Source organism: Nesoenas mayeri (assembly GCF_963082525.1).
Source record: "Nesoenas mayeri genome assembly, chromosome: 1".
In the NCBI taxonomy this organism is placed as follows: domain Eukaryota; kingdom Metazoa; phylum Chordata; class Aves; order Columbiformes; family Columbidae; genus Nesoenas; species Nesoenas mayeri.
The window spans coordinates 167,914,863-167,986,951 of record NC_137541.1 but is presented as its reverse complement, the minus strand read 5'-3'; the positions used below and the strand labels follow the sequence as shown (position 1 = coordinate 167,986,951).

Below are 72,089 nucleotides of genomic sequence, written 5' to 3'. Positions count from 1 at the left end.
GGGGGGGCGAGTAGATAAGCTGGAACACAGGGCTTCCATCCAGAGAGATCTAGATAGGATGGAAAAAAAACCATAGACTGGCAGGAACTTTCTTAAACTCAACAGGAACAAATGCAAAATCCTACCTCTGTAAAGTAAGACCCTCTGTCGGTGAGATAGATTGGGGACCTTCCAGCCTGAATTATCCTGTGCACCTTGGGCTTCCTTCATGATTAACAACATTTCTAGGAAGTGATTAATTTGACCTATTTATTATGAGTATTTACCTTAACTCAGAGGAATGGTGCCATACAACTGCATGCTTCTTCACTATGAAGACAGTCCAGACACCTAACTCAGATCTAATTATCAACATGTTAAGTGTCCAAAATTAGGTCAGGTGGATCCTACTTTGGGTGTTTGTGCTCCCTGAAAGGCCCAGTTGGATACCAGGGAGAGAAAGGAAGAAGATATTTCTGTACAGCGTCATAGACATGGATCTGTTGGAGAGGGGCCAGAGAAGGCCACAAAAATGATGAGAGGGCAGGAATACCTCTCCTGTAAGGACAGGCTGAGAGAGTCGGTGTTGTTCAGCCTGGAGAAGAGAAGGCTCTGGAGAGACCTTATTGCAGCCTTTCACTACTTAAAAGGGGCCTATGAGAAAGATGGGGACAGAATTTTTATCAGGGCCTGTTGCAATAGGACAAAGGGTGATGGTTTTAAAACTAAAAGAGGGGAAATTCAAGGTGGACATGAGGAAGGTTTTTTTTTACAATGCAGGCAGTAAAACACTGTCCCAGGTTGCCCAGAGAGGTGGTAGATGCCCAATCCCTGGAGATATTCCAGGCCAGGCTGGACGGGACTCTGAACAACTTGATCTGGTTGAAGATGTCCCTGCTTATTGCAGGGGGTTTGACTAGATGACCTTTGAAGGTCACTTTCAACCCAAACTGTTCTATGATTCTATAGCTGTTGTAAAACTTGCCTCAAAAGAAAGATATCTGAAATCTGGACTCAAGTCCCTATTTTTTTTTTTTTTTTTTTAATACAAAACCTCATTAATACCAAACTAATAAATGTGTATAATATGGATTTTTCCCTCTCTCTGTTCATTATGACTGTTTTTCTGCTTGATTCTCTTCTCTGGCTCCTTATGCCTTGCACAGGGCTGTGCCCTTTGCCCTGTGCTGTCTCTACCATGAACCAGTAGCTTCTTCCTGAAGAAACCACAGGGCCAGCTCTTCCTGTTCCTCAGGAAATGGTCCAGCTGCTATTAAGCCTATTACTAGCTTGTCTTGACACTGGCAAATTATAAATAGCTCATTTAGGTGCTTCTGCTGGGACTTTGATTTGTGGCAAAGGAACACATTCTGATTTTTAGACTGAATTGTTCAAAAACACTTTTCATTGTGTAATTTGTAAATAGGCTACAGAAATAATATTCATGCTACCACAGCATCTTGCCCCTTTTACCAGTGTAACAGTAACCCTGACATGATCTGTTTCTACATACATTTTGTAGCTGTATATATTAACATAAAAACCACTGCCATGCTTATTTATGTTACTAATAATGTGTTGGCAACAAACAATGCAATTAAATACATCAGTATATTATCATAGGGATAATACTGTTGATTTTTCCCTTGAATACTCTGCTCAGGTTATATGTGTAAAAAGTTCAGTAGTTTTCAATTCATTTCAATGTGTGGATCTCCTATACAGGAGGAAAATACCTCCAAGTTAAGCTTGCTAGAAGCATCCTTGCTGTTCTTGGCTATTTTTATACAAATCCCATGGTGTATCAATATCAGTCCGATTTCTAGACTTTTCAAAACTATGTCTTTAGCTTAATTATAAACATGTAGCATGAAGGGTGTTAGTCTACTCTCTCAAAAGATAGGACAAGAGGAAATGGCCTCAAGTTATGCCAGGGGACGTTGAGATTGGGTATTAGGAAAAAATTATTCACAGAAAGGGTTGTCAGGCATTGGAACAGGCTGCCCAGGAAACTGGTGGAGTCACCATCCCTGGAGGTGTTTAAAATACACGTAGATGAGGTTCTGATGGACATGTTTTAGTGCCAGTGTTAGGTTAATGGATGGACTTGATCTTGAGGGTCTCTTCCAACCACAATGATTCTATGGTTTTTCATGCCTTTTTAGTGTTCTGTGCTTTATGACCTTTGGCTTGTTTGTGATGTATATTCATTATACCAAGACACTTTATGCTGTTTTTCTTCTGTCACTTGACATGTTAGTTGCTTTTTTCTTTGTGATTCAAGCAACATCTTTGCCCATACTAATTCAAAGCAAGAACGTGATACTGCATTTGAAAGAGTAGGTGTTCCTGACACAATTCTTGCTTCTACATGGTGTATTTTGTCTTCAAACATTAGCACCTCAAGGCATATGTGTGATTGAGCCTTGGGAATGTGTGTTTCCTTTTGAAGTTTGTTTGCATTGCTAATTCACAACAGGGTGCAAAGCTAAGATTTCTGAGGACAGAAATAAGGACTGATTACCATTCTTTTATTTTTGGCATCTCACCTGTAGACATGTACATTTTGTTTCCATAATTACTGCAAACTGTAGACTTTGTACATATTGACAGATTAATTTTGTACTAGACTATTACAGAAAACTCTAACGTAGAGACTGATTTGCATCTATTTTGCTAAGGAAGATACCTCCTAAATAACAAAACCTGTAAAAAATCATATCCACTGAAATAACTTCTGTTGGTGTATAAAATATGGATTAAATGAAAAATATTGGATGAAAAGATGTGACCTCTGTGACTTTATAGAAATTAAATGAGTGCTTAACTTCCAGAATACAAGTAGTCCTACTACGTGTCTCAGATTTAGCTAGTTTGAGTACTCATGTTGCTTCAAACACTAGTTACACATGCAGTCCTACTGCCAATGGAAACTGAGAACCCTCAGCACCTTTCAAGACACATGCACCTCTCCTTAGGGTTGGGATGCTACTTGACTTACGTGTGTACCTCTAGAATGAGAGTGTATTTTACCCTGGATTAGGTTGCAAGGAATAGGAGTTGTTTGCTAGGACCCATTCTTTTTATAATTAAGAAAAGGACGCAAATATAAAGCTAGGAAATAACTGTTTTAAAACACAGGCCCAAGTCTGACAACTGAGCAGATCAAATTATGCCTCAGATACCCATCTAAATAATGTTCTTTTCCTTTTTCACTTTGTGAAAATGTTCTCCTTCAAGAGTCGAGTTGTCCAATTTTTTGGTCTTCAGTCTTGAAAACACTTACATGTGTTCTAACATTGGCATAAAAATGGCATAAATGGCATAAAAAGTACTGTTCCCATGTAAATTTTACACATGTGAAAACATAAGCAGTATAAGTCTTGATGCAGAATTACCTGAAAGAACATTTGAGCTGTATTTTACCAACTTCCCTCTTACCTGCTTCACTCTCTGCCCATGCTTTATCATATGTCAGAAGGTCTTCTGTATTATGTCATAGATCTGACATAGAAAGCAAACACTGTTTGAAATTTTCTTTTTTATTATTGTTACTTGGTGAGATTAATGTTACCACTGTTGCAAAGTCTTCATTGGGACATCTGCTGTACACAGGAGACTTCCTGTACTAACATGCTTCAGTTATTTGCCTGAAGACCACTGCAGAAGAGGTTCTTTGTAGGAACCATATTTATCACTCAGCAAAATTAATTAACATTATGTCTCCAGAATTTTTCTGTCAAATATTGGCTCTTGACCATGAGTGGCCTAGAACAGATCTCACTAGCCTATGTTTACTTTTTTTCATGCTGCTACTGTTATAATTATCCATTTAGGATTAAAAGACTTCTCTTCCACCTTTACATTTTTCTTACAACTGTAGTCAGTTAAATAAATGAATGTATTTCCAGTAAACATTCACAGAAAAAAGTCCTGTCAGAAACTACAGCCAATACTATATGCTCAGTCTTCTGTTATCTTTATTCATGTCCGAATAACACATTCCATTTTGGAATTAAGAAAATTGATATTGTGGGTAACGAGAACATGCAACCATTTTATGCACCGATTTGTAATGCCTCTACTTTGCCAGGTGTTACTCCTTTTGTAATTATGATACTGATGTCACACACACATTTTGAATATTACAGAGTCTTAAATGGAGTTTGGAGTCTCAAAATCAATGTGCAGCCCTTTGCACAGCCTGAACATGAAGACTTCTTGGTGAAAAAAAAAAAAGAATCAAGATTTCAGTAGTTACTATATACATGAAATATCCTCATTAGTCTGACTGACCATGGTACAGTCTATAAGGAAGTTTTCAGTGTAAACATTAAACATTTATATGCTGTGGGAAAAATAATCTCTGGTTCAGTTCTGCTTACTTCACTGGCATAATAAAAGTATGAATTTTACCATGTCACCTCAGGGAGAAAAAAAAAAAGAAAAAAAAAGACTAAAAGCCTCTCTGAAGAACAGAGAAATATATACTAAATATTTTCCAGTTCTTTTTTCTACCTGTGTTTGCACAGCTGGAGTATTGAGGTAGCTCAACTGGAGATGAAAGCACAATAGGCAGCCACTCTAGTAATTGTACCAGGTGCTTAAAAGCTTCTCCTCGAAGTTCTGTTACGATATTTTTCCTTTGTCTGAGGGATCCTAAGGCTTGTTCTCCTCTCAATAGCTAGCAGTGTATTTCTACTTAGAGAGGAAACTGATGCCTTAATCTTAGCTTTTTTTTTCCATTTGGCTTCTCTCTTTTACAGTATTTTAGAACTGAAAAACAGTTTCAAGACCTCATGTGTAGATAATTCCCTGCTTAAACTGATACCAGAAGAAGTAGATAGCTCTGGCAAAATATACTTCTTTTTTTTTTAATAGCAAATCAGGAGGAATAACGGCTCTTTTTATGATTTTTTGTAGGCTTCATCCAAATGGATAAGAAAACTTTTAAATTAAATTTCACATTAAAATTATCAAACTCCATTCAAGTCAACTTTCAGATTATAATTGTCAATTACGGGAGAATTAGACATGTCATGATTACCACTTTCTATAACATACTGTAGCACGGTAGACTTAAGTATAGGTAGGCCACTGTTCTCTTACTCAGACTTTCTAAACACCAAAAAGAAGCAATCTCAGAACAATCACCTGAGGTCTGCAAGAGTACTGTTTTCTTAAAACATGTGGTTGGACTCTGACCCAACTCCTTAATGCCAATTAAAACTACAGATCTTTCTGTCCCTAAGTTTCCTTTCATATAATCCTGTTGGCAGCTCTCTTCTGACTAGTCCTTCTGTCCTCACCTGACACAGCCCCCATCAGCACATCTCATGCTACCCACTCGTGCTGGTCATTGTCTTAAGATAATTGATGAACTAAGGATACACTTTTGCTTACCAGCAAAATGGAGCAGTTCACAAAGGTAACTTTATAAGAGTTGTCTTTCAAAAGTTCACAACATTTTGTCTTTTGAACCAAGTAACTATATGTTTATCTTTGCCAGAAAGCTTAAATAGGCATGAAGAGATGAAAGTACTTGGCTGACCTTTCTTCTTTTTTATATAGCTTTAGTCTTACCATGGACATCTTTAATTTTTAACTTCTAAACCAGCACTGTGACCTATTTTTCTTTTCATCTATTAATTTACTATGTTGTGAAAGGCTCCATGTATAAATTGCTGTGTGACAGAGACCAGAAAAAGTCATAAACCCATGGAAAATACAGAGGGGAGTGACTCCTAAGAACTATGTATACTAGTGTTTTTCACCATTGTTATTTACTTCCACCAGAAGTAATCCCACTGATGCCAATGGACTACTCAGAGTAAAATATTGCTTAATACAAGCAAGAGGATCACAGTCCGGGTGCCTAAAAAATACAGTACAAGGAACAGGACTGAATCTCCAGAATACTAACTTTCACATGAGTAATCCCACATTTAAGAAAGTCAGATGGTGAAAAGCTGGAAAGAACATCCTAGTCTAGTGGGAAAGATGTAATGGAAGATCCTTTCTCACTGATAATAGTAAACAAGTGGCTTTAGGCTAATCTTTTTCCAAATGGGAGCAGTAAAAACAGTAAAATAAAATAAAATAAAATTTGAAAAATCATTTAAAAAATTAAAAGGAGGCCTTGTCTTTAGAAATCCTGATGACCTAGGACTGCTTACTAGCCATATCTGTGCTAGCAATTTAAAAAGGCTGGGGAGAATCCTCAGGCACTGTAATTTAATGTCTTCTATCATTAAACTGCAAGTATGATCCCTTGGCGAAGTCTGGGCTTTGCTCAGCTTTCTAACATTTCCCAGGCATGGTTTGGGTAATAGCATCAGTAAGAGACCATTCCCAACAGGCAGTTTAGGCCAGGCCACCCTGTTATGGAGAGTCTAGTTGCATGGGTATGGGGGTGGTGGCTGCTCTGTGCCAATTGCCTTTAATGCCAGAGAACAGTCCTTGGTACATTTGATTTCTTAATATAGACCAGCCAGATGATGTGGAAATTTCCAGATGCCTGACAATTCAGAAAATCCAATTGCTTAAGTTGAATGTATGGCTTGAGGACCTAATTATAGACTTATTTTTGAAAATATGTTGGCCTGAATAACTGAACAAGTACAGCGCAAAGTGTTCTTCCTTAATGCAGGAGGAAACTTGATGGCCAGGAGATGTGCCAGCTGTATCCTTCCCTCTGAGCGCTTTATTGGCTTTCCCCTCCTCTGGCTGCTCAGTAAATGCCCAAAAATGTTCCTTCCATTGCCCATTTGTACATAATTTATGCACTCAGAAAGACTTAGGTTATCATCAGCAAGCAGCTGCGACAAAAATAGCAACACGAATTACTTGACTTGGTTTGCTTATACTCCTTTACTCCCTGTTTTACAGCACTGCATTTTCAAGCAGGTTGTGCCTAAAAACTAGTTGATGAACTAACAACTTTCAGGCTGCAAATATGTAAATAAATCATTATGTTAGATGCTCAAAGAGGGGAAAAAACCATTGCCCAGATTTCACTCCTTGAAGTAAGTACACAGCTTCTTTTGGCTTTAATGAACCATGAAAATATCAAAGGGATAACTTGTGCTTAAGTATTCTGATGTTCATTAATCCTCGGATTGCTTTAGTAAGAAAAAGTTGTATTAGTATTGTACAGCATTGCATCACACACTTCTATTTGTTTTTTGTTTGGTACGACTGTCTCAAATTTTCAGTTCTGTTAAAGAACAGAGATTCTCCAGCAGTCATTGCAGGATGATGATCATTTAAACATACATAGTGGAAAAGTGTGTAGGGAATGTGAAAGAATCAGCCTGTTTCCTATAAAAACTACACTTGAATGCATCCCTCCCTTTCAACCTATTTACTATTTCAAGGTATTCTGAAAGAAGGGATGGAAAATTCAAATGACAATTATGTTCCTGTAATGAAAAAGAAATATTCACTAACCCAAACATAAATTGGCACTTTATTTTATAATATATTGAATTGTCCTTCATATTCAAATGTTTCACCCATGGAAAACAAAACTTATAAGAATCTTTTATATAAGAGACAGTCTTTCACAATTAATTTTTGGAGATAAAATTACCTGAAGAGTAATTAAAACCATTCTGTCTGTGCACCCAGGCCTTAATTTACCCTATCCCCAAATAATTCTCAGTTAACGCTTGTGAGTATTTAAATTGTTTTACCTTACTGGTATTTATGTCCACGGGCTGGTGGCTAATATAATTTGTTTGTTGATCTTACATTCCTCTTTCCTAATCCAATAATTCTTTTTTCTACATATTATGTATCTCTTATCATAACCAAATTATTAGCATATCTAAAAAGATGGCAGAACTCTTCATAGTTATGATATTCTGAAAAATTTATCTTCTATTAAACCACTTTTTCAGTTGTCCCTTTAAAGAAGATGGAGTATATCCCAGAGTACTCATAAGCTAATACAACACTGAAGAGAGATTTCCTTCTCTATCTATGTAGTACATTTTTAAGTGCCAAGCTGAAAACCTTCAAATATTCTGAAATGCCAAATTTTTCATCAAAACCCAAAGCTATTTTACAGAATGTCATGATGTGCTCTTTTTCACATTCAATAAAATCAATATATTTAATAGTATTTTCCATGTTTTTCTTGAGTCTGTGACAAACGTAAAATATTTGATCCACCAGGGTACTTTTACTCTAAATCCCATGTTGTTCTGTTCTCATTTCCTTTGATTTTGGGATAATGTAATGAAGATGGCATTAATGGTAGAGAAGCCATGACAATCTCTCGATTTGCACACCGTAGCAAAGGTCTGCACAAGACTACTTGCACACACAACTGGTCTGTGTTCACTGTGCTGTTCTGCTTCCTCATGGGTTTCCTAAAGAGTTCTTGATCTGGCTACAGCTCAGGCCTTTACCTCCTTTGGAGCCCATACCATACAACTGCTGATTTGGTTAAGGGGGAGTTGAGTTCCTTCATCACAGACCCTGAGGAAGTGGGACATTTTGTATGACCTAGAGGCCCAGGCTGTCCCTGGCCTCTCTTCTGCCTTATCATATTTTTTAGAGATTCTGGTTCCAAAGACATAGGATCTTTGAGGCACATCAGTTCTCAGTTTCATTTTCCATCTTTCTCAAAACCCTGTTCATATCATTCTTGTTGCAATACTGATGGCCTTCTTGTTTGCATCAAGATCAGTCATAATGTTCAGAGTTTTAAAATCCAGAAGCCTGTTTTATTAATAATATCTGATATCCTATCTTTATTTGAATTCCTCCAAAACTCTGTATTTTATAAGCAACTCAGATATTTTTGTCCATTCTTCATTGTTCCAAGGTTTGGTTTTTTTTGACTGCCTTTCAGTACTTTGTAGCTTCACAGTTCATAGAGTCATAGAATAGTTTGGGATGAAAGGGACCTTTAAAAGTCATCTCATCCAACCCCCCTGCAATGAGCAGGAACATCTTCAACTAGATCAGGTTGCTCAGAGCTCCATCCAGCCTGGCCTGGAATGTCTCCAGGGATGGGGCATCTACCACCTCTCTGGGCAACCTGGGCCAGTGTTTCATCACCCTCACTGTAAAAAATTTCTTCCATGTGCCTAGCCTGAATCTTCCCTCCTTTTGTTTGAAACCATCACTCCCTGTTCTATTGCAACAGGCCCTGCTAAAAAGTCTGTCCCCGTCTTTCTTATAGGCTCCTTCTAAGTAGTGAAAGGCCGCAATAAGGTCTCCCTGGAGCCTTCTCCAGGCTGAACAGCCCCAACTCTCTCGGCTTGTCCCCACAGTAGAGCTGTTCCATTCCTCCTCCTCTGGCCCCTCTGCAACAGGTCCATGTCTTTCCTGTACTGAGGGCTCCAGAGCTGGACACAGGACTCCAGGTGGGGTCTCACCAGAGCAGAGGGGCAGAATCACCTCCCTTGACCTGCTGGCCATGCTCCTTTTGATGCAGCCCAGGATATGATTGGCCTTCTGGGCTGCAAGTGCACATTGCTGGCTCATGTTCAAAACTCCCCTTATTAGTATTCTGACAGACAAAAGCTAAGTGGCCTGGCATCACAATTTTTCAGAGTATGTTCTGAACCTACCATTTTGCATATGTAAAGCATATCTATAAATTCTCCATGTCCAATATAGAAAGAGGTCAATAAGAGTAATGCAAGCTAAAAATATTCTTTAAATATGAAATGGTTGAGAGGTACAGGCTATTAGACTAGTGTAATTACTGCCCATAGTTTTTACTTTTCATCAATACTTGATTGGAAACCAGTCAGATTCCAGGAAGGAATATTATAGGAGCAAATATATAGGAGTAAAGGAATATTATAGGAAAATTATAGGAGCAAATACAGGAAAGTGAATCTGACAGCTCAAGTTCTGGCTGTTCTTGGTATTCTTGATCTCTTGCTCTAGCTCTTCTAAGGTTTACCATTTATTTTATTTCTAAAATATGTGTGGAAGTAGTTCCGTGATTTTAATGGTAGTTCAAGAATAAAAACAAGGCAAGACTTGTGGGAGATTTTAATTTACTAGATAACTGCTAGAACTGGGAAAAAGGCAAGCACAAAAATCTCTTTTCAGGGTATTATCTCTCCCTACACACATTTCCTCCTTTATGTAACAGCTGTATAATTTAAAATGACCCATCATTTGTCTGGGCACCTTTTGTAATAGCAGATTGTTAATGGAAAAAGTTATGGATCGATGCGGTATTTTACTCATCTGCTGGGCCTTTGTTGTCAGCCTGTTGTTGTTTCATTTTGCTAATCATCTGTTTCTGTGACAATTTAAGTCAGTCTGTCCATTTTTAGTAGTAGACAACTTTAACAAAAAAGGCATCCCAGAAAGATAATTTTATTGATTAAAAAAATGAATTGCTACTGTGATGTCCTTTTCCATTTCATAAGAGGCTGCCATGTGGGCTTCCTGAACTGGGTAGGGAGAAGAAAGAGACTTAGACAGAAAAGAGGCAAAAGGTTGGTTCAGTTGCCTCAATTTTCAGTTGCCATTTCAAAGGCCATCGGGTTTCCCAGATGCCATCTGACACCTCAAAAAGCTGAGCCATCCCACCCCTAGGTTCTGCCAGCCCTATTAGGTTGCCTGGAGTATCCTAGAGCGTTTGAGAGAAAAAGCATGGTGGTTTTGTTGTTGTTTTTTCGGTTGGTTGGTTGGTTTTTTGTGTGTTTTTTTTATTTGCTTGTTTGCTTTTTTGTTCATTTGTTTAATCTAGCATTTCCAATTGATTTGGTAAGCTGTGTAGGACAACTATAATTTGAAAGGAAATAACAAAAGGAAGTAATTGTAGTAATCCAGCCTTACTTTCCCATGAACTGGGGCAAGTCTAATAACTGTCATAAATCAACAGTGTCTTATGGCTATATATTTTTTTTTTAATTCCAGTGGTCTGTGTTCTAATCTATGGGACATTTACTCTATTCCAGAAAATAATTACTTTTTTAAAAAGTTTTGGAGCAATACAGCAGCTTGATGACACCTGAGAATTCATTTCAGAGAGATTTACAAATCCTGTTTTTATAGCTGCTTCATGCCTTTGGGTATATCAAAACAGTTAGGGACATTCAAAGTATCTGGCCCTTATAGTTCAAAGCTGTTTACTTTAACCTTAGGAAATCCTACTACTGAAGTACTAACTGTTGTTGCAAAAGGCACTATTATCTTATTCTAGGCTTGTTTAAAAAGAAACGGTAGTGATTCACTGAATGAATTATTCATACTTGGCTGAATTAACATGTTATTGTACCAAGATATAGGAAAACATGAAATTGTGTTTGTTCTTTAGCTTTAGACATAGTGGTATTTTAAAAAATATCAAATACTAATGTGTACTTTGGTACACCTTTAGCATTCGTGCCACCCTCTAATAAAAGGTGACGCAAGAGGTTTAATCCAGACTCTGTGCAGACAAGAGTTCTGTTTCTGGGGAATGCCAGACAATGTAGTAGCTCTTCTGCAGTAGCCAGGGAAAACATATTTCCCCTTACAGTTAGCTGCTAAGTAACCTTGTTTTTATCCATTTTCCTTTTCACGTACCAAATTCTGCTCTTGTTGAGGTGAATGAGAGCTTTTGCAGGAAATCTGCTTTTGTTCCATAGAAATTTACAGGAAGGAAATGGTCCTTTGGGAAGAGTTCATTCCTGTGCCTTCATGAATTTTCTATAGCAAAGATTACAGCAACCGCAATTCCACTACATGTACCTGCAATTCAGAACTACCCTTAAACTCTCATTGCTGCTGATTATGTGTGTGTTTAGCTGTCTTAAACTCAAGACAGGCATTTAATATCCTCCTATGGCCTTAGAAAACTAACTTTATACACTTTCATAAAACACCAAAAACCTTCTATTTATGCCTTTTGCATCCATTCCAACTCTATTTATGAGATACCTGGTGCTGCGGTGTTGCACATCAGATGCCTCTTGTGTTTTGCTTTCACAAAGGGAAACTGGACTGTATCACTGTCTATCTGCCTGAGAGAAAATTAGATTACACCTTGCATTTTGAAGCAAAAAGAGAAAGTCATGTCAAGATTTTGCAGTCTACAGGAGATACTGAGTCATGGAGGGATTATTCAAAAATCACAAGCAATTGTAACATTCACTTTTGCTTGTTCATTTTGTGAGAACACCAGAGAGCAGCTGGGGTTCTGCGTCTTTTCTTGGTTACTGTGGGTAGAAATCAATCACACATTTGGAGGCAGGTATTTAGAATCATGAAATCTGCATGAAATTCAATACGAAGTCAACATGCAGTAGTTTATTTTTCCGAAGAACCAAGTTTGAGCACTTGCCTATGAATATTTCAGCTGTGGTGTACATAGTGCACATACTTAAGACACGTTCTAGTTAGCAAAGTCTGTTGGGATTGTGCTTGTGTCCTGAATATTGCCAGACTTCTGTACTGAAAATGCAAGGAATGAAAGAAGCCTAGTCACCACTTAGTGGGTTTACTTTTCCTATTCATGCTGTTGAGAAGTAAGACAGTCACTCAGTATTTGAGCCATCAACACACTGACTCATTTATATTTATGCCCTAATCATTTGGTTTTGCATAGACACTATTTTCTTTTTCTGGTGTAGGTATTTAATCTCAGGTTTTCAGATTTAAGAGCTTTTATAGCATGATGGTGATGTGATGATCACAGAAACCGATTTTAAGAGAGTTTACAAACACAGGTACAGTGGCAGCAGTACTAACAGTGCAATGAATTAGCAACTTGATCTATTAGATATATTAATTTGCCAGCTAGATTTGGACAAAAGTTGTATAAGACAGTGTGGTATCAGCCTCTTTATCCTAAAAGAAGATACCAACACGGATTTCCTGAATACTGACTGATTCACTGTAACTCTCTTGACATATGAATCATTACATTTTTCAGTAATAAATGTCAGGTATAATGTTTAGAAACAGCAGAGCAACAAGTTACAGCAAAGATCCATACTGCTTTTTCCTTTGCTAAATCTGAACTTTGTATCAGTTATCTCTACCCTGGTCATAAGTAACATTCTCAGAATTAGTAGAGGCTAATTCCATGACAAATCCCAAGACTCCCATTACAAAAAAATATATCTCTCCTACTTCAATGGTACTTTTGTTTCTCTGATTCAGAAAAAAAGCTTGAAAAGCTGTCTTTTTCCCTCTCTTAGCTCTGGCATCTGGTTCAGATCGAGTTAAGGCTCTTCTAGTTCATTCAAACATCTGGTGCTATAAATATTCATGCCTTGGTAGGATTCCAAATTTTTTGTGTCCATTGGCTTCTTTTTCTAAAAAACACATTAGGGGTTTATGTGAGGGAAGCTTTCCTCTTTCTGAGTGCTTGCTCAGAGTTATGACTGTGTCTTCAAAAACTGGTGAAGAAGGAAGAAAATTGAGGTTGTATTAAAGCAGTATAGCTATACTGAGTTAGACAAACAAACAAATAAAACCCCACAAACATTTAGAGCAGCATCCTCTCCCTGACACCAATCAACAATACATGACACATTTGACAGTGCTAGCATGATTATACATCAATTTCCTCAATACTTCATTAAGCCTTGTCCAAAGTTAGCAGAAAAGCCCTTCTCACAACCAACTGAGAAAATGGCGTGAATGTGGACTCCAGTTGGAACAGATTCTCCATCCTTGGAGATATTCAAAATTTAACTGGGCAAGGCCTGAGAAACCTGATCTAACTGGGCCTGCTCTGAGCAGAGAGCTGGACTAACTGACCTTTGCATCTCCCTTCCAACCTACCTGGTTCTATGACTCTGTCCTTTCTATTCACCATCCATACATCCATTGCTAGTCCCTTGGTAGCAGGAAAACAAATCCTTCTTGCACTTATCTGGGATCTTTTCAGTTATGTGATGAGAATGTCAAAACACATACTCTGTAGCTTTTGGAAGGCACGCAGGGTATAGCTAGATGCCCAAGCTCCCATTACAGTTAGTGGAAATAAAATTAATACAGTAAATAGTTGCACTAGATTTTATGAGTCTAGGCTGCCCACATTCTCTACAAATGTGTTACTAATTTGCCGCATTTAAATTACAGCTTAGGTTGTCCCTGCCAATATGGTGCACTACAACTTGTGCTGTTTATGTAGGTCACACGTTTTGTGCAAAACTGGGAATTTACTGCTAGTCTAATTAAAGTCTTGACAGTCTAATCAAAGAATTATTATTAATCTGAGTACAAGGATACTAAAAATTATAGTTCAAATTATCCAGACATTATGGCTCATGCCAATAATGACACAGTGAAAACCAAAATACCTAAACTTCATAGTAATTGTCCCTTTTTCTAGTATTATGCTCACCCTCCCACTGTCATTCTGGTGACAAAGAGATCACATCATAAGACTGATGTCTTTTGTCTTGAGAGGAGCGTGTCATGGTGAGTCATCCATGGAAGAGGTATAATGTTGGTGGGCTCTTCCTCCTCTTTTCTGGAAATACAATGTTAGTGTTCCTGATTTCTTACTCCTTACTCCTGGCTCCGCTTAGTGTCATTACGTACTTGCTAACACAGTCCACTTGCTCCTTATTCTTTGGTTCACAATTCCGTATTACACGCAAATCTACTATGTATGATATGTTTTATATATATCAGATGCCTGTTCTTTGCTCTTTTTGTTACTCCTAAATTGTTTTACCCAGTTCCCAAGGTTGCATTCCTTGGATGACCAGTAACTGACTACTGCTGAGTTGTTTATGACCCAGGGGCCTCTGTTATCATCCTGTGTCTGCACTTTCAAGGCTTCAGTTATCATCCTATGCCTCTACTTCTCTACACTGCATTTTATTCTGGCATCATAAGTAGATCACTATAGAAAGAAAAATTACATGTTGTATGTACTTCCTATAAAAATGTATATTGCAATAAGCCTTACAGCATTCAACTGTACAAAGCCAACCAAAGGCTGAAACAAATCAGGTGACAGTCACCTGGTTATCAGACAACTGCTGTTACAGCGAAACAAACTAAACTCAACCTCCAGATAGGTCAAGACAAGTCCAGGTGAATCCTGACATGTCCTATTTTGTCAGCTTAACTCAGAGCCTGAAGCCTGCTACTTGTAATGGCAGCACTGTATGTGCTGGGCTGTAAGGCTGAAGAGTCCAGAGAACCATGCAGCTCATCCTGTAACAGATATTGCCATCTGAAGAGCCCAGTCCTGCCTGTATGTTCTGAATGTGTTTTGAATCCTGGCAATGCATTCTTTGATCTTCAAGCAGAGTGAATTATTAACATTTTCTTTACCTAGCTCTGATAGTGCTAAGATCAAATAACGTTTCTAAAAGACATTCTGAAAAGCATATGCTTGGTAAGACTGTTTTGAAATGCAAATACCACAGTCTTATCTACATATACTTTACCTCTGTGGAAGCTCATACGTCAGAACAACTGGTACATTACACATTTGGAACCAGCTTTTCTATCACCACTCATAACCCTGATGCTGTCTGAAGGAGCCCAATAAATACAATGCTTCCTTCATGACTGGGACATTTGCCTCAGAATAAAAATAGTCAAGACCAGCATGTCCTTCCAATTAGACATTTGTGTGCTGAGTTAAGCAACATTCTGTGTTGCCTGTTGACACCTGAGTTTCAGTCATATTCCTGTAGTACTTGCTTACTTGTCACTATACCTGCCACAAGTAGATTCACTTTTGCTGGTATTCCTGCGCAAGACCCGGATCTTTATCTCCAGTTGTGAATATCAGAAAAAAATGCCGGAAAATACTCTGAGTCCCATTCAGCTTCAATTCTGGCCTTCATTTTTGTTGAAACTTGGAATGGTATGTATCAAAGGCTAGGAAATTTGGTAAGATGCACACCTGAGTCTGTCCTTCAGATGGAGCTGGGATACAGTCAATGGCAACAGGATCTAGGAAAGCAATCTTAGATCCTTAAGTACAGGGAGCAAAGAACTATTCCTTAGTTCCAATCAAATTCTCTCCAAGTATCAGCCAGCAATATGGTTTCTCACACCTGTTGGTTTCTAAGGTTCCGAAGGTTCTTGCAAACAATTTTTCAGCTGTTCCTCTTCCTGTCTTGTGCCTTCTCTTCTTTCTGAGACTTAATATTGCTTGCAGATTTTACAGAGGCTCCCATTTTCAAATCCCACTACCTTGCCTATTATTGTAAGTGCAAACAGCTTTATAGCAGTATTTTTCAGCATGTGACTGGGCACTTCTGGAAGCTGTCACAGTAGTGTATTCCAAATGACAAGGAAATAAGCTTACTTAATTCTTACTGAATGTACTTACAAAGTTATAGGCTCATGGCTGGAACATGCTGTGGTCCTGATTCTCATTCTTCTTTCTTCAGATGGGCAAAGAGTTGTGTTTTGTTTTGTTTTGGTTTTTTCTGTTATGGCCACATTGCAGAACTAGCATAGTGGTTGATGCCCACAAGCTTTTCACCTGTCTAGCATGTGAGCACTGTTTCAGAAGTACAGGAGACCAGTCTGCTATGCCTAAAATTAACTATCAAATATCTTTTCCCTCTTTCGTCTTATCCCCCTTGTTAAGTTAGCCCTTAAGTGGCCTCTTCCTGAACTTTCCAGCCAGAAAGGGTTAATCAACTAATCAGCACCTCCCTTATGAGGAAAGGCTGAGGGAGCTGGGTCTCTTTAGTTTGGAGAAGAGGAGACTGAGGGGTGACCTTATTAATGTTTATAAATATATAAAGGGTGAGTGCCATTAGGATGGAGCCAGGCTCTTCTTGTTGGCAAACAATGATAGGACAAGCGGTAATGGGATCAAGCTGGAACACAAGAGGTTCCACTTAAAATTGAGAAAAAACTTCTTCTCAGTAAGGGTGACAGAGCACTGGAACAGGCTGCCCAGGGGGGTTGTGGAGTCTCCTTCTCTGGAGACATTCAAGACCCACCTGGACATGTTCCTGTGCGACCTCACCTAGGCGTTCCTGCTCCAGCAGGGAGATTGGACTAGATGATCTTTTGAGGTCCCTTCCAATCCCAAACATACTGTGATACTGTGATACTGTAACTGAGATATCCTATTGTTAAAAAAAAAGCTACAACACTAAGATGAAGTACCTTCTGCTATTTTTCTGAAAAACATACCTTTATCAAAGATTCACTCTGTGCACCCCATGGATCACTTGTCCCTGCTTCCACATCTTGTCCACTTCCCTTTTATGTCTCAATTAATTTAGGAGCTCCTTGCTCAGCCATGCAGGCCTCTCACTTTCTTTGATATCCTACTTGTCAAGACAGACCTTTCTTGAGCTTAGAGGAGGTGCACTTAGAATATCAACCAGTTCTCCTGGACCCCTCTTCTTTCCAAGGTAATAACCCATGGGATTCTGCCAAGCAGATCTCCAAAGAGGTTGAAGTCTGCTCTCTTGATAAGCAGGGTTGTGGTCCTGCTTTTTGCTGTGCTTCCTCTTCCTGGGATATTCCTCCGGGATCCTCTGGATCCTACTGGACCATGTGACTTCAGCGGTCACACAGTCACTGCAGCCAAGGCTGCCTCCAGCTTTCACACCCCTGACCAGTTCTTCCTTGCTTTTTAAGTATCAGGTCCAGCAGAGTACCTTTCCTTCGTGGTTTCACCAGGCTGAGAGAGCTGGGATTGTTCAACATGGAGAAGAGAAGGCTCAGGGGGTTCCCACCCATGTATATAAATACCTGAAAGGAGAGAATAAAGAAAAGGCTGCCACATGCTTTTCAGTGGTGCCCAGTGACAGGCACAGGGACATTTATCTTAGAATTAGATGAACTGTGCAATGAAAATGCCTGTTGTTCTTCACTCACTAAAAAGAAAAAAAAAATCCAGCTATCTAGATGTGATGCAGACATCTGTAAAAGAAACATCAACATTTAGGTGAGCTAACTGCTCTGTAGTGGAATAAGTCTGGACAACACAGCTGACAAATATTTCAAGGTAAGCGTTCCTCCTTTCGTTTAGCTACACTGACATAACCATGTGCAGGATTAAACCCTTACTGAACTGCTGAGTTTAGAGCACTTCTGTACATTCCCAGCGGCATTTAAGACACTCAAGCACAGCACTGTCTTTTTTTTTGCCTCAAAAATTATATAAATGCTGAAATATCATGCCTGAAGCTATATACATGCACCACAACTGAACAAAAGCTGCCTTCAGTGGAAATTGTCACAGAAGATTATTTCTCAAAATTAATTTTTACTTTCTGCCACTGCAGCCCTAGGTCAGCTCAGATGTTGATGTATACTTCTACTTAGATTCAGCAAACTAGGCATTTTTTCCAGAAAGCTATATGCTTTTGAAAACAAGAGGATGGAAAAGACTTGAACAATTTCAACTACACTTGTGACTACATGTTTGTGTAGTTCCTGAGGTGTGTCTGGATAAAATTTGGGTGACTGTTTCTATTTAGCTAAAATGAGTACAGTGTATCTTGACAGTGAGATACATGTTGTTTGACTGTTAACACACTAGTCCCAGTGAAAAATAACATTTTTCTCCATGTTTAACAAGTTACCTGTTGAGGTAAGGGGTCACATTCAGACAGTTTTAACTGCCATCTAAACTCATGTGTCTAGCTAACAGGTGAAAAACTAGGCACATCGGAAATCCTCTAAAAGTCCTCTGAAGGGTTTTGCAAGATGTGTAACGCTTACTCAACAGGAAACGTGAGGCACAGGGCCTTAGAAAGAATTTAGGCTGAGTTAGCATTGCAGCTGGCTAGGTTTGGTTGATGATATGGTGGTTAATGGCATGGTAACATTACATTTTTGTTTATATTCTGACTTCTGTTCAAAGCAGACTAAGCCAGCATTACAGGGAGCTGCTGTAATAGTGCAGCACTGTGTGGTTTTTAATGCAGTTGTATTACAAATACAGAATAAAAGGGTGATTCCTAATCCAAGAAGTTTATCATTTCTGCAGAGCTTGATTTTATACTGACAAAAATCGAACTGGGCATAAAGCCTGCTCAAGAGCTATATATGGGAAACATACATAATGATGAACAGACTGAAAGTTATTTAGAACAAAACCATTATCGGTACTGTGCAGAAGAGTGAGTCACAGGACATCTAATTTGAATGATCAGCATCATCTTGATACTGAAAGATCATTTTCTCTTTATAGCTTTTCAAACAGATTTTTATATTGTGTTATAAGTGTTAGGAGAAATGCCAATACACTAGATTTACTGACCTAGCAGTAACTTACCATGAATATGTACTCAGCTTCTCTTTGTTCCTGTAGAACAGAAATGCATTGCAGTTAATATTTCAAAGCAATATTGGCACTACAAGAGCATGGAGTTACTTGTGTATCTATTACTTGGCCTTTCCTCTTCTAGCTGTTTTAACAAAACTATTTTCAGATAACATCCAGGCCTCTACTGTTTAGATTTTTGGCATACTTATTGTCACATAATTTCACTCAGAAGTGTTTAAAATTATATACAATGTTCACATAATTTACAGAAGACTGAGAACTATTTTTTTAAGACTAGCTTTCAGAGTAATGGCTGAACAAATATTTGAATAAACTACTTCCTAAATACACACTTCGAGTATTGTCTACTTAATCATCTCTTACTGATAATACAAAAAATACAAGTATTGCCAAGATTAGAGTGGAAATGTCTTGTCCAAATAGAACTTAATACAAATGGATTTTTTCTTGCAGAATCTGTATGTATTGACTTTCACTGCACAAAGCATATTGCCATCTGTATTTTCTTCCATTTCCTCCATTTTTCTCAACAGATATCAAGGGTTTGGGTTTGTTTTTTTCATTCTTTGTTTTCTAACTGGAGGTATTTTCTCACATATTTCCCATATTCCTTCATAATTTGGCATAAATTTACATTCTTTTATTCTGTATTTCTACTTCACTGTCATCAGTTTTATCGACTGTGCGTGACTTCTGCACGTTCCATACAACCCTGTTTGTCAAATGGAAACTTCAAAGCCATATGGGGATTTTTTTTAAACATTGTTTATTTCCATAACAGCACAATGAGTTCTGTCCAGACTAGGTTTTTAACATCAGATCTGGATCTGAAAAAAACACTGAAAAATTATACCATATGCATTTTTTAAGAATTGTAATTAATCCAGTATTTCCAGCCACCCTCCCACCCCCCAGTAGCATTCACCACTGGTGTTTGTTACACACAAATAATTACATTACTATATTTTATTCCAAGGCATTCTCCAAAAAGCAGTGATAAACTCACAAAGAGAGAAAACAGCTCTAAAGAGAACAATTTCAAACTGACACGTATTTACTCCTCTGATTCTTCAACTGACTTCTCTCAAAGTACACGCATCTCTACTAAGAGGTGGGACTTGGCAGACCCATCTCACTCCCTGTTAGAACCTCCTCTGTCAACTGCAAGAAATACTGCCAGCCTTTGCATTCATTCTTCATTTTTTTGATAGAAATGTACAGTTATTATTCTAAATTTGTTATATTGGACAGCAATCACAATAGGACAGTAGCATAATACATATTAAAACAGTATGAAATTGTAGTATAAATCTGCAGTATTGTTTTACGCATGTTTATGAAGATAAAATTAATCTAGTTCTGAAATCTACCTATTATGTAAGTTCCATCAGAAACCTTAAAAATTCGAATAGGCTTATACAGGTGAAGAAGTGTAAAGTTAAATAGAGTGCTTTCTTATTTGCTGGCCATTGATTGAATAACGAATGAAAAACAAGTTTAAAATTGCTAACAAACTTGTACAGCTTGCCTTTGTGCGATTACATTCAGATTTGTCTGTATTTAGATCACATCCTTCAAGTTAACTTTTCTGAGAACTGAGCTTGCAACAGCTATTCACTACCAAGAAGATTCTTTCCTTGGCTTGTTTTCATGGTGAAGCAAAGCTTAAACTGTTGTAAATTTGCTGACTAACAGCAATTAATTTTCTTCTTTCCTATAATGAATCTGAAGCAATACTTTCTTTTAAATGCCATTTTGATGCTATTTTGTTTACATGCTATTTAAAACACTCTTTATGTTTCCTTAAATACAGATCTTTTACGACAATTTACTATAGGATCCAGAAAACTGCTATTACTGTCACTGTAGGCCCTTAAGGTTTAAGATGGTCAAACTTAAAAGGTAAATATTAAAACTGGTATTAAAGTGTTTCGGTCAACATGACCCGCTCATCTAAGTAATAAAGTTCTAATAGTTCTGAAATACACATTTCTCACATTCAATATATATTCTTAACAGGAGAGACATGGACATACTGGAGAGAATCAACAGGTCACCAAGATGATGAAGGGACTGGAGCATCTGTGAGGAAAGTCTCTGAGACCTGGGACTGTTCAGCCTGGAGCAATGAAGGCTTGGGAAGGGATTTCATCGATGTATACAAATATATGCAGGGAGGGTGCAAAGAGGATGGAGCCAGGCTCTTCTCAGTGGTGCCCAGTGACAAGACCAGAGGCAATGGGCACAAAATGAAACACATAGGAGGTCCCCTCTAAATATCAGGAAACACTTTTTTTTTTTACCTCTTCCTGGGCTGAGATGTTACATGCAACACTTCAGAAACAGTTTACTTTGGGGGAACTTGTTTCTTACAATATAGAAGACACTAGAAGTTAAACGTATTACATGAATCATCCAAGTTCCATTTCCCATTAAATATGGTAATATAATTAATAGATTTTCCTTCTATTTGGTAACTGAAGCACAGTGCAGTACTCTGTGCAAACTATTCTTAAACTCAATATGACCTTTACTAATAAACTGTTCCTTTCAAGACAGCATAATTCAACATAGAAACTTTCATTATATATAGAGGCAAAGGGGAAAAAGGAGGAAATCCTGTTAGGAAAATACTAACATTAATCCATTTCTAGCCTATATTTCTCTGCCAACTTTGTTTCCTAACTGCTTGAGTTTCTGATACGCAACAGAGTTCTTGTATGAGGGACCTAACAAAGGCAACAAACAATAGAGTAGGCCCAAACTTCTGTTTGGGTAGTTCTACTAAGTGCTGCATTAGGCTGATATGGTCTGCAAGCAAATCCCAGGCACAAACAAAAAACCTCATGCTTCCACCTCCTCCTTCTTCATAATCCCATATATCTTCACTTCCACCCCCAAGTAGAAACAAAACCCCAAGCTCACTCTCTGCTTCTCTGCCCTCCTACACACACATACTAGGACCTAACTGTGCTCTCTCAAGTCCCCACCCCGCTTATCAGTACTGACTGCCTGCACGAAAACACTGACCCTGCTGCCCAGGTCAGCCTCTGTACCGGCAAACAGTCTGGATAAAGGCTGCAGGATAAAGTTCTGCGTGCAAGCCATTGGCGATAGCAAGAAGCTGCTTCTGTGAGAGCGTTTACCTTGCAGATCAGCTATACTCTGGTACACAAATGCTCCTCTGCACCGCAGTTAAGAGCTGCATCTGCAGCTATTTTGAAATGGTTTCATACCACAGCTACATCTCTGTCAGTTTGGGAACCTGCAAATGAGTCATCCTCATCTGATGTGCCACTGTGGGTGAAGGTGTTTTTTATCGTTTTTACCCTGAAAGGTCATATAAGCACTGTTTTAGGAGGAAAAGGAAACTCATTTTTTCTTGTCAGAGGAAGGTACTTGGCCTTCAAAGGGACAGAGGGCAAATGGGCTCATGACTTATAGGTAGATGCATATTTGAAATAATTCACCAGGACCCAAAGATGTCTTCTGTGCCATATCCTACTTTTCCCCACTCTGTGGAGACAGGTATCTAAGTAAGGGATGGGTTTGGTAGCTAACAGCTTCACAAAATAGAACTGCAAAGAGCAGGGCAAGAGCTGAGGTGCAGATGCCCTGTTGTCAGCTGGGTACCACGTACACCCCCCGCGAAGTGGCTGAGGTCGGCTGCCAGCATGGCCAGCTGGCTCAGCGCAGCACAATGCACAGGCCTCCAGCAGGGCCAGGGCCTGTAACAGCCCTCGGCATTGTGGGCTGTCACAAACCAGCAGCCCGCAGCGCCTCCAGCAGCGGCAGAGTTGGCGACGCCCTCAGGCGAGTAGAGTAGACCGCCGAGTAGACTATGGGTGCAGCGGCCCCGACGGAAACACGGGGAGAGGAGCAATGCAGGCGAGAGAGGACGGCGCCTGGCACCTGCAGCCGACGACACCGCAAGCCCACTGGCTGCGAACGAACATGGCGCCCGCCGCCTCACCCGCTCCCAACGGCCGCGGCGGGACGGGCAGCAGCTGCGCGCATGCGCACCCGGCGGTGCCGGGGTGTGCGGCGGCGGGGGCACGCGCGGCACAGCACGCGCACGGCGGTGCGTCACTGGGAGGGGGCGGTGACTCCCCCACGCCCCGCCCCACCGGCGCCGCGCGCGCGGCGTGGCCATGCCGGCCCCACCCCCTCGGGGGGCGGGGCGCGGAGGGGGTGGGGCCTGCGCCGGCTCCGCCGCTACGGTGGGCGGGGGGCGGTGGCAGCGGCGGCGGGGCCGGGGCGGCGGCTCCGGTCGGGGGTAGGGCCGAGCGACGCGGGGCTGGTCACAGGAGTTGCGGGCCGCGGCACTGCGAGTCCGCGGGCGGCCAGGATGGATCACCACCAGCCCGCCAACCGCTACCGAGTGGTGAGTGCAGCATCCCCGGCGAGGCCCCGCTCTCCTCCTCCCCGCTCCTCAGGTCGGGGCGATGGGGCGGGGGAGGGGGCGACCGGGGCGTCCTTCCCCCACACGCTTCGGGTCTCGGCTCGGTCTGGCAGGGACCCCCTGGTGTTTCCCCAGTGTCGGTGCGGGACCCAGCGGGGCCCCGTCCCCTCCCCTGGCCCGGCGGCGGCGGAGCTCTGACAGCCGGGCCTTGCCCGGGCGGAGCGGCCCCGCCAGCAGCTGCCCCCCCACCCCGCCCGTAGCCCTGGAGGGGGTGGCTGGCCGGCCTGCACGGGAAATCGCTTTTGCCCGCCCCCCGTCCCCTCCCTCCGCCTCCCTCTCGGCGCTTGGTCGCGGTCTGGGGGCGGTGGCGCCCGGCGGGTTTTCCCGAGCGCGTTCCCCGGCGGTGAGGGGGTGGCGGCCTCTCCCGGGAGCGCAGGCGAAGCGGGAGGGCGGTTCAGTCCCGCCTCGCTGCAGAGCTGGGGAAGGGGCACGGTTAGTTACCTCTGGGTAGTACGTGCCTGCTAGTGAAGCGGCGTTTCTGCTCCAAACCGTGTTACTTTTACTGGCCGATACCTGTCTAGCACAGGAATGAAGTGTAATGTGTGTGCGTATTGTCACCTTTGAGCCGGTGTGTGTATACACACGCACACGTGTATGCTGGCTTACTGAAGATTAGATGTAGGGGACTGTAAAGTGCAGAAGACCGACCTTCAATAAGGCCTCTGTGTGTTGATACACACGCACCAGCACATTTGGTAACAAACAGTCTTCAACACTTTGCAGTTCATTGAGTACGATTTAAAGGTCCTTTCTTTCCTTCCTGAACTTCATTACAAGAAATAATTATTCGGGATGCAAAGATTTTCTTCCTGCCCAAATGGATTGTACTTCTTGTTTCTCACAGTCATTAGTTTCACATCACTTACATTAATCTTGCAATCATGAGCTTCATGTCGATTATACTCACAATATATAAGCTTTTCTAAATATTGGTCGCAAAAATGACTTGGGTGCAGTCAACCTCTTAAAAAGTTTCAGTGTCATCCTTTAGTTCCGTAGTATTTCATGGCTTGGCTGAGTATGTAAGGTTATACTATAAAATTCTGAAGTCTTTGCTACTCTCTGTAATTCAAATTTCTACTACAATCTTTTGGTTAAATCCTGAATTAGTTATCTTAATGTTCATGTTTTACAGCTTGGGCAGTGAAAAAAAACTAGTCCACAGAAGTAACCATATTTACTTCTGTGCGTATGTAAATGCTGATACTTACATTCAGGTTGTTCCTAGGTTACAATCTAAAAAAAGGTAAAAGCAAACCCCTTGTAATAGGTTTGGAATATTTATTTTGATAGTTTTACAGTGTGCAAAGCTTCTTTGTGCTCTTGCGCGACGATATAGTGGGATTGTTATATAGCTGATGCATGCACCTAGAACCCTGTGACTTGTCAAGAGTGACGTATACCTTTATGATGCTAGTGGGTCGCCAAGTGCATTATGGGTCAGGGCTTTATAGCCCCCTTCTCTTCCTGCACCACACCACCATAACTTAGAATCAGCAGAGGGTCCTGAAGTCACTCTTCCTTCATAGCAACGGAGAACTAAAATGCTGGCAAGGCCTGAAGTAACCCGGGTATGTTTTAAAAGGCCATAAAAGTATCTGCTATTAAACTTCAGACAAATCAAAGAGAATTTTTAATTCCATTATTCAAAGGAGTTGAAAAAGCGTGGTAAGATGGAATGAAGAAGTAATTTTCCTCAGTAATGTTTTTATGTTACAATTGCTTATGAGCTTTTAACAATGGTGCTGGTCCCCAACTTTTGGTAAATGCTCTTTCGTGGGGCCTTCCAAAAGGGCTAATCTTAATATCCTACAGCAGTACTTGGCCTAGACAGTTAGTCATGTATATTAAATTTTGTGGTCAATTTGTGTCATTGAATTTTGCTATGGAAGTGTTCTCTGAACATATCACGGCTACAGCACATTAAGTTCCACTGAATTTGTTGTAAGTCACAATGAAAGGGCTATCTTAATCACTGATGTGTTCCAGAGTTTAAAATATGACCTTACTGATTGTTTTTCCATAGGAGAGAATGTGTTGTTTTATCTTTTCTATGTTATATCAGACTGCTAGACATTGAGATTTCTGTAATGTTATTTACTTACTGTGTTGGGTCAGAGAATGGAAGGAGCAAGGCAATTGCAGATATACTTAATTAGCACCTGATTATTCAGGCATGTGATCTTGAGTGTTATGATGTATTTGCTTACATAATGGCTGTGAAAGGTACTAAGCAATAGATTATGGCAGATTTTATGGTTGTGTCCTAATTTTTAAGGACAAAATACAGAAGAAAAATACTACTTAAAGTGATTTATATCGCATTAGTTTTGTGAACATCCCAATCCCTAGTGCTAAGCTTATGAAATTTGACCAGTTCTGTTATGCTTATGGTATGTTGGTTTTTTTTTTTTTTTCAGGAATAATAACAAACAGTTTTTTGGTTTTGTTTTTTCCCCAGTTGTACTGATTCTGCCTTTACTTCTAACTGATCTGTTTTGCTCTATTCGGGGCAAGTTTTCATTGAAATAGAAACAATTATAAGCACATGTACAGAAAGAATTACTGACTTGCATATCTGTGCCTGGCAGTGACAGTAGCACTTCAGTGAATTTGAAGGAGCTGTCTCTCTGCTGCCTCTTTTTATTTGTGGTTTCTTCAAGTAAGTTAAACTAAAAGACTTTAAGAATGGCAGACAATTTAGTTTTGAGCTTTAGCACAACAAGCCAATTTTGTGACTTATTATGAAACAGAAATGCCTGATGATGAAGCTAACCCTCGGCTTCCCTTGTTTTTAATCTCTGTTGGAAATAGCACTGAAGCTTCATTCCGCAGCTTATTCTCCCTTGTGCCTGTGCGTTCTAATTAAAAAGCAGTTTAAAAATGTTCAAACCAGGCAACTGTTAAAAAGCTGGTACTTGGAAATGCAGCAAAGTGAGTGTTGTAAGCAAAGAGCGGGCGGTATATCAGCATTACGTAACTGTCTGCCGCGGGCGTGCGTGGCTTGTGTTGCTTTCTGCTCCTCCTGTTTTATCCTGTCCTCATAGGGCAAAAAGACAGCTAATTGATGGATAGGAATCTGTCATGCTTCCCTGCAGAAATATGACATCTGAAGTAAATTAGCCAACCTTGTTGTCTTGTTTTACTTCCTTTTTTTTTTTTTTCCTGAGTCACTTGCGTGCTGCAATCCTCTTGGTAAACATGTCTTAAATTATCCATTCATTACAGGTATAGTCAGTTCAGCTGTGTTGTTCTATTATTGTTGTATTTTTATCTTTTTCTTCCCCTATTCTGCTTATTGTTGGATAAGGGGACTGCGGTGTCAGGTTTGGGAAAATTAGAATAAAAATTCTTTAGTGATCATTCCTCGTATTCTTCTAACCTTCTAGTTCTTTGTCATATCACCTCAATTTTTGCATTACTACATTGTCTGAAATATCTGCTCCTAGTTCACCTTGTTTGCAGAAAAAGTGATTTGAATGACGATTTGTGGATCTGTGCTGAAACAAAGCAGAAGAAATACCGTGGCATAAAACTGAGTCAGCAACTAAGTATTAAAGCTTGCGATAGCCTTTTTTTTTTTTTTTCCTGTGAAATGCAATTTTCCAGATAATTGCGTCATGAGGGAAAGCTTCATAGAAACGCTGAATGGAAGAGACCCACAAGGATCATCGAGTCCAACTCCTGTCCCCGCATGTGACAACCCCACAGTTCACACCCTGTGTCTGTGGGCTTGTCCAGTCTCTTCTTGAACGCTGTCAGGCTTGGGGTGTGACACCTCCCTGGGGAGCCTGTTCCAGTGCTCCACCACCCTCTGGGGGAAGAACCTTTTCCTAATGTCCAACCTAAACCTTCCCTGGTACATCTTCCTGACATTCCCTCAGGTTCTGTCATTGGTCACTAAAGAGAAGAGTTTGGCACTTGCCCCTCCTTCTCCCCTTGTGAGGAAGCTGTAGCCACTATGTGGTCTCCTCTTAGTCTCCTCTTCTCCAGGCTGAACAAACAAAGTGACTTCAGCCGCTTGTCATATGGCTTCCTCTCCAAATGCTTCACCAATGTCATGGCCCTCTTCTGGACACTCCTCGGTAGCTTGGTATCTTTTTTTATCCTGTGGCACCCAGAGCTGCACCCAGTGCTCCAGGTGAGGCCGCACCAATGTAGAGCAGAGCGGGACAGTCATCTCCCTCGCCCGGCTGGCAGTGCTGTGCTGGATGCACCCAGGACATGGTTGGCCCTCTTGGCTGCCAGGGCACACTGTTGGCTCATGTTCAACTTGCTGTTGACCAGAACCCCCAGATCCCTCTCTGCAGAGCTGCTCTGCAGCATCTCGTCCCTCAGTCTATATGTACAGCCAGGGTTGCCGTGTCCCAGATGCAAAATCAGGCACTTGCCCTTGTTGAACTTCATGCGATTGGTGACTAACCAGTTCTCCAATTTGTCTAGATTCCCCTGCAGGGCCTCTCTGCCTTTGAGAGTGTCAGCAGCTCCTCCAAATTTAGTGTCATCAGTGCTGTTTCTAGATTATTTATAAAGACATTGAAGAGTGCTGTCCCTAAGATGGATCCTTGCGGAAGCCTACTAAGGACTGGTCTACAGCCAGACATAACCCCATTTACTAGAACCCTTTGGGCCTGACCTGTCAGCCAATTGCTCACCCACTGCATTGTGTGTTTATCCAGGTGAATGCTGGACATCTTGTCCAGAAGGATACCATGAGAGACTGTATTGAAGGCTTTATTGAAATCCAAAAAGATGACCCCTGCAAAAAGACTTCATGTGCATGAGAGTGATTTAGGCACACAAATTCCATTGAAAGCTGCAGGACTTAAATGCTGAACTGCTTAAGAATTATAATCTCACCGCTTCCCTTAGTCTTTCTTCATTAAAGCTTTGGGTTATCAGTCTGGGGTCAAGTAGTCATCCGTCTTTGACGTATGGGGTGGTCGGAGTGGTAAAATGGGGAGGCAGCAAGCTGGCACAGACTGAGCCAAAAGCAGTTTAGCTGTCACTGAACTTGCTGTGCTGCTGTAGCACCCGGGTTTGGTGGGGTCGTTAGGTGATGCACGACTCTGAGAGAGCAGCCTGCTGTTGTACAGCACTATACAGGAATAAAGAAATTTTTAGAACAAGTGTGGATCTTGTATGAATATACGTGTTATAAATAGTTTTACAATTAGATAAGGCTTAATTTTCTGTATCTCTTAACTCCATTGTCATTGACTGTTTATTCTCACAATGTTAGATAGTTAAATGCCGTAATCAAAGTCAGGCTATCTTTGTACATCTCAAAAACATGGAAGTCAGCCTACACAGGAAATACGCACAAAGAAAAATCTCTTCCTTCTTCCTTTCTTTCCACGGGACTGAGCCTAATAGTGACTAGCAGATAAATAAACCCGAGTGTTGTTTATTATATACGTTTGATCTAAGACCCCTAGCTTATATCTAGTGTATTTGCTATATCATTTATTGTCTTTGGAGAAGTCTTATGTAATTGGCATTACTGAACAGAATGAGCTAACTTACGTTACGGAAATTCTGTTGTTTTCCCCAGATCTGGTGGTGATGTCATAACTGGAAGATAAAATGCTGCATTTAGGGGCCTATGTTTATAGTATTGAAAAGTATTGAGTAGAAATACATAAAGTGTTAAGCTTTACTATTGCTTGACTGTGACAGCTACACTGATAATTTTAGTGATATAAACCTCTTAATTATTGAACAGAACATTTTTTCAGTGTGCTGGCTTTTTGCACATTAAATACCTAGCATAGATGTTTAATAGTTTAGAAGGGCAAATGAGGATCTGCTGAAATGAGGTAAATTACACCTTCAAAGAATGGGCTGTCCTTGCATCTTAATTGCTTTTTTTTTTGAATTTTACAATAAACATTTCACATTCTGAATTTATTTCTGTAACATTTTACCATTGACAAATTTGGCTGTTAAGAATAGTGGGCTTTTTTCTTGAAAGTAGGTTTAATATTTTTATAAACAACTTTCCTTATTTTTATGAAGAATCCTGCCACAAATAAAGAAGAAATATTATACATGAGGTATGTTTGCAGATACACTAGTGATGCTGTTAATGCTTAAAAAGTAATACATTTTACATTTTTTTCACTTTTTAGTTAAGTTTTCAAGTACTTTTCATGTTTCATACAAACAAGGAGATAAACCTCATAACTCTTTGTGTGTTCCTCTCAAATCAAGGTGACGAGGTACTAGACAGGTACAACCCTTTTTGTCTATTCTCCATTGTAAATACGAAGCAGGGTGGTGTAACTTTGTGTATTGCCATCACTGTTTGTTTTTTTGATCACTTTTTTGGAGGGTCACAAGTATAACACCCAGCTCTGCATCTGTTTCTCAGGAAGAAACGCTGGGTCACTAGTGCAAGAGGAATAACTGTGGTTACAGTTCTGATTCTTTGTGTGGGCCCAGGTTGTGGCATGTGGGCAGTTTCCTTTCTTTTTGACGTGGGCGCAGAGGGACATAAGGTGTTTTTTATCAGCCCTGCACACAAATTGGTTTAGTTACATAGGGCACCAGTTTTACCGTACTGAACAAAACAAAATGAGCAGTGAGAAGCAGCAAGGCTTAGCTGGGTTCTTCTGCTTGGGTTTTTCTCCAAAGGTCTTGGTTGAGGCTGCAGGAGTGTAGTGAAGGAGGAGAAGGGAGGAACAGGACTGTCCTTTCTGGTGGCAGCAAGCTGTTGGTGTGGCTGAACCTATCTTGTGAAATTTGGGAATTTTTAGGTTCTTGAAAGACTTACAAAGCCAGAAGAATTGCGTACCTGATCTGTACAGTGACACTAAGTCATGTAATGTAAAAAGACAGCTTCAGGCTGTGTCATGCATTCATGCCACATCTAGTAAGTCTTGTAATCCTATTAAGAAAGGCAAAAGTTCAGTAACAGGAATAAAATGCTTTCAAATAACAGGGTTAGTCGAAGTCAGCTGTGATGTGGCCAAGCTAGATGTTCTTTTCATGCTACTTCAAAAAAGAGAAACTCTAAGCACTCTCAGCTTGTTTGTATCTGAAAAATGTGGTAGGAACCACATCACATTAATTTAAGAATTCAAACGCTACATTAATACAAAATTTCAGTAGCAGTCCTCTAGATGAGGAAGAGAAGATGAGAAACTTCTGACAAATGGCTAATTGTAAGCTTATTTTGAAACTTTCTTCCTAGTGACAGAGTTGACAAAAAGGGAAGATATGGGAACTGGTCATGTCATTACACCTAACGTTGTGAGGCATCGGTGCTCAGTTTACAGTTGTAGATTTGAATGTTGAGCTGAGTTTCATAGCCTCAAACTTTGTTCTAGACTTCAGGTGTTTTCGAAAGAAGAATGAACAAATGGGAGCATACCAGTACACCCACATCACTTGTAAGCCATTTTCAAATGGAGAAGAAAAGTAATCGCTAAAGATCATGAGTCCAAAAAAAAAATTGGCAACTTGTTAGGTTGGAGAGACACTGCCAACTCTTTCCTACTGAAACAGATCTGTTGCACAGCCAAGACTGTGGGTTTAGGCTGCCTCAGGCTTAGCTCTCCTGCTTCCTGGACAAGCACTGTCACAGCCGGCTGCTTTTAGTAACATGGGCACCCCCTTCACCAGCTGTGTTTTCATTGAAAATGACTGACTTCTGTTTTGTGCTGAAGTCATTTCAGACTTGCACAGGCGAGGCTCACAGCACATGTCAGGATGTGGGTGCGTTACAGCTTTGAGATTGACAGTGAAAGTGGAAGATATATTTCCATTTTAACATTTAGCTGTTCCACTTAAGCATCTTTTCCATTATCCTAGGCTAAGATTAGCCTAAAAGTGCTATAGTTTAACTTACTTCTTGTCACTCTGTAGTCAACACATTAGATATTAAGTCATCCCCCAGCCCCATCCCTGGCTGTGTGTCCTCCAACTGTGTTTGGAATGGAAAAAATAATTTAGAAAACAAGCCTCCAAACTTCGGTATAGACACAACAAAATCTGGTCAATAGCCTGTATGTTACTTTATTTCTGATTATAATCCCATTTTTCTTTTTCTTGAGTTACTGTTCAAGGTGCTTGGCAGAAATTTGTCATCTTCCTTCTTGTAAAACATGGTGTTCCAGTAAAAAAATAGAAGAATAATCTTGGTCTCTTAACTGTTGTATGGTGACTTAACAGATTCACAAACATAGTTTGTCCATTTCATCTTTGAACAATATTTTACCTTTTCACAGTAATCCTATTAATGCTTACTGATTATTGCTGTAAGAGAGGTCAGAATCATGTCCTTGGTAAAGCTGTATCTATTGTTTGAATCATTTAACATGTTTTTGCTTTTCCCTGATTAATCTGAAAATGTTATGTAGAGCTGCCTTGAGGAAAAGTTATCGACAAGAGAATGCTTACAGTATCAATTATCTCCTTATTACAGAAAATAAAGAGGCTTTTTGTTTGTGGGTGGTTTTTTGTTTCATTTGGTTTCTTTTTTTTTTTTTTTGTTTGTTTGTAAAGTAGCACAAGTTCAAGTTTAAGCATTACTTTGGTAATGGTTGGTGTAGTTAACATTTGTCACCTTTGAGTGATGCCTTTGATAAAGCATGAGACAATTGGTATAAGAGTCATGGGTGACACTGAGGGCGGTGTCATTTTGATTATGGTACTTTGTCTCAATTGTCATATTTCAGAATATAAAGGAAATGCTGCTTAAAGTATTTTTAAGGAATGTTCTGAAGCATTAAGGCTCTTAATTGAAACTCCAGAGTCATGGTCACCAAATTGACTCTCATTAGATTCATAGAATAAATGATTAGGAAACAGACGTACACAAGCTGTTCGCTCTTAAAAACCTGTTTGAACGCCTGGAATGAGAGTATTTCAAACAAACGAGCAGGCCGCTAGAGCCCTGCAGTGCTGATCATGAGCAGTGTGGTCCATGTTCCTTTCTCATGTACCTCAACGTCTGCTACTTTTTTTTTTTCTTAAATACTCCCTATGGTTTAGAGGTAGCACTAGTTTGGTCATCTTCTGCTCTCCTCTGAAGAGATGAGCTTCCTGGCCTGCTGCCTTTTTTGTACCTTTGTTTTTGTTTAGCTGCCTTATAATCAAGCAACCTCCTGGAAAGTGCTTGCTTGCAGATGTGTGCATCATCCCTCTAGCAACTGAGAGGTCCAGAGAATTTCTTTTTGACCACTTATTTCATAGGTTTGGTTTAAAATGCTTAGTTAGCACTCTCTAGCTCTAACAGTAGGGTTGAAAAAACTCAGTACTATCTGTTGAGACATAAACATGCATTCTTTAAAGCCAGGGCCTTTAATGTTTGTTGCTGTTGTGTAAGTTGTGTTTGTGCTTGCTACTAAACACAAACTAAACACAAAGCTGTGCGTCCTGTAGTGGATGAAAGAGGAAGAAGACCACAAATCAAAATGAGAATCTTTTCTGTAGAGCCTGTTCTTCTGTGTGCAATGTACAAAAAATGTGTTCAGCTGGTGGTGTGTACGTGTGTGGGTTTTATAAGCTGTTGAAACATCTGCCTCTCTAAAACGTCCTCTCTAAATTGAGGATCTCGAGTACTGCATTTCCAGGTACTAAGAAAATGAGTTATGATGTAGAAGTTGGGCACGATTGACCCGCTGATGAATTTGTTTTCATTGAATAATAATATCCTCTGATTTATATTTAATTTAATTAATGACTTCATTTTGAGCTTATCTGTATTGATGAACAGGAAACTGTTCTGCATGGCTAGCTTTATTGAAATACGTAAGCGATAAAACCTCTGTGTTTGCAATAAAGTTGACACATTTGAAGTTTTTCTTAGAGTTCTGCAGAATTTTCAAGGACACTTGTTTACCTGTGATATAGGAGACATAAACTCAAGTGCTTTTTCTCCTACTCCTCTCAAATGAGGGACTCAAGGTGAAACTATATGCTTCTTCCGCAGCTCAGTTACCGTAATACTTCTCCAGGAAGATACTTCTCCAGGAAGATACTTCTCTTTTTCTTTATCCTTCCCCTTGTAAAATGAATTTGCCATTTTTAGCATCTTCCTGATTGTCTTCATTAGGAAGCTTTGTGCATGAACCTTCCTACTGTACTTGGGCCTTTGAGTGAAACATGCGTAATATATTTGGAGAAATATTCAGCTTTTTCAAACAACATTGAATTTTTCAGCCCAGATGAATGTAGGCTAAAACGGAAACTGGAACTAACTGTTGAACGCTGAGTTTGCTCTTGGTGACAGCCCTGTCCATTTCCTAATTTTACAGACTTTCCTATTCTCTCTACATCTACAGTTTACATGTTTTGTAATGTGACTTTACTTTAGAGTGACGAGGAACTACTTTCTGTACTGAATCTATAAAGCTGCTCTTAAGTAAAGACATGACCTTTCGACTTGCAGTTGGAGCTGTCACTAATGGTTCGCTGAACCTGTTGCTTAGTGGCAGCTGCCAACAAATCCTGATGAAACATTGTCCATCATCAGGGAAAATAGTGAGTATGAACAGGAAGCATCATCGTATGAAACCTGGGACCTTCTGGGCTGTTGGGTACTGTTTGCAGTTCTGATCTCTCACGAGGGGAGCACAGAGGAGCTACAGAAGGTATAGGGAAGCAGGCTGCTTTAAAGTGACCTCTCAGATGGGTGGTGGCAGTTGGGAGTGATGAACACTTGCGAAGTCACCAAGGCAGTGGAAAAAGCAGTTGCAGAGCTACAAGTCACCAAATTGTGCAATATTAAAACCAGAGAGCACTCATTGAAGTTTTGTTTAAATATTGGAAAAGAAACAACACAGGGAGAAACGAACATACGCAGTTTGTTAATACACAGGATCATGGAGGCAGATAGTAGTAGTGGATTCAGGAGCACAAATTCATGCACATCAAATCTGTAACAGACGCAGATGAAATAGACAGAGATGTGCACTTTACCAGGCATAATATAGCAGCTGTGAATGTTGGTGGAGTCAGAGAAAAAAGGATGGCAAATAAGTGACTAAGGCTTGTGTGATTTCTATGTATCTCTCCTGATGATTGTGTTGGAGGCTGAATACTTCTCAGACTCAGTGCTGGTCTCTGTAACATACTTTTGAGTTATTAGTGGATCTGTTTTATACACTCCTACTTCTAACTAGAGAGTCTTCAAGGAGAAGAGCCTCATTTTGTACTTTGTTTATGGAATTTAAACCAGTTCTTCAAGCTGTTCTTGAGTTGTAATTTGACAAACAGAAAGCTACATGATAATCTTTTTATTAACTTCTAAGTGCTAGAGTAACTCCAAGTTGCAACACCTCGTTGTGTATAAGCTTTAGAGTAAGCTTTTACCAACTTCTTTATCTAGAAATATTTTTAAACTCATGCTTGAAGATTTGAAAAATGCTGGTCCCACCTATAATCTTTATTAGTATCAGACACATCAGGTTTCTGTTGACAATTTCACAATTAATTCCTATAACCCTAGGAAAAGGGTCCTGGAAATTATGCCAAATTTATAATTTTACAATGAATATGAAGCGTATATCTATTTGGATCATAACAAAATTGCAGTATTCAGAATCACTCTTCAGCGTAGCAGAAACCTAAAAAAACAAGTGAAGATAAATTAATGTATTTATAGGATAATGCTACACTCCTAGTAGTATTAGTCTCAGAATATTTACTTTCCTAAAAGAGTTTTCAAATTGGCACATGATATGTTACTGTCCTTTACTAATAGCTCTTAGAAGCCATAAGGAATGAATGCAACTGTGTATGTTACACTGTTAAATGTGTAATTATTTGTTAAATCTGGATTATAATCTGTGAAAACTGAAAGAGCAAGTAGAATGTTATATGTAAAGTAGCCATTGGGATGGAGAGATATATCTCTATCTACACACACGTTTTGTATATATATAAATTTTTTTTCCTTCACAATGTCCTAATCACCATCATGGTGTGGCTTTTTTTTTTCTTTTCCTCGAAAAGAAAATTTTAAATTTAAAATTTAAATTTAAAATTTAAAAATACCCCACAAAACAGACTTGAAAAGTCCAATAGGTTAACACAATCCCTAGTTTAAAAGAACTGACTTAACATGATTTAAATGTCACTTAAGTGAAGGGCATGTAAACCACTTTCAAAGTGATCAGCTTATTTTCACATGAAGAATCTTACTTCAACAGAAAAGCCACTCTGTTGCAACACATTTCTCAACAGCATTCAGTATATATCTCTTTGGATTCTTTTTGGTAGAACTTTGCCTCCAGAGGTTGTGGGTTTCCATGGTACCTAAGCCTTATTTAGCAGACACACTTGGTATTTCGGCACAGCTGTGGAATGGCAGCAATGGACTTGTGTTCTGCTTTCCTGCTTCTGGAGTGGATTTGACACCTTTGACCTTCTAACATCTTGACTGCTGTTGAAAACTTTCTGCAGAGATACATCAATAAAAAATAATTCCAAACCTTCTCCACTGTCATGAAAGGCTCTTGCTAGATCTGCATATGTGATGGTTGATGCTTGGCAAGTGATGGGATGGTAGGAAAATAAAGTGATGTGGATCTGTCTGCGCAGTCAGGAATTCTAATCAAATTTCATCACTCTGTAAATACATAAAAGTAAGAAGTAGCTGAAAGTTGCCATATTTTTTGTGTTTTACTGGACTGTACTGATGTGCTTTATAAGCTTAATCACTTAGTACTTTAGTAGAGTATTTATTAGTCTGATGGCTCCCCAGCCTCTAGAAGATGGTGTTTCTCTGGAGTGTTTTGGCTGTGCTCAGGACTGTGTCTTTCAGGAGAGTGTGTTTGGTGTGGAACAGCAAATAGCTGCCTACCCGCTTGCTGGGAAGTTAATCATCTGATCTGTGTGGGTTTCTGGTAGGTTGGTGTTACGACAGGAATTAGAAGGAAAAGGCACGATGTTGTGAACTACCCTATTGTTAGTTTATAAAAACTGATACTGAGGAGAAAGCTAGTAAGTTAAAACAAGTGTTGGTTTTTGTTTTTTCTCAATAATGTATTTCACAAAATTGTGACATATTTCTTTCAGAGGCCATTGTGGATATGTGTGTGTTTTGTTTTTTTTTTTCCCCAATAAACAAGAAAATTAAAATATTTATTTTGCAGAAGGATTTATGTTGCTTGTCCACTCTTATAATTCTTATCTAAGTGTAATTACAGGTCATTGGTTTTTGTTGTGATTGGTCAGTGGCTTCTAGTGACGTAAATTAAGGCTGATTGATTTTAGTACTTGAATGGCATTTATGGGTCAATGGTATAGGTTTTATGGGTTTTTCTAAAAATAAAAATGTAATAGTCGATAGCATGAGCCGTTGAGAGTATTATGTGTCATTCAGGAACAATAGAGATGGGGAAACAGAGGTCAAAGCTGTCTCCAGCATGAAGTATTTTTACAACAGGTTCAGAATTATATTTTATTTCAAGATTTCCTTTGCTTTTTTTTTTCTTGAAAATCCCAAGTTTAATGCTTAGCTGTTTACAGATGAGTAAACTTATTTTTAGACTACTAAAGCTGAAAAAAACAATGCAAAATGTGGTTACAAACCAAACATTTAATACACAGCTTGTAATGCATTCAAATTAAATTGATTTTTATGTAGAGAATTCTGCTTTTAAGCATGAGTCTATTAGGAGTAGCACCTCATTTGTAGGGAGCAGTTTAGTACAAATTTACAAATCACTACCAGTAGTCAGGTATAAAAGACCTTTGAATTTCTCAGCAAAATAAAATACCAGGTGTAAGATAAATAAGGGATGACAGCAGTTTTCTTTTTAACCTGCCGTTGGTTACACCTCTAATATTTACTGTGGTAGAATTTCAGTGGAATAAATACTTGTGTACCAGTATGGAAGATGTAATGAATCTAGTGCAGAAATGCTGGAATACTTTTTGGTGCACCACACAGGCAGTCTTAAGTCTTTCCTGCCCTTTCCTACAGCACTAGAAACTGCAGTAAGTGGATATTTTTGGTTTACTTTTTGGCGTAGTGTGAAAAACTGACTCTAGAAGACCAAGTGTTAACTTACGCAAAGTGAAGATGATGAAGCTCTGCTGCTAAGAGTGATTTTTGTCGAGGAAGCACACAACTGACTGGTTTAGCATACAGAGGTTGAACTCGCATGGTCTACTTAGTTGTCTCAACACTGTCACTTAAAGGATAATATTAGGTCCAACATTAGAAAGTTTCTAAGCATTGTGTTCCTTTTAATGACATTTGAAAGAGCCCATGAACTGGTTGGGGTCAGGTCAGAACCGGAGGAGCCCGCTTCTTCAAAAACGTAATATCATTTGAAAGGCTAGAAAGGAAGATATGTTAAAAGTGCTCGTAAATTACAATATTAGTGAGAATGCAGTGCAGCTCGGTGGTGCCCCAGGCGGAACCATCGCTACTAAAACTTACGCAAAAGCTGATCTAAAAATCAGGCTTTGTTAAGATGAGATGTTAACAAAGGTATAAAAGGAAAGAGGAAAAGAAGGCTGACTGGGGTTTTTGTTTGTTTGTTTTCCCCTGTATGGGAGTATATTTTGCATAATTTTATGCTACATTAAAAAACCAGTATAAATAGCATGTATTTTTATAAAGAAGGTCTTATTTTAAAATGTTTGCAATGTGCTGTTGAAGTTAATTATGTTGCAATAATTTTATAATGTACTGGTTTCTGTAAATCATATTTTATGAAATGGGGTAACAGCAGCTTTTGAAATGTTCATAAAATCAGGTAACAGAAATATTGCTGTTTGCATGTTACTCTATGAATATGACCAGAGCTGTGTGTGCTACTTTAATGTTGTTTATCAGAAAACATCATTTTAATCTTGTGAATGTATGGTGCAGGTGACAGAAGACATCTTATTATATCCTTTTTCCCTGATTTTTTTTTTAATGGCATATTTTAATAACTTGCCTATATTGCCACCCTTGTACCATAAGCCAGTTCATCACAAACAAAGCAAACTCTATTCTTCCAAGAAAGCAAACTTTTCTAGGTCAGACAAAATTGCTATCTGCAGGTAAATGCAAAGTGTAAGTAAAGAATGAGATCTTTCTCCCACTTTTAAATTTTTATTTTTAAAAGCTTGAAGGGTAAAAGGACCCACATCAGTCTGCTCAGTAGAGGCTTCTGTACTAAGCGCTTTCTTGTGGTTCATAGTCTTTGTAGGGTGTCAGCTGATTTCAGGCATTGCATCTGATTACTTTGCAAATAATTACACAAACAAAATAGCAGACTTAAGGATATAAATTACAGGAGGAGATGCAGTACTTCTATAAAGAAATAATTCATAATTAAAAAAAGAAATTATAAAATAAAAGTAGCTGTGTTTGCCACAATATTTTGATGCTGACAGGTCTGACATTGATTTTTTTTTTTTTTAGCCTCTTCAGAAATGAAATAGTGAATTAATTGTTTTATAGAGCTTTTCTGGGAAATACACTGAAGATAGTGTAGGGTAAAATTCGTACGAAAGAAACTAACATTTTTTCCTGTACTGGGCGCTATTAGTCACTATGAGATTTTGAGTCACTGGTGTCAGAAGAGCCATTGCTCCTTGATCGAACTTTGAATGTTAAGTGTCCTGACATGGCTTATTTCTTTGAACAATAAGCATGATGACTCCTGAGCCTGTAATGTACTGTAGTTTGAAGGCTATAAAAGCAGGAATTGAAATACTTGTGTAAGAAGTTTAAGAATAATATGTCTAGTAAAGAACTATTTTCTTTTTTTCAATTGTAAAGCTCTGTATAGCCAAACAGATCCCCTGCATACAGACTAAGGTGTGAACAGAAAATAAGGTCTTTGTGTCCTACTTTTAAAATGTTGGGGTAGGGGGCAGGAAAGGTACTAATTAACAGTTGTTTGTAGCTTTATAGGTCCTGGAAATTGTTTTGACCATAATCTTGGCAAAAGCAGCTGTACTGCTTAGTGCTATGTAGTGGTTCATTGGGGGCTTGGGAGGGGGCTGGGGTGATGAACTGTGAGTTCTCTTTAGTCCTTAAAGTCAAAAAAAGTGGGCAAAATAATCTTGCTATTGGGGAAAAAAAAAAAACCAACCAAACAAATTTAGATATGATTTTTATCCTTTTAAGGTTAAATGCTGTTTCAGGTAACATGTACGTACATCATGTAAGTAATGCCTTGAAACAGACGTTTTCTGTTCGCTTCTGAGTGTTTTTAGCTTGGTTTCTATGGCAATGAAACCTATGCAGAGTGTCAGGCCTCTTCTTCCCCTGTCTCCAAAAATAACTTCTAAATTTACCAGCAAGTATAAGCCAAAATTAAACAGGAAGGGGGAGGCTCGAAGGTAGTTGGATTCCTACTGGTTTCAAGCAAACGGTTGGCTCCACAGAGGAGAACCAGCGCCTGGTGAAGACAAGGCAGAGTTACTACAGGACAAAATGATATAACCACCTCTGTCTGCCCTGCTCGCGTTGGCAAAATTTCCAGCTTGCTGGAGCAAGTTCTGCTGCAGTTGTGGGTTTTATTGGTTTGGTTTAGTTTTTACCCCAGTGGAGTCCCCTGAGAGGAGCTGAAGTTACTGCCTTAAAGTGAGAGTAGGAGACAGGACACTTGAAGAACATTAACTAACAAAAGCTGGTTTCTGTTCATGGAACAACTTGTATTTCTTCCTATAGCTGTAGCTGCTCAAGCTGCTTAATCCACTTCTGGTGTTTTTTTATGAGGGGGTATTCTCTAAGGATTCTTATGATTTTTCTTTAAGTTGCAGCATTAAGATGACCTTGATGGCTTTCAGAATTTCTGAAAGGTCTATATAGTAGAAAATAGGATAAATAGAAATCCTTGTCCCTGAGTATGAGTCCTACAAAATAAAGACCTTTTGAATGCACTAAAGAGCATAACGGGACGCTTTTGTATGAAACTCTTAGGGTGGATTTTTCTGTTTCCTAATTGCAGTTGCTGTAACAATTGAATGACTTCAGTTGAATGCTATAACAAATGAATGACTACAATTGAATCGTAGACTTGGTCTACAACTACCTGAAAGGAGGTCGTAACATGGAGGGTGTTGGTCTTTTCTCCCAAGTAGCAAGTGATAGGACAAGAAGAAACAGCCTCAAGTTGTGCCAGTGGAGGTTGAGATTAGATATTAGGAAAAAATTTCTTCACGGAAAGGGTTGTCAGGCATTGAACAGGCTGCCCAGGGAAGTGATGGAGTCACCATCCCTGGAGGTGTTTAAAGGGTGTTTAGATGAGATTCTTAGGGACATGGTTTAGTGCTAGAGTTAGGTTAGGTTATGGTTGGACTCAATGATCCTGAGGGTCTCTTCCAGCTGAAATGATTCTATAATTTCCTCACTCAGACTTTGAAGGCAGGAAGTCTCATGTGCCTGTTCTCTTCCTATCCTCACGTTACCTCCATTGTTTATAGCTGTTATTAAATTACAGATAATTTGGAGAAAGGTAACTTTCAAGAAAGCATGTATTATGTAAGACACAAAATTAATTTCCTTGGTAATGACAAAGCGGGTTTTGAGCAGTAATGTGCTCTTTGACCAATGAGCTGCTGTGGATCTCTGTGTCTCTTCAGGATATTGACAGCACATTCTCGCTTATCCAGATTCTTACTTCTGTATATGCTTAGCTTGATGTGTCCTTTTAAAACTGCATTTTAAACAACCAAACAAACAGCCAACTTAGTCTTGTAGGGAAAGGATTCTTTCCAGGTTGTAAAGAAAAGCAGAAAGTTTTGAAAAGTCTCAGACTTGGAATGAAGAAGCTCTCTGACAAGATGCAAGAGTATAAAAATCTCAGTTATAGAAACAGAAATGTGTATTGTTCTTTATTTTAGATGAATAAAGTAAGAGGTAGTGTTGCTTACCTGTTGTATTTGAAAATGTGTTAATACATTTTGTGAATGTATTTAAGGAAAAAAAGTGTGATACTGTTAAAATATAGTAGTAGAAAGTATTTTATAGTTAGCATTTTCCCATGTAGTAAACATTTAAAAAGCCTGATTTTTAAGACTCTGTAAACATCACTGAGGATAAGGACTCCATTTCAGGCAAGAAAAAACAAGACAAAACAAAAAACAGTTAAATCCTTTTAAGCAAACAGTTAATTTTAACTGGACTACTTAAAGTATCACACGTTCTTTTGTAAATAATTTTTTGTTTTGTTAAAAAGTAATCTCTCTTTTTGAAGATAGCTCTGGCAGGACTAGACTGCCATGGAAAGTATTCCTTGAGCGCATCTGAAATGTGTGTTTTTCTTCTAAGCTTCACAATGAGGACGACCCTCCGGAACCTTCGGCAGCTGAGCAGCCCTCTGCGCCCCCAGAGACCCCGCAGCCTCCCCAGCCCGCAGCCTCATCTGAAGCAGACGTGTCCCCTCCACCGTACTGTAGCATAGCTGTAGAAGCAGCTGCACCCTCAGGTATTTATTCTTGCACAGCAGCTTGTCAGGGAGGCGTGGGTATGAATCAGCACTTGGTTTGAAGCAGTACGATGCTACTGTGTTGTGTTGTTTCGTGGTTTTTTTTGTTTCCCCTATGCACTCAATTGCAGTAAAAAGCTATGCTTTTATGCACAGCCCATTGTCTGATTTGTTCAAAAGAAGCACACTTCTAAATTGTGCTGATCGTTCCAAATTACTAGACTAAATGGATATTCATTAATTAGTGTAATAGGTTTTATTTAAGTCTGCATGTAGCTCCATTCAACATTTAATCTGCATCTATGAGTAGTGCTCCATTATTACACCTCATTAGCAATTTTCACTGCCTCTTTGGGAAAAACAAAACAGAACGACAGCCCAACCACCTACCAATCACAAAACTCTGATTTGTCAAAACTCAAACTTCCTGCATGTGTTCCATTGTTTGGTTAAAATATTACCATGAAACAATTCATTTTGCTTTAAAGACTCTTGATAAAACTTCTTGTAGAAGATGAATTACAGGTGTCTTTTCCTCCATTTATTCACTGCTCCCTTTCTCATGAGGTTGTGGTTTTTCTGTGGGATATCAGAGACTTAACAAGCAACATCAAAGTCCCTGTTTAAGTAAAGCTGCTTGGATTTGTGTCTCACATATGCCAAATAAATATTTTAGAAGTAACCTCCAACTCGTTTGCTCCTTTAACCAACATTAAGAAAATTTCCTGTCCCTGTTCCTTGAGACAGTGTTTGCAAGTATAATACATAGCTATGCAGGATTATCCCTATATATAACATCTTTGTATCCGTGTGCTGACAAGTCTTTTTACCATGTGACCTGTGCTGACAGATCTTTTACCACGTAAGCAATCTTGTTACAAACTGCTGCTGGCTGTAGGAGGAAATTCAAGGTGTATTTTAAATAGTTTTTACTGATTTTCTTAATAATTCTATGTGATGGTATTTTATTATTTCAACGTATGAGAATGAAGTCTGTGATCCATTTTAATAGAAGGGACATTTTTAAAAGAATGTGGTGAAACTGAAATCTTGGAAAAACTGGTTTTTGCAGAACAACTAGAGTTAGCAACAAGGCCATGCTATTAAAAATACAGCATGATTATTACTGGACTTAAAAAAAGCTTTTATTTATCAATATCAATTAAGATGTTTCTGTGCATGTCTTTGATGAAAAGCCTTTGGATGGAATACCTAGGGATGTAACTCAGCAAATACAGTTTGTTTGTTCATAAATTTTTTGGCTTCCTGCAACATCTTGGTTAAGTTTTCTGACTCAAGTAGCAACTAAAAGCGCCATCAAGCTGTTCACTGTTTTATGTTATAAAAAGAAAGGGTTTTTTTAAAAGTTACAAGAGCTTGAAATACAAATACCAATTTCAGCCTATGTTGAAAAAAAAATACTTTATAGCTCAATGGTTATGTGCATGTAAAATTTATTATTCTGGACATCTTTCTGGCTTAAAAATGCATAACCTCTTTATTTTGAACAGAAACACACAATGAATTTTATCCTGTACCACCTCCATACAGTGTAGCTACCTCTCTTCCTACTTACGATGAAGCAGAGAAGGCCAAAGCTGCAGCAATGGCAGCTGCTGCAGCAGAAGTTGCCCAACGAGTAAGTGATATAGTTCTGCTTTATTTCCGTTTAGTGAAACATGTTAGGCTAATCTAATTATTTATAACAATTGGGCCCATATTATGGCCTGTTTGTTAAAACAATGGTGGGCTGGTGATTTCAGTATTTTGCATGCTTAGGTTTTTCTAGATAGTTTAAGTTAGATGTAAACTATTACGGAAAATGTAGCATGTTCAGTCTTTTCTGAGGTATAGCTGCTGTCTAAAGAACTATAAAAGCCAAATTTTGCCCTGCTAATAGTTTATCCAGTATTTTGTCATCTTTTAATTAGGTATCCACTACTAAAGTTACTTTGTAGAGTTACTGCTGATATTTAGTGTTTCAGATGCTTAAAAAAAAATAAATAATAAAGTAGACCTTTAGAGAGGAAGGAGAATTCAAACAATCGGGAAGGGGCTAACCCCCAAATAATGTACAATTCTTTTTTTTTTTAAGGAAAGGTCCCTGTTTGTTTTCTTCATGTTAATAATAGTACTTAAAACAAGAAAAAAAAAAACCTAACAACACACCAAGAGTTATGGTAAACAGTAAATTAAGTAGTAGGTGTATGTTCAGTAAGTTCAGTTTTGTTAGAATTAACATCATAAACAATACAGTCTTCAAAACAGAAAACTGATATCTGCAATTAGCGTTAAATGTTAGTTTTGTATGCAAATTTCTTCCTTTTTTTTTTTTCTTTCAAGTTTTGGAATGTGCACATACTGCCATTTCGTAGTATTCACCATAATATACTATACCCAACTTAGTCTTCCAGTGCTTTCACTAAAAATCTCCACCTTGTGATCAAATGTGGTTGCATTTGGCTGCAGTGTGCTTGTGACTGGGAAAAAAACCCAACAACTTCTGCTCACCCAGTGGGAGGCTGTTCCTTCCTTGGCTGCTGTGCAGCAATCACAGCGCACACCACTTGTTTTAAGGTTAAAGTGGGTTTATGTAACATCGCCAGTGAAGGTGTCGCACAAATCTGTTGGACTAAATGCAGTAGGGTGCCGGGGACATTTGCAGGGGAACTTGCCAAGCTTCTGTTACGAGGTGCCGATCTCCACTCGTAGCCTTTTAACCACTTTAACAGGAGCGTGGATTCTGTGTAGTCTGTCCTGACTGCTTGTCATATAAGTAAAATCTTTGCTGAAATACTGGTCTGAATGAAATCCTCAATCTGAAATTATAAACCTTTAAATTTACATGGAACCTGAACCTTAACTTCCAGGTTACCATTACTAGTCCTGTGACATTTCAGACAGGACATGTGCAACTTCCTTGCAAGATTATTGTTGCTTTTAACTATGTATGTCTAGAACCCTATGACGTGAAAGTTTCAGACATACAAGCAATCTTCCTTGACCTGAATTTCACAGGGAAAACTTCAGGCTAGGGTTCAGCCAATGTCAAGAATAAAGCTAAGCAAAAAAAAGTAGTGTTTTTTTGGCTTGACATTTTAAGCTTTTTTAGCTTTGGAGAATTGTTCTCACATGGTCAGGTCACTATGTCAGAAACATCTTTTACCGTTCCACAGAAATTCTACCTAGTTTTGGCCAAATTACAGCCTTTGAAAAATGAGTTTCCACAGTTAGTACATACAGGTTTAATTTAGTAAATGCGTGGAGATTGTTTTGCACGAACAAGTTTAGACTGCTCATAACTCTGAGGATGAGACTGCAGGTTTGCCATTGCCACAGAATGTTTTCAAATGTTGTGTATCAGAGCAGGGTTACAGGACTAAAAGCAGATACACCTTATGGCTGCTCTTGACTGCTTTTGGTGAAAACACTGGAACTGAGAAGTAGGAATTTCTGATGTGCTCTGATGCAGCTTTGCTATTCTTGGCCTTTGGTTAGAAAGGAAGGGGAAAGCCATTTGATTCAACTGCAAGGGCATTAAGTGAGAGGTGGAGGGAAGCAGGACGACGACTCTGAGCCTCTGAAGCTTACGTGTTGTGGGAAGAGAAGTCTGGTTTTGGTTGGGCAAGGAGGTAACTGCCTGGAAATGAACACAGGCAGGGAGGGATCAGAGAGGATGGGTCTAAGTCGAAATGAGAAGAGACAAGAGTGAATGGAGAGCAGTAGTGTGGAGGGAATACAGAGATATTTAAGTGAGAAACAGGAGGAGAAGGTTAAACTAGGATTCATGGAGAAAGGAACCCAAGTGCGGGCAGATTGTGGTACTGGGAAAGAAGCTGGTGTGTGAGAAAAGAGGAGGGAGAAGGAATCTGGAGTTAAGACGTAGGAGAATAGGATAATGGTGACAAAGTAAGAAATAAACCTTTACAAAGTCTGCTTTTCCAAAATGTACAGTAGAACTTGACATTCAAGAACTAGGTGCCGACACCACAAGAATTCCACTTATGAAAATGAGTAGGAACACACCATCATTCCCTCAAAGCAGAGACTGGCTAAAAAATTGTAGACGTACAGCAGTACTAAGTTACTAACAGAACTCTCCACAGTGTGCCTAAAAGCCATAGTCTTGCTTTTTGCTACAGATCTCAAATTTCCATAGAATTTCTGCTCAGTTTGCTTCTGTGTTTTTTGGTTACTTATTTTTTCTTTTTTAGGCACATATATGCACACACACAAGTTATATTAAAGGTTCCAAAGTTGAGACTTGGAGAAAAAGTAGGAAATGCTGAAGTTGAGTTCCAGTTTTGTAGATAATACTAAAATTATGTGCCAGTGCTTTTTTAATTAATGCCATTTAAATTACCTTACTATGTGATACTGCCACAATATCCCTGCCGTACTTAATACCTCTGATGGACTTAGACTGGGGTCGACTAAAACTGTCTTAATCTGACAGATGACTAGACTAAGTAAGAAAGGTCATGTTATGGTTAGACTGATGGTTTTTCATCTTGAGGGGAAGGATTTTGATCCTTAGCTCTGAATGCTGGTGGAGGAAAAGATAAGTGACTTCAGCTTCACACTATTGGTATGTAGTTAATTGTTTTCTAACTTTCACTGTCTTGGAGGTCACAGGCAGTGGCAGCTGTGGACAGTGTCTGACTTGAGTATGACACGCTTTACAAAACACACACACACAATATAATGTAGTTTTCCCAGTTGTTATTTTCAGCCTTATGAAATTAATACTTGTATGAATGTGAACTTTTCTATGATCTGTGCCTCTAGATTCTTCCTTTTAAAATGAGGATGTATTGCCCCTTCACTACAATAATGTGAAAAGTTGGAAAATGAAGCTGATAATTGTTTTCATTGTATAGCCCAAAGCACGCAGTGAAGAAGGCTACAAACTCACACATCGAGCAAAAGAGATGAAATTGGTATAAAAAGGCAGCACATTTAATGAACAGCTTTCACTTTTTTCCCCCTGAATCACCTAGGGATCTTACAAAAAACATTAGTGTGATCATATTAAAGACTCATCATAGGCCCTGCGTACACAGATTATGCATCTAAACTTAACATTTACTGCAAATTTCAGTACTTGTTTTTGTAGTTCTTTGTTTAGCTTGTCTTACAAAAATAGATTATGTATAAACATTTATTTCTTTCAAATGCTACCAGATAGCTCAATGTATCAAACAAAATTATATCAGCCCAATGTCAGCAGTAGCGATAGCATTAGTTACCCTGGGTTTTGATGTTTTCCTTTTCAAATTCTCAAGGTCAGTTTTGAAAGGTGAATTTAAATGGACAAAATATTGCTAACAGTTAAATGACTTGTTTGTATGTTGCAATGAATGGCTTTTACTTAACGCTTTTCAGTTGCATTTGTCTTATGTTTTTCTGTTTTTACATGCTTAGCACGCCCAGTTTAGGGAGTCTAGGAGTCTGTTTGATGAAATATTCCTCAGTCGTCCAGAGGTATGGTATAGTTCTCTCTAGTTTAGATTTTAACTATGAATTTTCCTGATGGCAAACAAATGCTTCTGGGGTTCAGTGTGCCTTCCCCCCGCCCCGCCATTGACCTCTCCATATTGTTTTGTATGCTAAAGGTATCATTTATGGGGTTTAATAAGTAATTTGACCCTTTCCTCAGAAGTTTTTCTCTCTAAATCCACTGCATTGAGAAGAGTTACATCAGTTTAGATATCCAAAGGGTTCCTGAAAACTCGGGGTATTTACTTGATATTAAAGGTGGTTGTGTCACTGTATGCTAGGTTTCAATTTGCAGGAAGGTAAAAGGCACCAGGGGGGAAAACCAGTCTGCTTTTTCGGACTACTACAGCAAGTACTGTAGTTTCAGAGGAGTTAATTGGTTCAACTTCAGTAGATGCTGTGAAGTTCTTTAGCTTAGAGAAATTGCTCAGTGTGACATGCCATTTATGTTGGTAGCGTGTTTTCCTGTTCAGTTGTTTCTCTGGTCATAGAATCAGTAAACTTTCTGCTTATACAGATCTCAGCATATTTAGTAAACAAGAAGTATTGTCCGTGACCCTTAACATGGCTAACTTTGTCTAAAATCAATATGAAAAACTGAAACAGTGTTATATATTTCACGGATTTGTGTGTTATTAAATGTTGTTTTTATCATTAAAAATAACTAAAATAATAATTATAATTGATAAAGATGTCACTATCGAATAGAAGTATTACTATGAAATCACATTCATTTCTAAGCTTCAGCAGAGACAACAATAATTCCACGTTGTCCCTTTTCATTCTTCAATGAATGGTGGCAAACAATTATATTTTGAAGAAGGACTGGGGCTGTTGGCACCAACTAGATCAAGTGAGAGCACTGTGGAAGAGCAAATATTAGTGGGGCTTGAGCTGTGGCCAGTTTGTGTCTTCTGTCTGCAGGACTGATCATAAAACACATAATACTAAATGATGTGGGTCTAGGCTGAACATGATTTAACCTCGGGAAACTATTTCATTTCTTAAACATTCTGAAAATTTTCATATGCCAGTTTTTTGAGACAGCAAATAGAACTTGGTTTAATATAATTCCCTTTTTACATTAAATGTGATAAATTAGAACTTGCTGTTATAGCTGAGCAAAATTTTCTTTTTCTGGAGCAACATTTTACACAGAGCGTAATTCACTAAATGGTTTGGAAATGACAGTATGAAGTACAGTAGTTAGCAGACAGTTTAAAAGAAGCCCAAAAAATATTTTATATAGGGTTTTATAGAGCTTCTGAAATCAAAATTCAAAATATTTTTTTCTTGCCCTGAGTTGAAAAAGGAACTTTTGTGGCCTGCTTCTCAGAGATAAGCACACTGAAATGTAGCTCTTTAATGCATTTTCAGCCCTTCCTTGCCTGCCCCATACTGGTCTTGTAGCTGCAGCAAAGTTGAGCTGAATAAACTAATGCTTTCGTAGCCGCTTAAGATGACCATTTAGGGACATCTGAAATTACGTGGAGTTGAATGATAGCCCCTTAAGATTGTTCAAGTAGCTTTTTGTGGTTTCTTTGAATTGTCTATGTGAATAAAAGTGTTTCTAAAATTAACTGACACAGAAACTTGGTTAATTAATCTGAAATAAAGAGCACAGCTGGAAATACATGGCCAGGTTATAAAGGGTTAAGCTGGCTCCCTTGAGTTGGTACAGTTCAATCTACCACATTTGTAACCCTAATCTCTATGCCCTGGTAAATATTTTGCCATGTTGACAAAGGTGAACATGTCAATCACATGACAGAGCTTTAGGTCACTGTGACTGTTTTTAATGGCCTTCTAGTTATGAACTTAATACACAAAATAGCATTTGGTGCAGCATTATTTAACTTGCATCATCCTGCATTCTTGTGATGTTATTCCTTTAAGTATAAAAATGGTGTGTTTAACTGGCTTTGCAGTTTTCGTCAGGCTCTCATTAGTAAGTGCAGTCATGGTGAGATCTTTTCATTTCCCAGTCCACAGTTGCAGTGATGTTCTACTTGTGCACAGAACTGCAGCTGTAAGATCTGCCAAGTTTTGTTGAAAATCAAATACTGAGAAACAAAACAAACTCATACTTCCAGTATCTTAAGATCTAGTATTTTGACACGACGGGAGAAATTTTCAGGTTGTTTTTACTGACATCAATGTTTACTTTGGTTTGACTTGAAGACCTGTGCTTTTTGAATTTACAAGACTTTTAAACACTTTTAATGTGCTCGCGCCCTCTGGTGTCCCCAGAGGTTTTCTTTGCTTTGCATTTGTTTTGCAGTGGGTTATAGGGCGGACAAATTGGTTAGTGCAGTGCTGTTGCATCAGCAGTTTATTTTAAGGTACTAACCTTGTTCTAAAACTTTATTCTGTATTTTGGGAAACATAGAAGACTTTTCTGTCGGGAAGAAAATAGAACATACTATATAATGATTTTAAAAAAAATATTTAATAGCTTGGCTGTTTATCAAGATAGCTACAGGAGGAAAAGAGATTCCTGTTGGTTTTGGTTGTGAAAGTACTCATCTGAAATAACTTCTGGCTTCTTTTAAGATGAAAAGGCAATGCATACTTGTCTTCTACAGAAACTTTTCAGTTAAATTTGGGCTCTGTCAATATAAGCAGCAAATAAGACTTGTTTTATAGATATGAATTATTTTTCTTTTAAGCTTCCTTGATGTGGACATGTTACAGAAATGTCATTTTTCTTCTAGCTTTAGAAACATAATCAATACTTTAATCCTACAGATAGTTATTCTAAAATAAACTTCTCACTAAATTATCACTAACCTGTAAATCCAGGAAGAAGAGTATCCACCACGGGATGATTTCAGTGATGCAGATCAGCTTAGAGTGGGCAATGATGGCATCTTCATGTTGGCATTTTTCAGTAAGTTATCTTGTACCCCAGACCTACTGAGGTATATCTTAATTGTACCTTTTTTCTATGGAATATAAAAGATAGCTATGATAAACTGCATTAATGTACTGTAATGAATCGATTTTTTTTTTTTCTTACCTGTACACAGATATAAACAATTCCTGTTCCAGATGTAGCAAATACGTTGCACTTTTTTTCTGTGGCATTTGTCACAGATAAGGGAACAAAACAAAATAATAGTAAATGTTTTGAGGCATAACAAGTCTGCACTGTGAATTATGAATTAGGAAATTCTGTCATCTTCTAGTTGGACTACCAACTTGAATTAAAGGCTGGATCACAGAAAAATGGCAGTCGATGCTTAAGTAGAAAATATTTGTGCCATATAATAGTTGCTGGTGTTAGCATAGCGAATTAAATAGCTGTGGGTGGAGTTTTGGAACAGATCCAGCAATGCTTATATTCAGGTTGAACTGATCACTAGCATATAAAAATATACTGTCTTCAGGTAACATCTGATTGCAACCAGCACTGTTATGCACTTGTTCAAGTACTATGTGTGTACGCTGTACGTCTTATCTTGTAATGTTCATACTGCATTAAGTAAAGGTAGATTTAGCCACTGTAAGTTATATATAGAAAGAAACTACTTATGTTTTCCCAATTGTATATTTCTTTCTAATTTCTGAGGGTGTTTTCCCTTGTGGATGGAAGGTTGATGTTGAGGATGTAGCTGTTCTTTTTAGCATTCATCAGGATGAAAGCTGATCGATTTATCCACTGAAACCTCCTTCATGTCTTTCAACCTAGATCTCTTCTTAGTTCTGTTCTCTTTCATGTCTTTCACAATCTCTTTATTTAACTGTTACAGATGCAGGTAACAGAACTGTCATGGAAGTTTTTTTCATGTTGGTGTACAATGCACTAGGACAATGTCGTGTTTGCATCTTAGGATAAAAAATTATGTGTCTGCCTTACATAGCAAATATATAAATACATAAATAGGATAACAAAGTGAGTTTTGTATTCTGACCTCTTTCTGTGGCTGGTCCGCAGGCAGGGTATGTATCCTTGGGGGTGGAAATGGGCCTATGGCTTCATTTTTCTTTTTCCCTTTTTTTCCCTTCACTGTGTGCTACAATTTTTGTATTTGTATTTGTATTGGGCCTTCATTAGCACTGTACTTGAAGGTCAAGTGGGTTGTTGGCTCTAATATGCTTCAAGTCCTTAAAATCACAGCTGAAAACAGACTTGTTAGCTTGCAGGTAGGCGCACAGTAGTACTAAAACCCTGCTGTGCAGAAGCTGAACTGGAATCAAAGGCTCCAGAAAGGCTTCGAGGACACTCAAATGCAGTTGACCAAAACTGAATGCCCAGAACCTTGTATGCATCTTCAAGAATGTAGATATTTTCTTGGACAAAATGTCCACTTTCTCTTCAAATAGGTGTTTTCCTGGGGCTGACTACACAGAGCACTATTTTTACACATTTGACAAAAATACTCTGCAGATTATATTTTTTCTTGATAGTTCTGAGACTGTTACTGCCAACTTTGCTCACCTATGAATGAAATGCGTAAAATGAGTGCTTGCACATTGCAAGATATTTGTGCAAATGTGTGCTTAATCGGGCTCTGTGTTGGCTGTTACAGATACTGGTTACATATGGAAATCGATGAGGTTTGTTTGTTGCTTCTGTTCATAGGATGAGTAGCTCACAAAAGCTCATAGCATTTATAGATCTGTAATATTATTTTTCAGTAGTTTTTCTCAAGGAAATTGGAGAGCTAAATGAAAAATGAGCTTAATAATGGTAGATTGTAAATAGTGGGTTGTAGATTCCTGTCACTCTAATGAGTAGATAAAAGTCTCCATAAAAAATGATGTATGTAGATTTAAGAGAGCAGGGATTAAAATGAAATTTACAGTATGGCTGTCTTTTGGGTTTTGTTTTCAAGGTGGGATATGTTTAAACGCAGATCACAGAGAGCCTTGAATAAGTTCCCTCACTTAGTTAAAATGCAGAACAGTGTCGGGAATTGTGTTCTAATGAGAGGAGCATGGAAAGGGTGGCTTGTTCCAGGTGTGCTCTCCCACCTCCTCCCGTGGCTGTTATGCACAGCCTTGGTAGGAAGACTTTTCTTTTCATAAAAAAACAGTGAACTTAGCTTTTTAAATTTCATCTTACTCAACCGAGGAATAATAAAGCAAACTTTTTACTGAGCTTACCTGCGTAATCAACTAGTGATACGTAGCTGTAATACCATCTAGTGGTAGCTGCTCAAGTTGCATGAAATTGCTGCCTTGAGGCCATCTGGTGGCCAGATCTGTTTGGATTTCTTGCTAGCTTTAAGAGCTTGGTGCATCCAAGTTACAAACCTGTTTCCTGTCTAAGTTGTAAAGTCCTGTTCTGTGTAGCATAACTAAATAGAATGAGACAACATCGTCAACAGAATAAAAGTCCTTTGCGTGAACAGCTGGTTTTTTTGCTTTAGCGTTTGATTCAGAAAGTTAGTGGAACAAATTTAGAGAACAATATATTTTATTTCTAATAGGTGGCAAAATCCTATATTTTAAAAATTTTTGTTGCTCTTGAAATCTGTGACTATGCTGATGAGCCAAGAATCTGCTCTCTAAAGGTCAGAGCTGGTGTTTGTCTCTTTCTGAGTTTGAGGTAAATGAATGTATTAGTGAATATATTCATTTTGCTATGAATGTGAAATGCAACAAATTTTGCTACCAGACCACTTAATATATTTTTTTCTGTTATGTATTTTTAAGTCAGTTGTGCCTTATACATCATAGTATACATAGTATACATAGCATAAACTTCCTAGAATGCCAGAAGAGGTTGTTAATAGGTGAGTTTCTCAGAGGTTTTTTTGGTTTTGGGGGTTTTTTTTAATGCATAGCAAAAAGGAGGAATTTCTGAGCTGTTTCTTTCCATTTTGAACACAGCTGTAATGGTGATAGTGCAAGTAACTGTCATAAACCGAATGACTTGGTTTTCGTGCCTAATGAAGTCTTTTGAGTCATGTCTGATTGGCTTATTCTCAGCAATCTGGGCATTAATGAGAGGCTTATATGGTTATCTCTTATATTTATGGAGTACCTTAGAAATATCAAGCAGCCCCAGAAAGAATTGCAGAATTTGTCTGGATTCTTTGAAACCATGGAAGGGAGTTTTGGGTTGTCCCTACAACCAAGGAAAAATGAATATTAATTTGAACCTCACATATGAGTAAATAAGGAGGAAGAAATGGAGAAAAGTGTTCAGTTGTACAGCCAAACTGAAAGTTCTTGTATAAAGTTCTGATTTGTTCATTTTGAACAACACCTGGGCAATATAAACACTGTGTACAACTCACACCAATAAAATCTCATAATGTAGAAAAATGTAAATGCATATATTGTCCCAGATGTTTTATGTAACAGATAATAGCCATACCAAAATTTTGTATATTAACATTCATACAATTATCAAAGCTACTAGATGCTTCAAACAGTTGGTAAACTGCATTCAAGCTAGGTAATATATTTACGGGTTTCACGCGGGCAGAAGTTGGAAGGTGGAGTTGCAGCACAGCCCTTGCTTGTGCGCTTTCTGAGGAGGGGTGAGCACAGTCTGAATTTTCTGCTGGGAGGATTCCACTGTGTGAATTCAAGAAACCTGACTCATGTACGTCCAGATCACGAATCTTACACGGGTTTCTCTTCGGCATGCGAGAGAAACTGAGGGGAAGTCATCTGACTGAAATTGTTAATGTTGGAAGGAAATAAAGGAACTGTTTTGAGAGCGCTTGTTTCCCTCTGATTATCAGAGAAGCCTGGCTGACCTTCATACACTATCACCTGACTTCTTTCTGTATGCAGAAAGAATTTGATTTATATGGTTTCTCCATACATGTTGGATGTAATACTGAATAATTGGAATGAGGAAGCTTCCAGATGGGCATTAAGAAAAATTTGCCAACAAGGGCAATGAATCAGTAGAAATAAATTGCCTAGGGAAGGTTTTGAGCATTCATCACTGAGTAGAAAAAAAAGTAAAATTGTCTATTGAAGTTGATAGCAAATGCTTCTAGTGATCATCGTCAGACTTGAGGTGAGCCCTTCAGGAAGGAGCAAAAATGTGTCCTAGTTTACGGGTGGTATAAATTCTATGCGAAAATGGGAAGAATAATTCTAGTCATGCATGAAAATCTGGATAGTATTATTTATTACAGTATGCTTAGTAAACCTAGGCCAGGAATGAAACATTAAGCTCTTTGGTGTTTACTGTATATTAAAGTAATAAGTCATTGGACAAACACATTGAAGAATAAAGGATGTAACTGAGCATGGCTGCTTTTTGTGTGTATAGTTTCCATTATAATCTTACCACAAGCTTGAGCCATGGTTAAAATTTGGAACCAACATAGGTCTTCACACCAGTTTTCCTGGCTTCTTTTCAATAATACTGAATATAAACTTAAGACAAGTGATTAATGTGTAGCTTTGGGAAGCTAAGTAAAACAGATCAGCAAGTGAAGTGCAATAACAATTGAGGAAAAAGCAGATTAGTTCTAGTGCGCTTATCATTATTGTTGCATCTTCTGATGTATTGCAGTATGTATGAAAAAAACATTGCACAGGATTGCTTAATAACTTGAAAAACTAAGTTTCCTTTGTTTACTGTAAATTGTGGCACTAGAATGAAAGGTGTCATTGCTTTGCAGCTTAATGAACACTAACAAAAAGCAAGCATGGATTAATAAATTGTTGATCCCCAAGTGCAGCTTCATACATCATCTTTTCCTTGCTGCTATAGTTACTGGAAAATGAAGAATGGCAATGGATACAAGCTTGTCTGTCAAAACCAAACCAACTCATTTTACTACAGCTTCTTCAGAATTGCTGATAGACAAAAGATGTTTGATTTCATAGTTCGGTTTTTGATATGAAAGATCCTATGCTGACCACTGCCCCTCAGAAGAGAGCTTTGGGTCTAGAAGTGGCTGATGGATAGCCTTATTTTCTATGTCAGATTCTAAGACTTTTACAACATGTAGAACATCCTGTGCTTTCTATTTCAGCTAAGGTTATCTCATTGCAAACCGTAAAGAGAAATAAAAGTGAAACATAGTTGTTGTTAGCATTATATTGGATATCAAGAAGAATTTTGTATTAAAAAAGACCTTTAGTCCAATCCTTTTTCTCCCAAAAAGCAACTTACTTGTTTTTCCTTAGGAGTTTTGTTGTCATGAGGAAAAAACTTTAATTATTATATGCTTCTTATGTGAATTACATTAATATAGACTTCCTTTCTTCTCTTGTTGTCACTTCAGGAATGTATAAAACCCCAAAATCTTAGATTTGTCAGTCCCACTTGTCTGTATGCTGTTAAAGTAGAGAAGAAAGACTGAAATCATGATGCTGGTGCAGTCAGTGTCAGTTTCATGTGAATGTCTGGCATTTTTTAAAGGAAAGAGGACAATAACTGAAAGTTGGGTTCAAGTATGAATCCAGAAGCTGGCAATCTCTGGCACAGGGAACAATTCTTGCTGCAGGGTGATGAGTTGTGCAGTGGGAGAAGATGAACACAGACCCTGTCTGCGTGAAGAGGATGGGCAAACATAAATTAATGCCTTTTTTAAAAATTAAATTCATGATGTAGTTGTAGCAGCTTGTTAGACTTGGTCTCATGTTTAGGAATGGCTTTCTTCTTTCTGATAGTGTGTATGAGTGCCAGATCAGGAACGTTGTATGAGAATGTCATGGGAAGCTGAAGCAGTATGAAGGACGTAGTCATCTCCTTAACTGCTGAGAAATGTCGTTTACATTTCACGAAGTGACTGGATGGATGCTGACAAGAAGTGGAGGATTGCGTTTGTTGAAGCCAGGAGCTCACACAATGACTTAGTTGTCTCTAGTAGAAACAGAAGGAAGTAAATACATCTAGAGAAAATACTCTTTTACTAGTATCTCCCCTCATAATTTTATTTTCTCTCTCAGCTTAGTGGAAAAACTTGTGCTGTGGCAATATAGGGATGAAAATTATGGACAGCTTGTGTTGCAATAATTAGGAATTATACAGAAAATAACATTAATAACTCTAACCACATGCAGTGTAGGCTGCAAAGCTCAGACAGCTTGCCTGACTGGCAGAGGTTATACATGGAAATCATAGTGGAAAAAGGTACAGAAAGGCAGATGAGGCTAATCTTGATGTAGAGAAGAACAATCAGAATGTAGATAAAAACCTCATTTGTTAAAGTCAACTCAGAAGCTGGAGATGTGTTTCTGAAAGGAAATAGTGTATTTTGTAACCAGGATGAGACAATGAATAGAAGTCTAGAAGTACCACCAGGACACTGAGGAGGTCAGAGAGAAGCAATGGGAAATATTGAAAACACTTAGACATTGTTGTTACCCATCTTAACTTTATAAAAATGATGCAACACCAAGGCAATGTTGGGAGGATCTCTCTAACATGTTGCCCAGGTTTTACAGAGGTGGAGTTAGTACATTCCTCATTATACTGAAGAAACTTAAATAGTGAGATTTTTCTTCTGTATATAGTTCACTTTTATTTGGATGTGTGAATTTGCGTAGTTTATAGCTTTGATGTGGTTTATGCCTTTTCTTTCCCCCTTGTATTGTCTGCTTAAATAACCTGATGGAACAGCACACTGGTTAAAGCGAAAAAGCTATTGTGCACAACACTGGAACATGCTGATGATGCCTGTGCTTTCAGGAGTTGAGCAAACAACCTGATGTTAAATATCCACCCAATACTCATCCAGTGACTGTAGAGCCTATTTTTAATGTTCCTGTAGGTCAAATTGAAAGGAGGGTAAAATTGTTACTGTGTTCAACTTTGATAAGAACTAATTTTTCCCTCCGCTTGTATTTACGATTGGGAAATTTAGTTTTTATAATGCATATACAAATTAATTCACATGTTATAGAGATCCTTATTTATATATAAATAAAAATTATAAGCATTCTGAGAATTCTTCTAGTCCACATAATCTATTAGAAACATGTCTATCTTCTGTCCTCTTTAGCGTGCCTATCTTGGGAGCCACAATCACCCTTTGTGGCTTGAATAGTGGGGAGAAATGGAGAGAGCAATAAACTGTTATGCTGAGACAGGAGCAGGAATGCATTGAAGAACTACCTTCTGAAATCTGTTACTCAGAAAAGTTTGGGGGAATTGGAAGAGTTCGCTTAAAATAAGAGAAATCCTGTTTTCAAAACAACATATCCAAGCTTGCTAATATAAATGCTTTTCCCGTGTTTTGGGAAGATAGGTAAACACTAGGGTCACAATGTTGTTGCGTAGTTCTTATGTAATAGAAATGCTCTTTTTTCATTCTTCTCTGCATATACCAAATTGGGTCAGCATTTATTCGAAGTTGTTTCTTGTGGGTTGTATGCTGGTTTTTTTTGTTTATTTATTTGCTGGGTTTTGTTTGTTAGTTTTCTTTTTTGTTGTTTGTTTGTTTTTTATTAATTAGGTCGTGGTTTTGTTTTTTTTCCCCCAAAAAGACTAGTAATTGGTGTTAAAGTAAGCTTTCTCATTGCCACCGTGTGTTACCTCTGGCTCTGTCTCAAGCAAGATGTTTTCTCACTTGTGCAAAATGACTGTGTTGATGGAAAGTCTTCCAAAACTTCTCTTGAAACTTCAGTTTCTTTACAGTTCGTGGAGTCCCACTGCAGTTTGACTGATGACTTTAATTTTGCTGTTGTGGGCGAGTCATTGTGTCTTCGTGTGGATTGTTGGAGGAGTTGTAACAAGGTTTTAAGTTACAAAAAAAAAAGTGATTATTTATAGATAATCCTCCCAAATTGACTTCTGTTTAAGGAAAAGAAAATTGGTCAATAGTCTTCTAATGTTTTACTCTAAAGTGTTCAAATATTTACTGAAAAGACAGACTTTTTTTCTGTGGTGATTTATTGTCTGAATTTGAGGTAGGGTTTTGTTTGTTTGTTTTCTCCATAAGTTTGAGGATTTAATACATTAAGGATTTGCGTGCAGGGATTTTATTCCCCTCTGCCCCCCTTCCGTTCCTGCTTGCCTCTTCAGTGGTTTATGTGTTTATTGTGGGCTTCACTCATGTTTTCAAATTTCCGCTGTCTTGTCCTCTCCAGAACTCCCATATCATTGTCTTCTACCAGCTGCCCCAGCTCTTCTCTTTGGTGGTTTTCTTTTTAGTTGCCCTCACTCCCATAGCTGGGACATCACCGACTTGGGGATTCCCTCACGTTGACCTGATGTACCCAAACTGGAGTCAGTACAGATGATGCCGTTGATTGCCAAGTACATACATAGATATGAAACTTTCAATTGTAAAACCACTGGAAGTTCTGTAGAAGTGCTAACTGAAGTTACAGTGGTAGTTAAGCTCAATGTCCTTTTTGTTTCTCCATTTCTTAAGCTTCTATGTAAAGCTTCCAAGGCTTCTTATATCTTACGCCTGAAAACAGTAACCAATGAAACATCAGCTTCTCAATTTATCTTCATTTCTATACTCTGTTTACAGAGCAAGAGCAGATACTTTCATTGTGTTTGATCCAAACTGGATAAAGCTGAATATGCAGCCTTGATACATGCATGTATGTGTGCATATAACTATATTTTGGTTATTGAAGTTTAGCAAGGTCTTTTCTTTGTTTTAATCCACATCTTGTACATTATAGTCCTTTGTTTACATTTACCCTTCATGTCTAGTGTCCTCTGGTTAGATTTCTGTCGCAATGTAATGCTTTCCTTTATGCTGGAATTTTCTCTTGTTTAAAGTAGTAGGTTCCAACCAGTTTACCATTTGCTTTGTTATTAAGTAACTGTACCAGGGGGAATGTCTGGGTTCAAAGTCGATCTCTGAAAGCCTGAATTACCGGAAGGGAATTACTAACTGTGTAAGCATGGCCTTATTACTTTAAAAGTGAAATTAATGTTAAGTCTGTTTGCTTAGCTATACAGATTAACAGAAGCTACTGTTTCTTTTATTTTATAGTGGCGTTTATTTTCAACTGGATTGGATTTTGTTTATCCTTCTGTATAACAAATACCATAGCTGGGAGGTATGGTGCAATCTGTGGATTTGGTCTCTCCCTGATCAAATGGATTCTTATTGTACGGGTATGTTTTTTTTTTTTGATTCACACTGTACAGACACTATTTGTAGAACCAAACCATAACATTTCATTCAAGGATATATAATAATGGAATTAAAAATTAGTATAGTAAATTCCCGTATTTAACAAAGTGCCTAGAATTTTCTCTAACTTCTACTTTAGTTGAGAATTTACTTGCTATATATATGCTTACAAAGGATGAAGCTTAATCTATTTTTGTCTGACATAGCATTTTATGTTAGTCTTTCCACTGAATAAATGCAGATGACTCATTTTTTGCACAAATATTTTAAAACATAAAGAAGAAATGGAACTGGTACCTAGAATGTCACTGGTATTATAGTGTCCTATATGAAAGGTTTGTAAATAGCTCAGTCTGTTGGCTGGGGGGAAAAATAAATTAGAAAACCTTTTTCCCTTGTGTTTGATTCTTTTATTCTCTGTAAGATATGTACTGAACAAGTCAAAATTGAATATGAAATTAGTCACATTTTTACCATCTCAGATGCTGAATTTCTTGATGTTTTAACTGCAAGACTAGGTGCTTTTCAGAAAGGTATGTTAGCCAAGTGAAAGTTACTTAGCTGAGTGGATACTGGATGAAATGTAATGATTCTTTCTGAACTTGAATTCTGCACGACTGAGAGACACAACATTGAAAATTTCACCCTATCTAACGACGAGAGAGATCTTGGGTAACTTAGTTAACTTTTATGCCCTGTCAGCTCTGAATTTGTTATGTGTGTGTGCTAGTAACTTTAACTTGACTTGGTCTTGGCACAATAATACAGGGATTGTAGAGAGGAGAGATTGCATGGTCCTTCCTGGGCGTGCTCTTCATTCTTCTTACAGCTGAGGGTGGGTTTTTCTTTGCTTTGCCGGGGCAGGGGAATTCTACTGGACTAGATGTGATTCTTAGTTGGAATTCAGGATCTGGGATGGAATTTGTCTCAAGGCAGGGAGAAGACATCATTTTTTCAACTATGCGTGCATAGGGAATACCTTCAGCTTCCCTTGAGGCGTACTGAATAGAGGGTAGAATTGCTCATTGTGTCAGTGTTATTATTCCTCTCTGCTTGAAAATGTGCTCATAACGAATAAAAAAATCAATATATGCCAAATTTCAGTGAAGAATTACTGTGTTCTAGACTCTATTTAAATTTCTGTATGTAATCTTTTACTAACTTTAAAATATTGGAGCTGACCAATTCCAAGACCTCAGGGCTCTTTTTGCTTCGTAGTGAAGATGGTCATCTTGTGTTGTCTCCCTTTATAGAGACAACAACCGAAAGCTCGTAAGGTGTTATATCGCCAGTTTTGTTTTCATGGTGACACGCAAGTACGCCTGTGTGTGCAAAATTGTTCTGTTCCTTTGTTTCAAGCTCTTCAGAAGGCTTGTGCTGCCCTTTCTCACTCAGGGTCAGTAGTTACAAAACTTTTATAGTGTCTAAACAATCCTAGTTCCCATATGCTCTCTCTATAACAGTTTTTACTGCGAGGAAAAAGAAAAATAAAAGAACAAAAGCATGATTTTGCTGTGGGGGAAGTTCTGCAGCTATGAATTCTTCTGCCTAAAGAAAGTGTGAGAGTAGTGCGCATAGGCCAGTATTTGATTGCTGGTTTTAGTAAATCTTCCCAGTTAAATGCAACTGTAACTTTTTAAAAGGTGGATTGGTATATATGTTTAGAGAATTGAAAATGCTGACTCTCAAGAGAGCTGGGATTAGTAATGTTGTGAATTTCCTGGGAACTTCTTGAGTATTCATTTGATATTTTAATGACATGTCAAAATATGAAATGCTTACCCCACTGAATCATAGAAAAGCTAGTATTTATATAGGAATAATGTAAGAACCAATTTTTCAGTTCAACCTTGCAATTCTTGATTTTTTTATATTTTTTTTTCTTGGATTGCTCATAAAAATGAATACAGTACAGGATTAAACCTTTAAAGAATTTATGTGGTCTGGCTTTATTCTGGAGAAAACATGTGGATTTCAGTGCACAGTTACTCGAAGAAAAAAAGCAGCTATTATATCTATGGTTCTTTAAATGTTTTGGATTTTTATCTGGTAGCATATGTGGCACAGTATCCTCTCTTCTTCTTTTTTTTAAGAGTAAACTGAATTATGTGCCTGAATTAGGTGATTTCTTGGTTGCTACTACTGAAATGACGAATAATAAGCACCGGGGCAGGATGCAGTAAACAAACTGCCTCGCAGTAGGACGGGAGGTGTATGAGAAGTGTGCAGAGCCACCGAGCAGGTTATTTTATTCTTTCTGGCAACTTTTCACCCATCTCCCTGTTCCTACTTGTGATGCGCATTTTGGAGACATTTGATTAGCCTTTTTATCAGTGAAGCATGCAGTCTGGAGTCTGGTAAAGGCACAGATACCTGTCTCCAACACCATCGCACGCTGCCCTCCAGCTGCCTCCCACATCACAGGGAGGACAAAACAGTCTACCATGGTCACTAACAGGAACAGTTGAAATACCACTTCAAGGTTCATTTAGTTGCGTTCAGCTCACTGCTGGGAACTGAATGCTGGTTTGAAAATGAAAAGACTTTAATGAGTTGGGGGTCTTTATGGGGCTGGTATTCTTGGCAGCGATTAACAGTAGGGGGTATACAGAAGGTCAAAAGCTCTTCTTTTGAGGGGTCAGCAGAACATCCCTGTCTGATAAGATTAAACTAATGTGGCTTTTGGTGTTAATATCTAAAGCAGCAGGCTGCTGTAATGTGTTTGGGATGGCAGGCATTGGGGGGAAAAAAGGAAAATCGGCAAGTGGGGACTCATTATAACAGAAGATGTCAGAGGATTCTGGCAAGTGGTACAAGGGTTTTTTTGATGTGTATAATTTTATATGTATGCACACACACACATTTTTTTTTTTTTAGAGGTTTTAAAATAACTTTGCCACAGACTGATGCTGGAAGTGTTATTTGTATATTAAACTGCTGCACAAATACCAGGTTTGCATTTTAGTTGAAAGTAGTACTTTTATTTAAATTTACCTTTTCCTCTATGCTTTCTGTATTCACATAGTATATTGAATGTGTTTTAGTCATCTCTCTTACTGTAGCTAAGTCTCTTGTATGAATTTCAGTTTTCAGATTATTTTACTGGATATTTCAATGGACAGTACTGGCTTTGGTGGATATTTCTTGTACTTGGTAAGTGGCAATTGAAAACGTTTCTGTTTTGATGTGGAAGTACTTAAACATGAATCACATAAATGAGAGTTCTGTAACATGTTTAGCTATGTGTTTTTCTTTAGCTGCTGATATTTTTGTGTTGTTTTTATTTCCGTAGTATTCGCGAGGTTATTGGTTACCATAGTGGTGTTATTGTGTGAACTGCGGACTATTCAAATAACCTTCAGCTCAAAAAGCTTTGCTCTACATATGTAATTATATGCATACCTGAGTCTTTTAGTTTCTGCTTTTTAAGCTGCTTCTACTTATCTAGGAGTGCAGAACTGTGTAATGAAACTCCACAGCATTATGTAGAGAACTTATTGAAAAGTGAGTGATATCTGGTACTTACTTACCTCTATAAACATGTATGTCAAGCATTAGATTTTAAGAAATGTGACTGATCCTGAGAAGGTGGAGCCTGCTGTCTTGTGCATAAGTTCATAAAATGCCCTTTTTCTAGTCCTTTGAAATGCACACTGCATCAGTAGCTTCTCAGTCAGACAAGGGAACAGCTTCATGCTTTCTGATCACAGCGCTCCCATGATCTCAGCTTTCTCTTGAGAGATTGTTCTGCCCATGTTCAAAATCTTATGCACATCAAATTCTGCTCTTCTGTCTGTTTTTAGTTAGGACATGCCAAACACCAGCCACTATACCTTTTTTTCCTACTGTGGATTCTGTAATTTGAATCTGGAATCTGGAATTATTTTATTTTACAGAAATGAACGCTACTATCCATTTTCTCTCTCTGGAACTATAGTAGACTATTGCTGGTTCAGTAGGTGGCACTCTTCCCTTTGAGTCAATTGACTCAAATGGCTAAACAGCAAATGTGAGAATGAAATGTTGGGTACATTTAAAAAAAGATAAAAACACCGAGATCCTGTTTGTGAGTTGCTGTTTATCTTGCAAGAAATAAATGTTACCTAAAATTTTCTCATATCTGCCTTTTGATACGGTTTGAGGACATTCATCAGACTTGTTAATAATATTCGACTTGTTTTACTGTTGTGCACTTGAGATACATGGAAACTGCAGAGCACATCACAGCACCAGTCCCTTGAATGCTTTCATATTCTGTTGGAGGTGATTGTTTTCAAGTAGGAAGTAAAAATGACTCTTTACAGGTACAGACATCTCCAGATAAATCTTTATTAAAAAAGAAACTCTTGTGGTGCCTGAGGTTGAGGTTTGACACTTTTTTTCTCTTGGATGAAAATAGCATGTTCTTCCCCTAACATTTTCCCCCACTATGTCTATGGAAAAAGCTGTGCACTTGTAGTTCTTTTCTTACTAATCTTCTGCAGTGCTTGTTCAGAAGTTTGGCATCCAGCCATCAACGCTCCCTTGTCTTATGAACTTTTTGCATGAAATACACCAACTGATAACATGGATATACTGAGATTGCTAGAACACCATAGAAGGATTTAACCCAACAGAGCTACTGAGCAGGATGTGGAGGAGCCGTTATCGAGTCTTGGGAGCGATGCCAAGCAGATCTGTATTTCATTGTTCTGGATAACTCTCCCATTAGAGCATGCGAGAGAGCATGTCCCCCATCTCTTCAGAAGTGAAAGAACCAAGTTGGATTCTTCCATTTGCATAATTCTTTGAACATACCTGAGCACACCTTTTGCCATCTTCTCTCTTCTGGTGCTCACCCAGCTGCTTCTGCTCCCTTCTTTCAACATCTGGAAAAATCTACTCATGCTTCATGGAAAAGTGAAGTCTACTTCCAAGGAGCTGTCATGTACAGTGAATAAATTGGAGAAAGACAATTCAAATTTTTAAATTTAAATGTTAGCCAATATTTCTTTTTGAGGAACACAGTGGAAAGTGTTTTGGTTTTATTTTATTTTTCTTCCCTAAACAGAGAAATATAAAATATGGGTTGAACTTGGACTGGTTTTCCAACATGTGTAATGCAGAAAGTATGCTTTCAGAAAGGCACCTTGAGAGCTGCCTGCCCACCTTTTGCTGTTTCAGCTGCTTTTCAGTTGAACATGGGACCATCATCTCTGGGAACGTCTGGGTAGCAGCTTTTGTAGTAGGCTTTTGATCCAGACCTTAGTACTTTCATCTCCTTGCAGAATTCACCTTAATCACAGAAACGTGTCTGGCTTAGGTCAAAGTTCCAGTGGTTAGCAGAGCATTCTCTGTTTGTTTTTTTTTTGTATGTGTATCCTAAGGAGGTTTTCGTTTCGTTTTGTTTTTTAAAAAAAGGCAGAAAGTAAATAAAATGAAAATTTACAAGTAAAAAGCACTTAGAGAAGAAACGAGCGTAGGATAAAAAATAAGTAGTCTCAACATGGAGAGCAGGTGGTAAAACTGCGTCACATAGCAAAATATCAATGTAACCATGGAGATTGTCTATTAGGGTAGAAGATGATGAAAATGATAAAATCTTTGCTAAACTGTTTACGCTTCAGTTTAGATTTTCGTTTGAACCTTTGGAATCTTAATACATACGTGTATATGTATATACACATAAGCATATATCTTCAAGGTACCTATGTATTCATTAAATCAGGATAGTTGTTCTCTAGTCTTGTGTTTCTCTCCACTGGATGTGGAATTTGGATTTCAACCCTTCAACTCTTTGGGCAGATTGTTTCTTCTCTCTTGTATTCTCCCTGATCTGACTGATAAATGGATTAATCTGTTGAAGTTTACTTAGCAGAGGAAAATAAACCAAAGAGCTGTGTCCACTATGCAATAATATCTTTTTCTGGGTTTGTTTGGTCAGATGCCCAGTGAATTGGTAACATGATAGTGATTTCCACTGTTGCAATTGTAGCTTCTGTGTGACTGTTCTGTATCTCTTGTTCCTCTTAAAAGAGATAAAATATTCTTTCAAATGGAGTCAAATTTAAATACTTAAAATAATTTGAAATGTGGAGTTGACCAAAAAAAAAGTAATCATAACACATGTTGAGTAGTTTTCTTTGAATCTGTTTCCTTCCTGCTCTTCAACTGGTTCATTTTCCTAGATGGTTAAATCTCAAGCCATAATCTGTTATATTTTATTATAGGCTTGTTGCTAGATCGGTCTGTGCCTTTTTTTTTTTTTCCTCTTTTGACTTGAAATATATTTCTCTTATGCATTTATAAAGGTATGTTTTGTGCTCTGAATAGTCTTTTAACACACTGATAACTAATTTTAAGAATTCTACTTGAAAAGAATGGGGAGCATATATTCTTTATGTTTTTCTTTTTAAGTTGTTTCATGCAGTCTTTAGCAACTGATACTTGAACCCAGAATGAACGTAACATTTCTAAAAAGCCGTCCATAAGGCTGCATCCTAATGTCACAAGACAAACGCAGTAGACCTTCATTTTGAATTTGTGAATGATGCATAAAGACATTGATGTCTTTAATACAATCTAGATTTCTAAAAAATATGTTAATAAAAATAATGTGGGATAGTGTCTGCTTGGGTTGATATACTTCATTTTGTGCATTTTCTACACTTTCAGGACTCCTCCTGTTCTTTCGGGGCTTTGTTAATTATCTTAAAGTCAGAAATATGTCTGAAAGCATGGCAGCTGCTCACAGAACAAGATTTTTTTTCTTGTACTGAAGGTAAGCAATTTTTAGTGATAAGGTTATCTCTCCCAGGAAAACTGAGAAGAATTAAATACTTAGAGATAAATAATCAAACTTCTGTCACAAAACAGAAGTCACGTGATTTTTAAACATCTATCCTGAATTTTGTACATCTTCTACATGGACTTATATCTGAAGTCTCTTGAAGTCATGAAATTGAAGGTAAATAGTGCATCCTTATTGCCTCCAGTCCTCCCTAACTAGTGTTAGTAAAAAAAAATGAAGAGGAACCTGTTGTCTTTCCTAAGCAAGAAGCAATATCTACTCCCTGTCAGGATACTGTACTTTGTATTAGAAACCTGGCTTTAGCAGTCAACCTGTTGGGAGCATGTTAGGAAGCACTAAGCTGCCCACATATTAAACCCGATTGACATGGGTCTGAACACGCGAACAATAGAGGAATGTTGTCTCTCTTTACATGACTGGATTAAGACAGTCATGTATGAGTATGATTATTCTGTATGCAACAATGTGCTGTGTATATCCTTCAGGTAGCTGACTAATCAGTCTGGCACATATCCACTCTCTTTTAATATACTTTTTATCCATTAGGTGGATCTATTAGACTTCACTGTGTAACTTAAATCATGGGTCCCCATTTACAATTAACTTTTTTTTACTTAAACTGCACGGTGAGATAAATCTAAGCCTAGAAATAAATACTGTGGCACTTTCATTACTCTGCAGCTTACTTAAAAAGCATAAATACTGTATTTTGGCTTAACTGAGAAGCTATGTTTGCTATAATAAAGGTTAGTCATAGGACCAGTATGAAGTAACCAACAACACATTATTGAAGCCTGAAAAAAACTGAGACAGTATTTGCCTACAAAAAATGGTTCCTATTATATAAGACAGTGATATTCGTTTAAAACGGGCTAATAAATATTGGTGCTATACTACATAGTTCTTGATCATGGAAGAAATCTGTTAATAGAACAGTAACATAATATTTCTTTGTAATGTGCTATTTTTTTGTTAAAATTATGCTGCAAGTTAAATAACTAATGCCTATGTTGGCTTCTAGTAACCAACCCAAATTGGCATCTATTTGGCAGCATTTTCTTTTTACAGTAATTACATGTCTCTCTTTTTCTTAGTAATATGGAAACCTATTCAGAAATGCTGAAATTTGTAGAGATGAGACTGAAAATACCTGTTAGCTGTCAGTACAGTAAAGTGTAAAAACAATATTTAAAAAATAATTTTAAAGATTAATTAGTATTTGAAAACTGTAGCTTGAAGGGAATAATGAGAGTGTATGATAATGTGGTCTGGGAATCTTTGTTCTGATGAAACTAAAATCCTGCTTTGGGACAAAACGGTATTTAATTCAGCCTTAACTGGAGTTAATGAGTTTTCCTATCTGAGTTCAGTGGTTTTGAATTTTTCCTTTCATCACCGAGTTGTAGGGGCTGATAAGGTCCATTAGAGAGCTGGACACATAAATATGTTTTTTGAAATATCTTAAGTATTGAAACAAGAAGTTCAGATTAATTGCTGTCACACTTAAATGTCCTTGTTCTTGCATAGACAGATAATTTCCTCGTCAGTGGGTATTAGTTTTAATAAACAACAAATGTTGCCTGTACAGTTAGAAAATACTCTCAGGTGTTCTTTGAAATCATAACAAAATAATAGTAAGCTTTCTTTTTCATTTTTGTGCTGTCTTGACATGACGGGCAAAGGGCTGCTGCGTTGTTGCTTCTCAGTTTAATGTCAGTCAGCAACGCTGCTTCTGATGAATCACTGCGATGAACTGAAGTACAACTCTCTCTTTATCTCCAGACTGCATTGAACAGACATTCCTTTCCCATCCCAGTGTGAAGCTTCCAGATGATCTGTAACACTCCGAGTTAATAGAAGACTACTAAAACCAGAAGATGAATTAGTGAAGATACGGCTTCAAAAACAACTGACAGGATGGCTTATGCTCAAATGCCAGTTCTGGTCATTCTAGTAAATATTTATAATTGCTGCCTTTTGTTTTAGCACATTTGTATATGTGCTTATGAAAAAGATAGTATTGAAGTAAGAACAAACCATCTGTTAGTATAGATTAGGTACAGTCAGACTCAGTTAATCTGTGCTTGTTGTATCTGAAAGATTTAAGTGGTAACTTGTTTCACAGCGTCTATGTACCACTGAGTTGTTGATCTGAACTACGAGTACAATGGAATGCATTAAAAGATTCAGATTATCCAGTTCAGACAGGTTTGGTTTTTTTTATATGATTTAGATTCATTTAATGATTGCGTAGAACATTAAGTTTACTAAAACCCAAAGTTCCTTGTTGTCACAAACTTGTATTCACCAATATTTTATCAAATTCAAACCAATATAATGTTTTACTTAAAACTGATACTCTGAGTCCCCTGTAAATAACTCTGCATAAATGACTGTTCGAATTGCTTCTTAGGAAATATGCCAGAATATATTTTGTAACAGCATATTCTCTAAATTTTGTTTAATCTTAGAGCTATGTACGTATTTTTTTTGTTAATTGGCCATTAAGGGTATAGTTACTATTAGATGTAATTTTGGAGGTAAAGGCATTCATGCTAACTTTCCTCACATTAATTATTATCAACAGGTTTGGGCTTGAGACTGAAAGTCCTTTATTCATAAGCATGATCCCATTAAAAGATGGAGTTTGTTCACATTCACAGGGATGGACAGCCTGACATCGTTAGTCCTTGGTTATGCAGTTGGATCCTCGTAGGTGTATCTCTGTTACCGAAACAGAGTATTGCAAGTGTATTCCATGGGTTATAACACTGGCTCTGTTTAAGAAGTCTTGAGTTCCGTATAACTATAACATCCACAATGAGGGTTTCTCAAAAAAAATTCATACAGCTATCTTGCAATGCTTGTTTAGAATACATACGTTGCCATTTCCTAAGAATAAACTAATTTAAATGTAAGGTAATTTTGGAAATAATCTGTGAAGGAAAAAAAGAAATCAAACCATCTTACTTTTAAAGCTCTGAAAGTAGAAAATGTGTGTTGCACCTCTCCTAGCGTTCATTTAAGGTATACTATTACTTTCTTATAAATATCATCTCTTTAAGGGGTACTGTCTACTATTTATGCATGTGTGGTTTCCTTTAAAGGTTTTGCTCCTCAAGTAGGAGAATACATCTCTCAGTCCTATGTACAACTGGAATCTCAGTTGCAAAAATACGTTGGTTGTTGGTTGCACCTTTGAGGAAAAAAACAAACAAATACTTTCCTCCAGTTTTACTTTTTATATTAGAATTCTGCCTTTTTATTACTAACATTAAAACCAGTGAGGTTTATGTTGTTTTAAGCTAGTGTTGTATTCCGTTTTGTATCTATAATGAATGTTTAAAATATACATATGTAAGCTGGTTATGTTATTCATTTTCTTAATCTTTCAGAGACAGTGAAAGTGACTAAAACTTTAGGGGCACCTCCACTTCCCAGCTTTTTATGGAAAGAATAAAATTAAGTATTATATTCAATATCTGATTGGAATTTCCTTCTAACTTATCTGTTTCTTTCTGTATTCTTTTGCATTCATTGTGCAAACAAAAAAAAAAGCGGATAATAAAACATTGCTTTGTTTTGCTAATTAAGACTTACGCTTTTTCATTTTTTTGTAGTTCACATTGAAAAATGCACACCACAATATTTGTGTCAGCATGGAATTATAGACAAATTACTTTGCAAAATGGTTACTAACCAATCCTTTCTACTCTTCTCTTTTTCATCATGTTTTATGACGACAAACTGTATTTCTTTTAAGGAGTTAATACAACTGTACAAACAATGCAATATTGATTCATTTTCCATGTTTACCAATGTCAACTAGTACTATTTGCCAACTAGTACTATTTGCCAACTACATCAGTTTTCCCAAATTAAGTAGTGGTCTTCTGATGGATTTATTTCTGTTTGCTCCACTGTTATAGAAATCTTCATACAGATACGTTTTTTCCTGGACTAGCTTTGAAAAGTTCTCATTTGGACAGAAAGAATATGTAGGGTTAAAAACATACACGTGTTATCTAATCCTCTATAGTTGATGCAGCATTTTGGTAGCCTGAAATCTCATCAGCAGGAGGAAGGGAATTGGGACACTGTTTTCAAAGACTCTGCAATCTATTCCAGATGTGTCAAATGCTGCATATTTTCCTTGCTATTTCCTGTGAGCTCGGTTAGGAGCAGCTGGCTCTGTGGTTTGGAGACACCTGGCCAGCTTCGCTTTGTGTCTTAGTCCAGGGGGAGAAGGGGGGAAGCTCCAGTATCGCAATGAAGTTGACTGTAAACAGATTTTGTATGAATGCAAATAAGGCTTTGAAGTTTGGGGCAGAAACAGCTGGGAGAGGCGAGGTGGGGAGAGAAAATTCCATTTTATTCAAGCAGCTGGCATGAATGTGATTTCTTTAGTTTTATCATCTACCTTTATTCATGTGGACACCATGGGGAGATGGACATCTTGAATATGGCTCAAGGATCTTGTGACTACTAGTGCATTTCAGAAATGATCCATCAGTCGCACTTTGAGTGCATACGACTGATGGAATTGGACTTCTTTGTCAGAGGAAGTTGTCTCCAAGCTTTCACTTTGCTGTTTCACCAAGAGTATGGACACGGTCCTCATCCTGCAACACCTTTTCACCTGGTTTCAACACCCTGCTCTTTCTGGGTCTACTTTCCTCCCCTTGAATGATGACAACAGGTGAGGAAAAGTGCTTTAACGCGCAATCACAAGTATCAAATCATCAGAAAGCTTTTAATCTCTTCTGGTTTTGAGTGTTTTCCCACAGTACTCCACATTAGTCCCTCCCATGTGGTTGCTTGCATTCTTGAACAAAAAGTTCATCTCATCAAACTACTGTTGCTTCTTGGACTTCTGAAGAGAAGGTGAATAACCTCTGGTATGGAAATAGTTATTTCTCAGTAAGGAGAAACAAAGCATTTGACACCGTCTCCCACTGCATCCTCGCTGCTAAACTCAGTAAGTGTGGACTGGATCATCGGGTAGTGAGATGGACTGTGAACTGGCCGAAGGGAAGAAGCCAGAGAGTTGTGGTCAATGGAACAGAGTCTAGTTGGAGGCCTATATCTAGTGGAGTGTCTCAAGGGTCAGTACTGGGGCCTATATTATTCAATATATTAATAAATTATTTGGATGAGGGAATAGAGTGCACTGTCAGTAAGCTTGCTGATGACACCAAGCTGGGAGGAGTGGCTGACACACCAGAAGGCTGTGCTGCCATCCAGCGAGACCTGGACAGGCTGGAGAGTTGGGCGGGGAAAAGTTTAATTAAATATGACAAGGGAAAGTGTAGAGTCCTGCATCTGGGCAGGAACAACCCCAGGTTCCAGTGTAAGTTGAGGAATGACCTATTAAGAGACCAGTGTAGGGGAAAGGGACCTGGGGGTCCTGGTGGACAGCAGGATGACCATGAACCAGCACTGTGCCCTTGTGGCCAGGAAGGCCAATGGCATCCTGGGGTGTATTAGAAGCGGGGGTGGTTAGTAGATCAAGAGAGGTTCTCCTTCCCCTCTACTCTGCCCTGGTGAGACCACATCTGGAGTATTGTGTCCAGTTCTGGGCCCCTCAGTTCCAGAAGGACAGGGAACTGCTGGAGAGGGTCCAGCGCAGGGTAACAAAGATGATTAAGGGAGTGGAGCATCTCCTTTATGAGGAAAGGCTGAGGGAGCTGGGTCTCTTTAGCTTGGAGAAGAGGAGACTGAGGGGTGACCTCATTAATGT

The 72,089-nt window shown here is 38.4% G+C and overlaps 1 protein-coding gene across 2 annotated transcripts; it reads left to right on the top strand.

The window, feature by feature from the left end:
• The first annotated feature begins 23,373 nt into the window (after positions 1–23,373).
• On the top strand, positions 23,374–69,929 carry NDFIP2 (Nedd4 family interacting protein 2). Of its 2 annotated transcripts, none has more exons than XM_080361799.1 (8): positions 23,374–23,567; positions 41,878–42,034; positions 43,546–43,673; positions 50,336–50,423; positions 59,416–59,534; positions 62,646–62,712; positions 66,214–66,319; positions 68,132–69,929. In XM_080361799.1, the coding sequence occupies exons 1-7, from the start codon at positions 23,532–23,534 to the stop codon at positions 66,315–66,317; spliced, it is 699 nt and encodes a 232-aa protein (XP_080217925.1). In that variant the 5' UTR covers positions 23,374–23,531; the 3' UTR covers positions 66,318–66,319; positions 68,132–69,929. The 2 variants fall into 2 exon arrangements, with proteins under 2 accessions (XP_080217925.1, XP_080217924.1); XM_080361798.1 differs by having other exon boundaries at positions 59,416–59,540.
• Positions 69,930–72,089: the final 2,160 nt, after the last annotated feature.

What these genes read in the sequence shown, in the direction of transcription:
- NDFIP2 (XM_080361798.1), top strand. Translation starts at nt 23,532, where the DNA reads ATGGATCACCACCAGCCCGCCAACCGCTACCGAGTG. An exon ending in CTTCATGTTGGCATTTTTCA is followed by an intron (nt 50,424 to 59,415) that starts GTAAGTTATCTT and finishes TTTATTTTATAG; the next exon opens with TGGCGTTTATTTTCAACTGG. An exon ending in GTGGATATTTCTTGTACTTG is followed by an intron (nt 62,713 to 66,213) that starts GTAAGTGGCAAT and finishes CTACACTTTCAG; the next exon opens with GACTCCTCCTGTTCTTTCGG.